This window comes from Lepidothrix coronata, unplaced genomic scaffold (genome assembly GCF_001604755.1).
Source record: "Lepidothrix coronata isolate B3197 unplaced genomic scaffold, Lepidothrix_coronata-1.0 Scaffold30, whole genome shotgun sequence".
Lineage (NCBI taxonomy): Eukaryota > Metazoa > Chordata > Aves > Passeriformes > Pipridae > Lepidothrix > Lepidothrix coronata.
The window spans coordinates 6733150-6793914 of record NW_016690210.1 but is presented as its reverse complement, the minus strand read 5'-3'; the positions used below and the strand labels follow the sequence as shown (position 1 = coordinate 6793914).

The window sequence follows — 60765 nt, the reverse complement described above, 5'->3', positions numbered from 1 at the left end:
GGTAAATAAGTCAGTGCAAATAAAGAAAGCCCCAGGTTCAAGACCAGTGATCTCAGCCAGTAAGATTTTATTCTCACCAAAAGTCAGTGAGGAAGTTGCAGTACACATAAAAAATAAACAAGGCAGGGTGCAAGATCAAAGCTTCCTGATGACATATAATTTTCACCCACAACTACTACCACAATTACTGACTATAATTATTATTACTGTGCATCTCCTCAAAGGTGAGCTGTATATTTACTTTTTTATATCCTACCTAAGGATGTGTAAATGTAATGCAAGTATTCTTATACTACCTTACTAAATGGTGTTTTCTATTTGGGGGAATAGTGAATAGTCACATTCTACAGTACTCCTGAAAAAAAAGTTACTTAGGATAATTCTGCTTTTTTTCTTTGTGAAAAATATGCTAATTCCATAATCCAAGATGATCTGGATGTGAGGAAGCACAGTAGTTTGTACAATTTCATATACAGAGCTCAATATTATGAATCTACTTACTGTATTCCTTAGAGTAGCTGAAAGGACTCCATGGTAAAGATGTCCTGTAATATTTCTTGTGTGGGTTCATGGTTGCCTTAAGGAGACAGAGAAGGATGGTGCAGCCTCACCTTGAGCACTGTGGGCAGTTTTATGTGCCACAATATAAGAAAGATATAAAACTGTTAGAGAGCATCCAAAGGAAGGAGACAAATATGGTGAAGGGTCTAGAAGGGTCTACAGAGGAGAAGCCATACAAGGAGCAGCTGAGGGTACTTGGCTTATTCAGTCTGGAGAAAAGGAGATTGAGGGGAGACCTCATAGCAGCCTACAACTTCCTTACGAGGGGAAACAGAAGAGCAGGCACCAAAGTCTTCTCTCTGGTGACCAGTGAATGAGAGAATAACATGAAGTTGTTTCAGGGGAGGTTTAAGTTGGATATTAGGAAAAGGTTTTTCACCCAGAGAGTGGTTGGGCACTGGAACAGGCTCCCCAGGGAAGTGATCACAGCACCAAAGCCTGACAGAATTCAAGAAATGCTTGAAGAACACTTTCAGGTGCATGGTATGATTTTTGGGGTAGTCTTCTGTGGGGCCAGGAGTTGGACACAACTTTGTGGATCCCTTCAAACTCAGGATATTCTGTGATCCTATGATTCAGGCATGTAAATTAAATAGTCACTTTTTCAAAGGGAAAAACTGAGAATGGCTTTTTCTGAACACGAGTAAGCACTCAAGAAACAGAAAGAGGTATCTGTGTTGAAGACTCTTGGCTCAGACAGGCCTGGAGAGTGAACTAAATGTTCACTCATTTATGTAATTTAAAGAAAAATTAGCTGGGATTCTACAGAGCTGCTTCATCTATCCATTCACATCTGCAGAGGAACCAGTGAGTCATGCAGCTATTCCCTACATCACACAAAGCACCTCACAAAATCATTTAACCCAGTTACAGGTGAAGTGTTTTCTTTCTGCTTTCTAGAGAGACGATAACTTATTTCAATATATTTGCACACATAAAAGGCCTTTTCTGTGCAATCATCTTCCCAAAAGCTTCTGTCCAGTGGCAGTTATGCTCTATGTCTTGTAGCGTGACTGCCTGCACATTTGCAAGCAGGTAACAGAAAGCACCACTGAAGTGGTATTTACCCAGATAAACCTCTCTATACGGGTTTCAAGGAAACTTATTGTGTGTATGGGAAAGCGGTCTACATCCTCACAGGTGTTTACTGGGCTCAGAGCAGCAACACATTGAATGGATGTGAGCAGGGCTATGTTCTTAGTATTAATGAGCTGCCTTAGAAGTTATGCAGTGACGGGTGACTCAGTATGTTCACAGGTGGGATGCATCAAATTAAATGTAGAGTTTTACAGGTGAGCTTTTAGGACATTAGTTCTCAAGTAAAAGCTTAAAGTAAAGGACAGTAATTGGCCCCCCAAAGTCTAATTTCTTCCCTTTCAGTAGAAAGAGTATCTATTTCATAAAACTCTAAAATAAATAAGATGAGCCCTGAAGTGATTGCAGTAAGATTGGGATTTTTGGAAGTTCGTATATTTTTATCAACTCATACTTGCCTTAACATTTGCAGATGACCAGAGTGTGATGCTTGGCTGCCTCTGGATACTGTAGTTTGAGCACTGGAGACAGAGTATCTTCATTAGCCTTGCTCGCTACCAGAGATAATTAGCCCAGGTGATTCAAAAACACAAACTACAAACATGGCCTTTAGGTCAGCAATTTCAGTTGCTACTTCAGAATCTCAGAAAAACTCAGACATCTGAGAATTTCATAAATGTGGCCTGAAGTAATTTTAAATCCTTCTGGTTACTGCCAGAGTCAAATATTAACTTTTAATACAGGTACCTGAAATGGATGAGGGGAAGAAGTAGATGCTTTTAGTAAAACATGGATCCAATTTTTATTAATGCGTTGTCTGTGAAAATTATGATTATGTTGAAATTATCTTCTGCCTGCCTTTGAGGATAATAAAAAGCACTAGAGCAATTGCTGAGTATTTGAGATATTTTCTCTCTGCGATTTTTCATTTCACAGACACTTACGAATTACTACAGTTATTTCACAGCTTCAGTACCTGTCCTCAACAGCATTACAGAAGGAATATAATTTCTAACCTCTCTGTTATCATGGTGGATGTGCACTTAGAGGGAAGAGGATTCTAGGTATTTCTTCATATATTGGTATAGGGTTAACTTGACAGAGTCTGAGAAGCTGTTGGTAATCAATAACATAGCACAACAGCAGGGGAAGTCTTTCTCATCAGAAGTGGGCAAGTGTCAGACTCTAACACAGAAATAACATGATAAAAATGTGTTTTCTCAAATTAACTCAGACAACCAAGTCACTACTGCAGACTTTTGATGAAATTCTCAGCTGGAATAAATGGTCAGGATCTACCACAATCTGTTTCTGGTTTTTGCCCTCAACAGTGGGCTGGACCCTCACTTCTAGATTAATGTTATATCTGTAATCAAATCTATTGTATGAGTTAATACTTTACCCAAAAGGAATGTATAAATCTTACAGTATACCACTGTCACAAGGAGAAAACAAATTTGTCCCATAGCATCTCAAGTAGAATACCAACATCTCTGCACTAAGACCAGGAAGGAGCTCACATCAGGGTCAGACACATAAAAACAAGGAACATTGCTAGGATGAGATTTCTGCCAAGGATTGACTTCTGTTAGATGAATGGATTGGAGCAAAACCGAAAGAAAGAAAGACTCACTCATGTATTTACAGTAATTTCTTTCTAATCTGTGGTCAGGGAGTCAATGGTCAAGTACCTTTCTACCAGCCTACATGATGACTTTTGGTAGCTCTGAAATTAGGCACTGTCAGAGGTGAGGGAGAGGAAAGAGATCTCTTCACCAGTTCTGGTTAAATGAAGACCCATGGTCATGCTCTAGCTCACACGATGGAGCTTGTTTGTGGAGATATTATTTTTTTATCCTGGATATGAATGAAACAACACACATTCTCATTCAGAGGCCTCTCTAATACTTGGTAGCTGGTTTCTCAGATGAATCTAATATTCAAGAAAACATACATTACAACACCATGGACTATGAAGCTAGTAATTTCAAAATGCTTAAATGTTTTTTTTTTCTTCTGGTGGACCAGATTTACAGACTTTTCCCCTTAGCTTCACAACATTGTTCCTGTTATCAGTAATGGAACAGATCTAAAGTTAAATCTTTTTAATAAAGTCTTTTCTTAGTCAATCTTCTCTTAAATTTAGCATAGATGTGTTAAGGTAGTAATTTCTTTTGAAGTAAAACAAAAATATTTCTCAATCTTTATTTTCTCCAGAGCTCATGGTAATTATATTGAAGTTTTTATTTGGTGAGAAATAATTGTGGGATTTGATAATTTAGGGCACAGTCTTATGTCTTCATTTATCCAGCCCTGGTCACCATAAATCCTGTTTCTACCATCTCAGAAAATCTTTGATTTCAGAGCTACTACTGGTCACAAAAAATGTCTGCAAAAACTGTATATAACTGGCATGATGATACTTTTCTAAGAGATACTGGAATTTCACAGTTGTGTAAAAAGATAAAAGAAAACAAATATATCCACAGAAGTCAGGGAAACTTTAAGCAATATACGAATGTGCTAAATGAGTCTCATTGTATAGAGCCAAAATAAGTATTTTTCACCCGCATTGTTTTGAAATATGTTTTACTTAAAAGTCATCAAGACAGAGATTACTAAAACATTAAAGGAATGAGAAGTTTAAAAATTACAAAACCTAAGAAAAAGGCAAGAAATACCTAAAGCAAACAGTAAAATTGATGGAGCAATTAAAGCTTTCCCCCTATGCCAAATTATAGGCCAAGTTGAGAGAATAAGATCTTGTTTGTAATATGGAAAAATGGGCACCCTGGAGCCAGACAATGGATTTTAGTCAGTTAATTGGAGCAATTCCCATACAACATTTTTTATTTCCTGAGATTTCTTTATGAAAATACTCTAGAACTAAAAATGTTCATATAGCATAACAAATTCAACTTTAGTAGGTATTGCCTGAGAATGGGCCCCTTGAGAAACATTTATTTCACATTTAAATGAAACTCGGGAGAACTTTTGTTCATTAAAAGCTCAATTAATTTAGTAAAATATGACATTTGTTTCAAAAGCACAACTACTTGCACTGGAATCAACAAGCTGGCAATTACATACTTATACCTTCATCAATACAATAATACATTATATTTCAGTTTTCTAACAAAGGGATATTTTCAATAAACATAGAAAAATCATACTAAGTGCTATGAGAAAAAAGTAATTCTGGAGAAGATTAGTTAGTAAGTAATTATTGAAGCTAATTTCTTCCCAAATGTGAAATCCACACGTACTTCTAGTTTCAAAAAGACAGCTGATTTGTGCCAAAATCTGAAAATTTTGAAAGCAAATGTCTTTTGATGATGTAACATCTTTCCATATCAAAGATCTGGTGATTTCCTATTGCAAAAGACTGATTTCCCAAAACACTTTGTTAGAACTAGAAGTGTAGTAAATGTGAAGAATATTAAATCAAAGACCATGGAAAGGGGATAGGGGAGGAGGTACTCTTCCTCCTTCTCATCCTCCTCCACACCAGCATCACTTTCTGAGCCTCTCAAAAAAAGAACACAGAAAAAATATCATCAGGGAAGCCACTGTGAACAGCTGGCAAAATAAAGAGCAATTATTATATCAGTTATGCACCCTGGCTCTATCGCTACCACCAACCACTAGCCAAAAAAACCACTGAGTAACAGACACAGAGAGGGAAAAATCAAAGTGCAGGCTGGTTCTCTGCTGGTTCTCCGAACAATGTGCATGTGTTAGCCACCTTTCTAGCAGTCTTGTAAAAGAGAACATCAAACTGTGTGCACTAAGGTAGACTCCATGCCTTGTTTAGGGCATTTAAATTACAGAAGCAAAGATGTCTGGGTTGTCACTGGCTGGCGTTTCGTTCAACAGAAAGCTGAACACAAGGACATCTGCTGCCTAAAAACTGGCGTCAGCCAGTGAACCTTGCAGACATGCAGAGACATGCAAATGACAGATAAGGCAAAGGGGGAGAAAGTATGGTGGGAACTGGCACCACTTCATGGCACTGACATTGCACATTTTAGGGTAAGAAGCAGCACTCGGCTGCAGAAGCCAAACAGACCCATTTTTCTCCATTTGGATAAAGTCAAAATGACCACCATGGGAAACAGGTGATGTGCCAAAACAGGGGGAGATAAATGAACAAGTTTGACATTTTTGCCTGCAGACAGCCTCAGGCAGACAAGAAGCACAGCGAATTAGAGAGGGACACCCTGGGGCACAGCAACAGCAGATCCCAGGAGCCAGCACCTCACAGTAGTGATTGTCAGTGTCCTGCAGAAGTTGGCAGTCTTGGACCAGTCACACAGTGTCACATGCTGCTTCTTTTGTTTTCTTCACAATATCTGGTCATAGCAGATACAGTGAACACTACTACTGCTATTTCATAGGCATGGTCAGAAGAAGGCTGTGTGCTCAGCAGGTGAGAATGATTCTTGTGCTGAGTTCAAGTCAGATACCAAACCACAAAACAGACTCCTTTTTCTGGAATAATGTGTCACTTCGGAATAATCTATTTAATATGGCTCACTTCAAATCCATGTCAACATCTAAATCATTATAGCCCAACTTCCAAAATTAACTAGGGATTTTTCAAGTTGTGTAATAAACCCAAGCTCTTTACCAACGACAGCCAACAGTAATTGGTTGAAACAACAGATGCAGTGATTTTGGGATAGTAAAACTGAAATGTCTCTTGTTACTAAATAATGAAACTTCACATGTTATAATTTGAATAATTCAGTTCTGTGACAGAAGTTTAATGTAACGAGAGCAGGAAATTTTCTCTTTTCCTTCACTCCCACTAGACTGGATGGCCAGTCCTGCTCTTGTTTTGAGCCCCTAGTGTCCTAAGCAGGGCAGGTGAAGAAAAGAGGGAAGTATCTGCAGCAGATAACAGTTGGCTTGTAGGGTGGTTTCAGGCCTAAGTTAATTATTTATCAGTGACTCAGCACATCCCTTCTTCAAGAAGGAACAGTGCAGCAATTACAATGGATATTGGCCTTTTTTTTTGCATCCAGAAAAAAAAAATCCTGATTAAGATAATGATCTGGTTTTAGCTGGGATGGAGTTAATTTTCTTTACAGTAGGTAGGCTGTGGCTGTGTCTTGTTATTATGCTGAAAACAGTGGTGATAACATGGAGTTGTTTTCCTTATTGCTGAGCAGCACTTACACTTACAGCAGCAGGGTCAAAGCCTTTTCTGCCCCTTGCTCGACCCCACCACTGAGTGGACTGGGGGTGTACAGGGAGTTGGGAGGGGACACATACCAGCTGATCCCAAATGACCAGAGAGATATTCCATACTGTAGGGCATCAGAGGCAGCATATAGCTGAGCATGAGGGGAATCTGGGGGAAGTAGAAGGAAGGGAGGGATGTTTAGAGTGATGGCCTTTGTCTTCCCAAATAGCATTACGTGTGATGGGGCCCTGTTGTCCTGAAGATGGCTGAACACCTGCCTGCCTGGCAAGCAATGAATTAATTTCTTGTTTTGCTTTGTTTGCCCATGCAGCTTTTGCTTTACCTGTTAAGTTCTCTTTATCTCAGTCCATGAGTTTTCTCACTTTTCACCCTTTCAGTTGTCTCCCCCATTCCACTGGGTGAGAGTGAGTGGGTGGTTGTGTGGGATGACAGCTGGGGATAAACAAACAAGTAAGAAACAAAGTTACTGCTTACCTCCAAAGCTATAAATAACATCTGCAAATTAATATTTACTGAAATGTTACCGAAATGTTCCTTGAAGATATTTTTAGGTGGCTTATACTATCCCATTTAATCTGAAGTGTATCATACTGCAGTCAAGAATATAAAAGGGTTAATATCACTAGCTTTTCTTAAGTTTCCTAATATCATATTTCTATTTCTGGGTAAGGGTATGACAGGGTAGAAATATCCCTTATAACATTGAATATGTTGTAGAAATACCATGGATAATATCAAAACAAAAGTTACTTTGAATTTTGCTTTGCTTTCCCACGTAATACTGAGGCTGTTTAAAGACAGAAGAGCATAGATATATACAGATACTCCAACACAAGTCATTCCTTTCCCAAGTTAAAATGGAATGTCTTGTTGTTAAGAATTATGGAGGCTTTTAACCATGCTTTTACATGCTTTTATCTTCTATGACCGGGTACAATTATTCCCTTGGTACTCAGACATAGTACTTGGCCTTCCAGTCCTAGAATTTACATGAGGGATCCTTACAAATGGGCAAAGCTTCTTCTGTTATATCATTTGCTTCAAGAGAAAAGCAAAAAAAGCTGCATTTTTTTAATTGTGTAACACAGGTACAGGACAGTAAAATGAGAACTCAAAGAGACTTTCCTTCTACAGAATGGCAGGTAAGGAACTTGTCTTTGCACTATGGTGGTCTTTTTCTATGGGTCAGGTAGTCAAGCAATAACTAGGTATGGCCAAGTACGTGAGCCCGTTTCTGTTGTCTTACCTCAGAAGGTGGCCGGATGAATTCACACAGTGGTACAAAAAGAACCGGAATATATTTAGGAATATTTGCTGGAACCCCAAAGTTGTTTGAAATACTGATTAACAGATGATCTACTATGCTTAAAGGCAGAAGGGCCAACTTCACTCCCCCCACTGGGACGGTGGATGTGGTACTGCCATCACAGCCATCACCATATCTAACTAACACTGTGCTGGTCTCCCATGACTCTCAGTAACCAGGAACTTTGCACCATCTGCTAAGTCTGCTTGGAAAAAAGTGTTAAAAGAAGCAGCAATAAACCCCCTGTTGTCAGGGCAAAGACCATTACTAAATGCAACCAACTCATTTAAATTTACCTTGTGCATATCAACTGCATATCAACTGTTGTGGTTGCAATATACAGAAGCCTCTGTTTTTTAACCATGCTCAGCAATCCAAGACCAGAAATTATGCTGTCAGGAGCAAGAAACTTCCAGCAGTGCTTCTGACCACACACCACGATCCCAAGCTGACCATTTGACCAGCACAGACAGAAAATTCACCCTAAAGAGCCAAATGATAGCTGATGCTCTGAGCAGTACTCGAATATTTTATATTCCCACCTGGCCTCTGACACCAGCTGCAGACACGAAGAACAAGTCCCTGTTCACAGGGGACTTGGTTCACAGGGAACCAAATGACAAAGGGGAAAATGTAGTATTGGGAGGTGCCCACATCCTCTATCACCATTCAAGAACAGCATTTCCTTGTGATAGGCTATACAAACACATATGAAAAGAACACATCTCTTTCCTGAAAAACTTCTGACCTAAAAAGCCAAGACAAGGACAGGGAGAATAAAAAGGTACAGAGAGAGGTGAAGTGATTTACACAAGGAAGCAGTAAGAGTATTGTTCCAAACATATTTTAAACTTGTTTGTTTTGTTTTAGACCCAAGGAAACACTTGCATGCCCATAGTTTGCCCCTTTTCTGGTTTAATAAAATCTGTTTTTGTGCATATATGCAGACTTTTCTACATAAAACTTGCACTAAACTAATTACTTAAAACAATCCAGTAAGGTCAGGCAGCGTTTAAAAAACTTTTTTGGCTTACGCTCTAAGATAGTATCAATAGCTTCCCACATTAATCATGTGGTTTTTAAGACTGTGGACAGATATTACTGGGGGATGAATTTATACTGTGAGTCGGATCTCTTTTTCCAACAAAACTAATTGTTCAGGGGATTCTGGGTGGAGGGCTAAGAGCTGTTTACAAGTGTTAGTATCTGAATTGTAGTGAATTGTGTGCCTAAAGCTACCCAAAATAGGAGGATTGAACTTCAGACAGAAGAGAAAGCAGAGCTAAGCTCTCACGTGAGAAACAAATACATTAGTACAACACTCTCAAAGCAGGCAGTGATTACATCTGTTTGCAGCCCAGGCTTTCTGGCCCTGCTGTAGCTCATGATGGTCTTGCAGCTACTGTAGTGACGGAGATAATGTAGGCACACTTTAAACTAGACAATCTGGGCACTTGTTGGCATTGTAAACCCAGCAGTACAGAGCTCAGCATGAGCTAATCTCCTTAGCACCTACCCGGCTTCTCAGGTGGGTTTTACACCTAACCCTGTTCCTTGCTCCAGCAGCACACAGCTATCAGCAGCTGAGAAACTAGTCTAAAGCTGGCTTAGCTATATCCCCTTGTACTGTTCTCTTTGCTTCTGAGAGGTAACTTGAGACACGCTTGACGGCAAAAGGTGTTCAGCAAAGTACTGTGAAAATCAGAAACCTTTCAGGAGCTCAAAATCAGCACTCAAATGCCTTAAGTGTTGCAACAAAAACAAGATAGAACCCCAATAAAATTGCTAGTGGGATTTTGTTTAAATTGCAACAGTACCAACACCCCTCTCATGCAGGACAGACAACAATAAACTGAAAGGAACAGAAGAGTTGAACCATCCAGACATAAACTATGACATACCACAGAAAAGGCAAGGATTAAACCAATGAATCAGTTACTTAATGGGTTACTTTGCGCAGACTACAGAAAAAGTAGATCAAAAGAGGGAAATTACTACATTTTCTTTTAAGTAATACTTGGGGATAGAGCTGGGGAGGCAGGTATCCATATTTAGGCAAGCTTTCTAAGTAAGAGCTCATTAAGCCTTGCAAAAGAAATACAAGGTTGAAAATCTAACACAGCGAATTTCACAAGAATTTCTGGATAAAAATCAAATTAAGGCAATCAGTGGTGAAAAAGGGATTCCAAGGGAAAACATTATTTGAGGATCTTTTTTTCATTGTTTTTGTGTTTTAACTGCAGAAGAACCAACAAAGAACAGCGGGAGTTAAAAAAAACCTATTAAGTGATCACAACAAGTACCTCTGACTCAGAGGACAACATTGTGTTGATATGCTGTATATCACCTTCTGTTTTAAGAGCCAGTTTAAAAGAAGCTTTGCACAACATGCTTTAGGATCTACACTGAATTAGGATTGATTTCTTTAATAGCCGGAGACAAGTAACAAAAACATAATGACTGGGACAAATGGAGGCCCACACAAACAGAATTACACTTTACAATACCACTTTCTACCTGTAGAGTACTCCAACTTGCAGGCAAAGTCAGTATTAGGTATCAATTGATTTTTATATGCTAAAATACAGCTTAACTACTAAGGGCACCAGACTGCATCATAGCAGACATAGCCCCCCACTTGAGATTTGTAACCCTCCCAATTCAGTGAATTTACTGCATAGAGAACTTCTGAGAAGTCATCACAAATAACCCATAAAAACTTAAATAGTATAGATCAAGATCATTCACTGTGAGACATTAATTTAAAATAAATCATAATTCTAGCATAATTAAGGAACAAACATTCGGTAAGGACAAATAATTTACTTCATCAGACCAGCCCCCCAAAAAAACTACACTGTAATTCTGGAATACGTTTCTCCATCCTATCCTAAGACCCATTAAATATATAGGTTTTACAGGATAACTAGAAGATCAAAATATTCAAGGGCACGCAAGAACATATTTATTTTTTAAAAGAGAGAGATAGAAGAGAGTTTACTTTATTGTGTTCCAGAGTCACTGGTTCCAGTCTTTTAACATCATCTCCTCCATTTGGGAATTAAAAGGAAGAAAAAGCAAGCAAGCACATTTCTTTCAGGCAAGTGATGTTTGTTCAGCATTTAGAAAGACTGTATAAGATAGGATCTGGCTTCTATAGATCCAAATAAGGGCCTTAAGAATGAAATTTTATCCCAGCAACCTCATGGCAAAGGGAAAAAAAAAACTGTCAAAAGAAAAATGTTCCCTTAAAAAACAAATCTGTCTGGGAATCTTGTTTGAGACAATGAAAACTTTATCAGAATCACAGAGTATTCTGAGTTGGAAGGGATCCACCACTCTCTTTAGGAAAATTAGGACAAAATCTGTCCTGTGACAGGGAAACAGGACTCTGTACTACTCTGAGAACATACTGGAAGATCACAGTCAATACATTTCCTTCAACTGAGATGCAATAGAGCCTGCTGGAAGGGTTGTAAGGACTATAGTGGAGGAAAGCACAGGAAGGATATGTAATAGAGAAGGGCATAAATAAAAGTTACGCGGAAAGATGTACACAATGGATATTTATACTAGCCAGCAAAGGTTTCTCTACACCTGTGTTAGTCTGTTCACCTTGAAACAAAACAAAACCCAAAAAAGAGCTGGAGATTAGACATTTAAATAAATTTACATTGAGTACTTCATCCAGGTGTCTTATAAGCAGCTACACAGTTTTAATCTGATTGTCCAGATTGTCTTGTGGTTTTAATCTGATTGTCCAGACAAGTCACATCCTTCTAGTAATACATATAAGTATGCCTTACGTAGTTGTGATATTTCAGAAAGGTGCCAGAATTCAGTGTTAAAACACTGTAGAATGACCAGAGGACCTGTGTCACCAGCCATAAATATAATGAAACCTTGTACTTACTGAGGCATCTGTGTAAAACTTTACTTGACATACAGAGAAACTCAAAATGAATAATGGCCAGATGTTTTCATTTTCAGCTCATTAGAGGAGCTTTCCACACTAGAGCTTTGCTAATGATTTGTCAAGCCTGAGTGTTATTCTTGGATGTTACATCATCATCAGCCCTTCTATATATCACAGCTTCTATAGAATACTTTATATCAAAACAAAGAATTTTCACAGTGACTAGTCCTAACACCATAATGCTATTTTTGATACTCAGTTTGAGATCAGTCAGAGAGTTTCATAGCAAACTATATATTACTTTCTAAAGAATGTCGTTTCTGCAGATCTCTGCAGGTGGACTTCTAAGCTTTTATACCTGGAGTCACTTATGAAAAATTGTCATCCCAAATTTTCAAGAATGGGTACCTACAGAAAGGATCTACCCATATTAACAGACCTAGATGAGCAGATCTGGAAACTATGTTGTTAATTCCTTAGACACAAGGAAACTTCACCCTCCTACAGGAGCAGACCATCACATCGGCTAACAGTGAGCCAAGTAACACCACCTGCACCTCTGATAGGAGGGTTCATGGTCTATAATCCTGGAGTACTCTCTGAAATATCTCTTCTTGCAACTAAGGTAAGTGAGGGAAAACCAAGCATTTGCAGTTGTGGAAACATTTTATAATTCAACACCTTTTCACTGGCAGTTAGACAGTAGATGCCCTCATCTTACTGAGGCTGCTGTATGCCCATCTGAATGTAAAGGTTTTTTTACCAACTCTAAATTGGGTCTGGTATAAACGATTGGTGTAGAACTGAATGGTTTCACTTTATGTGAACACACCTTTGAATCATACAGATGCCTCATGTCTGCATTTCCTCTCTCTCAGATTTTCTGCCTGGAGATGCTTAGAGAGGCAGTAGCGGAGTTATTTTTACTTAAGAGAAATTCTAGAAATACCTTGAGAAAAAAAAACTAAAACAAATCCAATTCCAATAATGAAAGGAAATAATTGCTCCCTAACTACACATGCTGTTCTCATGGAAGAATAGTGAGGCTGTTTGCTGCTATTTCCTAGACAACAATCATATAAACAGAAATAAATCCCACTGAATTCTTGTGAAGTAGCCTTAAAAATAGATTAAACATGAATACAAACCATAGCATAAATCATGCAGTGTAAAACTTAAGGAATGAATAAGGTGTTCTCAGTACTTCTGACAAGGTGCAGCTGACAGCAGCCTGTACCACCTTAGCGGCTTCGAGGGATAGGAAAGGTTTTTTCTTTCCCTCAGTCTCCTTCAAATATACTTGCTGCTGAAAGTGGGATTTGTTAACCTTATAACACTGATATTTAAAAAGTACAGATAGTTATAAACAAAGGGAGAAAACCCTACAAATGGGTTTAACCAGAATACTTATGAGGTCTTTTTTTTTTTTTTTGAGAGCTAAATATGTGCTAGACAACTTTAATGAGGCAGCACAAACAGGAACTATCTCATAAGACATTCACCCAGAGATAACACAATCCAATTTCTGTTTGGTTCAGAATTTAACTCACAGTAGCAAACACTTATCCTGTTTAATTAAAAGAAACAGTTGTATAAAGAACATGAGGTTCTTGAATATGAATTTAAATATAGCAGTGTAAGAAAGCAGTTAAGATTAAGAATGGACTATAATTACAAATTGAATTATCTGCAATCCCTACACTTCAGAAAAGTTCAGTAGCTGTACAAATATATTAAGCCAGGGTGGTCAGACACTGGAACACAGGTCCAGAGAGGCTGTGGGAACTCCATCCTTGCAGTTATTAAAGTCTCAGCTGGGCAGCCTTGTCTCACTGACCTTTTTGTGGTAAGGTATGGACCAACTGGCTTTCAGAAGACCATCCAAGTCACAAGATGACTATGATTCTGTGATTCTAGCAAAGAAAAGAGGTAAATGAGGTGTTTCTACCTAAATAGTCTACAGAACTGTTTTCTGAAATTCTGGTTTGTTTTACCCTTAGAAATGGACTCTGCTGAAATGATCATTGGTGTCTCTTTAGTAAGCTTATCTGATCCTGTGTGTCTTCTTACTGCTTCCTCCTAACCTAATTGAGTAGCAAGGTACCAAACCATGACCTTATCAAGAGTGAGGAAGACTAATACAAAAAGATTCAGAGACTCTCACAAAACCACACAAGAAATTTTGGGGAGATCTAGGAATTCCACATATGCTCCCTAAACCTTCTGTTAACCCTAAACTTTAAGGTGCTCTTTGTTCTTCATGTTGAAGGAGGTGGACATAATTTTACAAAGGTAAAGCAACTTCTGAAAAACCACAGCTCTCCCAAATTACTCAAGAAGAGGTAATTTGCTGGCAGATTATTTCAGGTGACAGTGTGTGACTGCCATGGCCTAGAAAACGAAAGTAGGAATAAAAGTAATGCATAAACAAAGAGAAGAAATACCATTGACACTGCAAATATGGTAAGTCCCCATCCTACACTTTTATAGAATCAGTTTCCAGAGTCTGGTCTTACTTTAAGCTTTGTATGTTGAATCAGCCAACCAGCCAAGGGTGCCCATAGGCTGAGTGCAACAGTTTTAAAACAGAAGCCATTGTTTTTGATTCTGCCTTTCAAAGGATGGCTGGCTCAGCCAAATGCACATTTAGCCCCATGGACAAGGCCACATCCCTGTCACTACACAGCATAATGTGAAAAGCTCTTTAAAGTATAACACAATAAGCTTCTAGCTGTTAACTAGAAATGATAAATACTTTGAGTGCATTAACTGGAATATATTATCCTCACCCTCTGATTCCCACAATAAATTAAAAACAGGATCTGGTTGCATTGCATGTGTGTGGAGAGAAAGTTCAAAATCAGCAAAGTGTGACTGTATTGTAAAGTTAAATTTGTAAGTAGTTCTCATTTAAAGTTTTATGGGCTTGCAAAGATTGGATAATATGTCAGAACAGTTAGGAGGGGATTGGGAATCCTATTTGCAGTTCTCCAGCAGGCTCACTTCTCAGGCTGATCTGCTAATAAAGGCAACCCCTGGACCATAGAAAGAACTACTGAAGCAGAGCAAGGTGTAATGGCCAGATGCAGTATTAATACCAATTGTGAATTACATATTATTTAGGCCAAGCAGTGATATAAAAAAGGATATTTCCAGTGCTGGCTAAATGAGGAGAGAGAGAAGAAAAATGCTGACTTTAATCATGACTTGGTATGCTTGGTTTATCTGTCTGTGAACAACAGGAAAAAAATATACATCTCTCACTTAAATATATTGGTATGAAAAAGGCAGACCAACATCTCAATAAATATCAGGATGATACATCAAAGACTGGTGAACTCTTTCAAAAAAAAAGATGATGTACTACTAGGAATTCAATTAAAGCAAGGCAGAGACAAAGAATGGTGAGAAGTGGAACCAGAACAATGAGGACAAAGCTTAAAGCTGTATTATCATTTAAATACATGTAGCATCTGTAAATCCTATATACCCAGTATGTGTGATGTTAAGGTTAGTCATTAATGGCTTGTAATGAATCCCTTGGCATTTATAGAGAGACTTGGCCTGTCCAGCCCATGGTTGGAGACAAAGAAATCATCATAAACTGAGTCAATTCACCTTAGCATAATATACTCTAGTATTTCACTTCATCCAGGAAACATAAGGCTCCCCTAAAGAGTATGGTCTTTGTAGTGTGTGGTATTAGTAAAGTCATAAGACTCTGCCTGCTTACAAACAGGAATTTGCACCAGACTTTTATGAAAAAATATTTTCAGCTCTAAGCAAGCAAGATAGCAGAAACACTATAGGATAAAGACTTGAAACAGTGCACAAAGTACCAAAGCTATAAAATCCTAGTTAATATACATGAGAAAATAATTAGTATGCATTGAAGACTTGGGAAGAAGGCAGATGCACTAGCATTTTTACTGTAGATAAACTCAGTGTAGCTGCTGCTGAATGTAAAATACAGAAGACAAGTTTTTTTTCCTTCCTACTCTTTGCCATGCTTGATGACCTTGCAGCAGTTTGTGTGGTAATTAAGTAGCAAACTCAAAGAAATGAATGTTTTACCTAGTCCATTTAATCTCTTCCAGGATGTGACTGTATGGGATGGAATCAAGTATCCCTGTGGTATCCCTGTTATCTGAAAGATACTGTTGCTATATTCCGAGAAAAGATGCAGACATAATGATTCTCCACATTTAGGATATTAAAAAATTGTGAGAAGGATGTGAAGAAGTTCTGTACTAAAGACAAGTAACTAACTGGCAGTCTTCATCATTGTTACAAAAGGCAATAATTGTAATAAAAGGTAATAATAATAATAATTTCCTTTGCTTTTCCTGCTTTCCTTGCTTTTACTCCATTGTTCACATGGTTCATTAGTACTCTTTTGAGGGTAATTCCAAGATCTCACAGACTTCAAACCTTTTGAAAGAACAGTGGATAAACACTTTAGTACCATAAAAACCTATGCAGAAGACAATTTTCTTTACTTTTCCCAGAAAACTAATGTGCAGACTACATCAGGAATAGATATTCTGAGAAGCTTCTAATATCTTGGTATTTGAGCTTACTATAGATATTCACAATATATGGGGTCAAATATAATCTTTTCCACTCCTCTTGACTGTAACTATTGGACCTATAACTAAAAAGTAGTTAAGCCATAATAGCCCTCTTCTCATCAGGCACTTACAGAGCATGACAGTCAGAAGTAGGATTTGGCTTATTTCAAGATCTGGAATGCAAGAAATTCATTGTATGCCATAGTAGTGGGAAATTTTAAAAGTAGATATAGATTCAAAGATGCAGTCTATGGCACACTGAAATACTCAAGAACTATTTAAGGCTGACTTTTCTGATGCACAGCATAAAATGGAATTAAAGGTTTGGTCTATTCTTTGTCATTGTTGAAGAGACACTGAAGAGAAAGCAAATTTAGGACCCGACTGGAGCTTACACTGACAATTAAGCTGATTGATTTTATATCGTTTGCAAGTGCTCATGTTTGAAACCCAAATTAAGTCTTGAGGTGAGGAGCTTTCAGCAACTCTCCTCTTGTTTGATGAGGCTTTCCAGCATCCAGCACACTAAGAGCCCAGCTCTCCCCATGCATGACAGACGGATGGCAGTGCACCAGAAGAAAGGTACAAGCCAGGAGAGACAAAGGGCATTTGCACGGAGAAAGGAAAGTGATAAAATGATATTCTGTGACAGCTTGTATAAATTTGACCATCTCTCTAATTTCTTAGCAGCCCTGTCAAGGGGAGCAGCATTGGAGTCTGAAGAGGATATTGCCCAGTCTTCCTGTGAAAAGCTTTGCCAGTGCCACCCAAAATCCCACTGAAAACCAGCTCTGAAATGCAATCACTTGCACCCTTTTCTCTGCAGTAGTCCAAACCTTCCTTCTCTCCTTGTCATTAAGTGAACATTACAAGCACATTCAGCATTTTCTATTGTTGCCAGAAGTGTGTTTCTGCTACTGAGTTATCCAGCAGAAGAGGTACAAGTAGCCACATGTTCATTAACCACCTTAATTTACACTTCCTCCAAAAATAGCACATATTTGAAAGCTCATCAGTTTCTAAAACAAATTACACATCACTTCTGACTTGTATCAAAACTGAAGCAAAGCTCAGCAGGACTTATCAGTTCTCAGCAAAGACTAAATAGCACAGTGAGAGATTTCTAATGACTGTTTAAAGGTTTTTTTTAAATATGCATAGCGATGCCTTTAACTAGAATATGTCATCATGAGTAACTAAAGGCAACTGCAGTTGTCAAAATCAGAGAATAAAGTAATCCTTGCAATTTTTAATGTTTTGTGATACATTTGTTACTAGCACACAGCGTATTATATCTATCTTATCTTACCGATATTTTAGGCCACATTATACCATATAGGAGCTGAAATCCACTGTCATTCTTTTTGCCCCTTCAAGTATCAGGACAAATATTGTCCTGCTGCTCTGAGATACAAAGAATTTGCCAATACCTTGAAATAAAAGTGCAAAAAAAAAAAAAAGTGAAAGAGGAAAAGAGCTATCTCATAGTCTTTGTGTACACATTGCAAAGAAGAATCTGCAATTTTGATTCAAATTGCTGCCTGTCAGAATCAGATGCAACTGGAAGTTCAGTAGCTCTTGCAAACATTATCTATTGTGCATTTGTTTTCAAAAAAAAAAAACCAAAACCAACCAAACAAAAAAACCCAAAACACCTTACCTCAAAATATCAAAAGGACAAAAAGTTAGAGAACACACATTTAAAAACAGTATCTCTGCAAACAGCAACCATTTCTCATTGTCTGCACTTTGACAGGGGAGGTCTCTGTTTTCCTTTGGATTTAGGTTTACCTTTAGACTCTTCAAATACTGAGGGAGGAGGCTGAGAAAAAATAATTTCTGCCTGTTGGAGGATGTTCCAACCAGACTCAGTCATAGGGACAAAGGATACTCCTTCTGATGTCACTCATGTCTTTCCCAGCAGTCTGTGCTGGTCTCCCCAAAACGACGTTTTTTTCTTCGACTATACTCCTGAGCACTGCCACTCCAAGGCACAGCCCATTTGGTACAATTCAGATTAGCATTTAAGTCTACAGTAATTTTAGGGTTACCCCCATAACTGTGAAGTGTCCTTCTAAAATGGAGGACAAAATTCCCATCTAGCATCTAACTGTTTCTGCCCAAAATTTATTTTTTTAAGCCCATGTTTTTCAGGCAGCCATGAAAGACAAGGGGGGAGGATACAGGCATGCATGTGCCTCTATTTGCACACACAGACTAGATGTAACCTCCCCTACCTGAGATGTTTTCTTAAATTAAAGACTGTAGTTTTGTTCTATGCAATTATGTTCGTAGAAGAAAAGGCTAGGAAATAGATATGATTCATTTGGGCCAGAAAGAGAATATTCTTCACTTTGGTCCAGGATTGTGTAACCAATTTACATCGATTGTGCAAGTTACACTTCACAGATGTTAGCTGCTCTAAAACTCCCAAAATAAAAAGAAATCTTTTCATTGATTTTAGTGGCTTTGCATCCAGCTCATACTCAACAGTGCAATCTGTATTTTCCCTTCAGATCAATAAAATACAAAGCAAAATATTCAACATGTAGTGTAATCCATCCCGCTCCAGCCCTGTAGCAGACAAATGAGATGTCCTTTATTGAAGCTCACAATGAATAAATGAGACTTTCTGCAAGTTTTATATGTTCATCAATGTTCATTACTTCTCAATTGATTTTCTAAGGTCTGAGATATTCCTCTACCTGAATTTAATACATGCCCTTACTTTAGGTTTTTTGACTGCAATTGAAAGTCACCTGGCTCTGATTCTAAGCTGAAAGTTCCCTATTTTTTTATGACTAGAAGATGAAATAGTACTACTTGCATCCTTCACTGAAGAAGAGTGGATAACTTGTAACTCATCAAAGCTTTATAGGCAAATGAATGAGTTTAATAAATTTAATATATCTAGCAATGAAAAATTTCAAATTAATATTACAGAATATTCACAGAAAACAAAACTTGAATCCAACTATAAGGGTTGCATTTTAGAAATATCTTTCTATTAATTTTGTGTATAGAATCAGAGAACAAAAATGGTGGCACTATGAGTCACACAGATAATTTATCTTGAAATCCTAAATCAAACATTCAGAATGTCTGACTAGCCCTTTTCAGACCACCATTTAGTTGCAAGAACTATTAATTAATTATTTTGAAATATAAACTAGTTTTCACATTTTCATTCACTGCACAGTTTGTTGAGGCCACTGAAGCAATAGAATACCAGTAAGAAAAATGACAGATTTCCATAAAAAGTGTGCAAACCTTTTGAGAGAGTATGTAGTGGCCTGTTAGGTCAGACTGTATAAGAAAAGCTGATTCTTGTTTCAGACTGTCAGATTTGTGCTTTATAACATTTTCCAGGGCTTCTGTTTCATCCAGCCTGGAAAGCAGATATTAATTGGGTCTGGCAACAGCAGCAATCTGTTCTCTTAAAGTAAGGTGGTCACAACACAGAGGCTGAGGGTGTGACAGTGTGGTGCACTGGCTGCAGCAATGCAGCTGGGGCCAGCTCTCTCCTGCCTCTTGCTGGTGCTCACCCCCCCTACTCTGCTGCTGAAAGACTCTGGGCTGAGAAGACTCAGTTCCCAACTGCTTCACTGTGTAGTGGATTACTGAAATTACTCAAATTTATCATGCAGTCCTAGAAGTAGTATTGGAGAAGTAGAGGCTGTGGACATAGGTATGGTGAGCAGGAACAAGAAGCCAAAAGAAAATATGTCATTATACCCTTGAAAACAAAATCTGCCTCAAGAAATGAAGGAAGACCAGGGGCTCATTTTCCATATTTTCTCTTTTAGGCTGAAAAGAATTTTTCCCTCCAGATGGTAACTAATTTATACCAAGTAAACGTCAGTAAAGGTAGCTAAAACAGTTTTTGGAGCAGCCATTCCTCACACAAGTCGCCCTTTTCATCCAGCGCTCCCTTACTTACAGAGAAAATCTTACTGTCATTATGAATTAATTATTAATCATGAATTTGACTGGAAACTATACAGTCCCTAGTATAGAGGGACTGAAAATGTTCAGAGGCTCACTTTTGGTGGTGGTTCGATGTTAGCACAACAGAGTCTTAGTCTCAGCTGGAATGCCTAGCTTTGATGAATATACAAGTAACTATAAAAATATTAATTTCAGTAATAATAGTACCCTTATTCTGATTGACCTCAATCCAAGAATACAAGTCCCAGAGATACCAGAGGAAAATTTAAACACTTTTTTAAACAGCGCTGCTTTTGGCCTGAAAATAGACTCACACAGATACTAAAAATACATTTATTATAAGGCTGTGGCATAATGGTCAACAGTTTCTAACATTGCTTCATGAATAATTTTAGCTATGCTGCTGACTCCTAAAAGTCAAGTTAATTAATTTTAATTTTACTTCATTTTGCTTGGAAAGATTTTTCAATATAGGGTTTGGCGATTTTCTTTTTGCTTTTCTTTTTTTTTTTTTTTAAGCATTGCTGTTTCAGGTTTTGCTGGCAAATAGTGCTGAACTCATTCAGTCTGTTCGCCAGAGTTAAAGTCACTGCAGCTTTAGTTTTACAAAGAACACCATTTCTCTGCTTCTCTGTTAATCTTGGCCTGAAAAGACCACATAGTACCCTTCCCAATTGAATAGTTTAGCCTTTGTTCCTTTGTTTGGGTTATACTATTAATCTGCTAGGTCGATAGCAAAAACGTGTGAACTGCTAGTGTAGCAAATGATTGACAGGCAATTAGCAGCTTCTAGAGAACCCTGCTTTGAATTCCGCAGATATGTGACTGTGTTGGGAGGCAGAGGCTGCTGATCTGACTTTTTTGTAAACTTTTGCTGCAGTACTAAAAATGGGATCTTTGAAAGAACTAGTGTAACTATTCTCAGGAGCTTCAGCTGCATGAGACCCACAAAATTGAATCAGAGGTGTGAAGAGCTTAACTGTAAGCAAATAATTAACCTGTATCTATTCAGATTTCTCAGAAAATAAGGTTTGCAAAGATGCAACAGTTTTAGTGGGAAAAAGGTGTGTAGCCCATGAATAATGAAACTTTTACATTTACTAGTTTAGATTTAGTAGTGCTCATTTTTTCGTCTTGTTTCTAATTTCTTATTAAGATGACCAGCTACTTTGTCTTCTGTTAAACTCTGTTAAAAAGTAATAGTGTGAACAACGTTCTCGAATGGTGTTCCTATACTCTCCACTGATATATATTCTGATTTTTTTAAGTTTATACATTGAAAACATGTACATGTGTTCGAGGATATTCAATTTCTCTGTATGTAGAGTAAGTCTAAGCTATGAGAGTTACATATCCTTCCCTGCCAACATTATAATATATTTTATTTCCTCAGAAGACTTTTTCCTGGGTAAAAAGCTTCATCAACTTTATCAGCTTGCCACATCTGCTGCAAAGACTTCTTTTGTACAGGCACAGAGCAGCCAAACTCTTGGGGTTTAGCTTTTGTCCAAATCACAAGATGCAAAGAACATCAAATCCACTTTGCCAGGATGAAGGGATGAGCTGAGGTAGTTTGGATTTGCATCTCCGGTTCCCAGGAGAACTGGCATTTTAAAACCTGAGGTCTGAACCACCATGTTGTCACACTCCCACAGCTTTACAAACAGCCATAAAAATAAGAGTGCTAAAATTACAAGATGTTTGGTAGGGAGTATAATGGAATTGCATTTTCGTCAGGTAAGGGTTGTTTTCAAACAAATGGAGCACAATCTGTTCACACTTACGCTTCTCAGAATATCTTTGCCTGTTCCTTTTGCAAGTTGCATGATATTTTATGTCAAAATGTCCATGTGTTAAAAGATTCAGAATAACTCAATAGTGTTTCTTTTAAGCCAACATCTGCAAAGCTTTTCAGATGTTCCACAGTGAAAATAATTTTCTCCAGCTAAGACTTTCTATTTCATTACATGAATCCCTTTTGGCTTCCCCTCAAGCAAATTTTATTGATGTAATAATTTAAGTTGTTTCCAGTTAGGCCTTGGAAATTAGGTATTCTAAACATTTCCATTAGAAATTCCCGATATTAGTTTAGCAACTACTGCCTTGGAAATTAGGTATTCTAAACATTTCCATTAGAAATTCCTGATATTAGTTTAGCAACTACTTTGTTATATAGCTTTACAGTAAGCATACTTACTTCAAAAGATAACCAGGACAAATCCTGAAATAAATGTTCCTTTTCTTGTAGCATCAAGGGAAGAAATGGGAACAGATAGAAACAAAATGTGTGCGTGTTTAGGAAAGAGAGGCATTATTTCTCAGTTGCTATTAATTTCACTTTTTTCAGACATTTTCATTACAGACCTATCTGCTCACAGAGCTGAAATTAGTCGCCCCACAGTCCTGTTATTCCAAGATAACTATAAAGTTCAGCCTGCCCTCCTATTCTCTTAACTTCCAACTGGCTCAAATGTTTTAGCTTTCTTTTTCCTATTGATGTGAAAAATAGATAAGCAGTAGAAAGGCAAAAAAAGAAACCAAAACGCAAAACAGACGTTCCAGCTAAGAAATTATTTCAATAGAGTTGAAGCTTCACAACCTGAATACATTTAAGTATTTTAAATAATTCTAATATTATTAAGTTTCTTGAAAAAAACATGACTTGTTCTCAAGGAAAAGAATTTAAGATTTTGTCTCCAGTGACAGCAACTTGGAGACAAAGGTAAGTATTTTAGGCTCACAGCAGCTCTGAGTCAGAAAATACTCCTGTTATTTAGGAGGGCATTTATTAATCCATTCATCATTATTATATACCAAGGCTTCTCTGCTATTGCAGAAATTCTTTTGTACCCCACTGTACCATTATGATTTATCTCAGTTACAGCTACTTTCATATTCACACCAAGACACAGCTGTCTGCATCTAATCCTGATCTGTGGCAGGACTGAGGAGCATCCCAAATGCCTCTGTGCCCTGCCCAGCTTTAGTGCCAGTGGCCCACATCTGCCTTCAGGACAGGTTTTAGTTATGAGGCACAGTACAGTACAGAGAGATACTCAGAAGGTGCATAGTGACCAAAGGCACCGACCAGGGTAAAAGCATCACAGGAAGTGGACATTCAGTGGGAATGAGTTCAGGGTTTGATCTCACAAAAGCCTCCAAAGTTGCTTTGCAGTCCAGCATCTCCTGGGGAATTGAAACAGTACACATAATTTGTGTGTCCTGCGGTATTTTTCACCCTTGAAGCTTGGCCTGGGAGTGTTTCTTCTGCAAGCAGGAAGGTCACTTACTTCTCCCAGGTGTCTCTCACCTTGACTTGAGACAGTGGGCTCCCTGTTTAATGCTCACTTGTACTTTCTGTTCATTTTACTCTGAACTCCAAAGCTTTATCCATGTCAAGTATGCTTGGTCGATTGCAGGGAAGGGCAGTCTCCTTTCAGTAGAGGATTAGATCCCCTCCAAAGTGCCAAATGTAAGCAGTCAACTCCTCTCTCTGCTGCCCTGTTGTACAGCCTCTCCAGTGCGACAAAACATACATGGTACCACTACAATAACCACAATTAGATACACAAAACAGTTCAGCTGCCTGTCCCAATGCTCACACTCCAGGTTTTTAAATCATATCACTACTCAGCATCTATGACAGGAAAGTGCTGAATTATTACATTCCCTCTCATAGGAGAGAGGGTGAGGAGGCTGCAAGGCAGAGAATCTGCAGTGCAGTCAGGAACCAAACCTATCTCAGATAAACCTATCTCAGATACCGCTCCTGAAACATGGAAGTGACCATTCCTTTTGTCCTGGGATGTGCTGCTTCCACCAAGATGAACCCATCAAGAACATGTCCCTGGCTCCTGTCCACCATTAACACCTGCTGTCTGTGTCCATTTAGATATTTTCTTGCAGTGGCAGGCCTAATATATTCATTCATTTATATATCAGCTTATAACTCACTATTGTCAGGACACATCTGGAGTGCTGTGTCCAGTTCTGGGCTCCTCAGTACAAGAGGGACATGGAGCTCCTGGAGCAGGTCCATTGGAGGGTGACAAAGATTATTAAGGGACTGGAGCAGCTCTCTTATCAGAAAAGGCTGAGGGAGCTGGGCCTGTTCAGCCTCGAGAAGAGACACTGAGAGGTCACATACAAGCATTTGAAGGGGGTTGTCAGAACATGGACCAGGCTCTGCTTGATGATGCCAAGCAACAGGACAAGAGGCAATGGGCAGAAACTGATGCCCAGGAAGTTCCACCGGAAAATGAGGAAGAACTTCTTTGCTCTGCAGTGACCGAGCACTGGAACAGGTTTCCCAGAGAGGCTGTGGAGTTTCCCTCACTGGAGATATTCCAGAACCATCTGGATGCTATCCTGTGGGGAATGTGCTCTGGGATGACCCTGCTTGAGCAGGTAGGTTGGATGAGATGATCCACTGTGATCCTTTCCAACCTGACTCATTCTGTGATTCTGTGTAATTCTGAAATGGTATGATATGGATCTGAAAAAAAATGAAAATGGAGTGAGAAAGGCAGGCAGGAGCAAAATAAGTAATAGTTTTTGTGACTCTGTTATTACAGTACAGTACTTAGTTGAATACTGGTATTTCACTCACTTTCAATGTATCTATTCCTCATAGAAATGATGAGGTTTCTATATGATGATCAAAGCAGTTGCTCTAAGAGCGGGCAATGGCCTACTGGATTACAGAACCCATTGGTTTATTGTGGGGGAATTATGTACAAACTATGCTCTTAATGCGACACTGAACTACTGTTGTTCTCCTAGTTGTCTGCATCCAGTGTTTCTCCTCACAATTTAAAGAACTTGGTGTAAGTATTAACTGAACAAAAGAAAAAATATCACAAAACTCAGCCTTTCTGTAGGTTGCAGCACTTGTTGCATCAAATTCCAGACAAACACTCAGCTTTCTGGATGCCTAGAAGATTTAAAGTCCTCTACAAACCTATTGTCTGATAGAAAAGCCCACTGCTTCCAATGAAGAGAGTGCCAAGAAGTCACTGAAACAACAGAAAGGTACAGAAACAAGCAACTCCTCTCCACAGACAAAAAACCTAAAATATCAACTTAACAAGACTTTGTAAAGTCCCAAAAAGTCTTACTTTGGCTATATTTGCCCAAGTTTGTACGCTGGAGTTTTCATCACCACTTGCAGACCTCAAACCATTTGCTTCCATCCAGTGCTCTGCGGCTTGCTCCTGTTCAAACTGCATTTCAGTAGGAGCAAACTTGGGCTTGTACACCATCTTTCACACATTTTCCTCTTGTTTACAACATGCCATGCATCCAGAAACACTTCATCTGGTTCAGCAGCAGAGTGCAGACTTCCTTTTGTGGTGGATGCCAAACACATTGTAAGATGCCACTCAGGACTGCCAAGATTACTGAGGCAGCTTTGGTGCCCTGAGGGTTTGCCAGGGCTTGTCCAGCCAGCGTTCCTATCATTCAGTATGTTTGGATAGACAAGGTTTGAGCAAGGCACCCTCACCCTATGCTTCATTTCTTCCCCTGAAGCCAGTGGGCCCTTGTGCCAACATGTAGGAACACAGATAAATCTGGGCATTAAGGCAAGGTCAAACCCTTGGGCACTGTACACTCTAAAGCCACAACCACAAGAATTTGATGCAGATGTCAAGAAACAAGCCTTCCATCACCTCCAGCTTGCTCCCTCACTCCAGTGACTGTGGATTCATAGTTCCCTATGAACATCCTCCCTCAGTTCACTTACATTTCAAAAGAAAACAAAGTTTCAGACACCTCCCATCCTTGTCCACGCCCATCATGCTTGCTTCCTGCTCTGAATTCCTTTTCCATCACTTGATTTCCACTCTGTGTACCCCACCCTTGTGCCTGTATTCGCTCAGCACTTGCTCACTGCAATAGTCCACTGAAGCCAACCAAGGATTTTGCCTCCCCTTCTCCTATTGCTTTCTGCTGGCAGCCTCAGGCTGCTGCCTGCCTACTTGAGAGGTATCCAGCCATGCAGGGGATGACAGTGCATTACCCAACAGCAGAAAAAACCCAGTATCATGTCTTTAGTATTTTAAACATGCTTTTCCATTTTTGAAACACCACATTTCCGATTCAAAAATAGCACCTGTTTTTCTGGGTTTTTTTTCAGGATGAAAAGTAACCCAGGTTTCAGAATCAAAACAGGAAAAAAAAGTATTAATTATTGGAAATGTGAAAAAGAAACCTGTATAAAATTAATACATTCCCCCACTGGAGCAAGGTGCTCAGTATAGAGGCCCATTTCAACACATAGTCTTGGTTTTTACATTAAAAACATTATGGGTTTCTCATGTTACAATACTTACATTTTTATAAAGGCAGTATGGGTTCTGTGACACCCAGAAACCTGCCCTGTGCTACTGCTGTATGGCCAGGTGAGATGCAGGATCTTGCCAACGAAACCCCTCCATCTCTCCCTCTCTCCCCACTGTGTATTTTGATAAGACTCCTTTAGCATGGAAAAACTGAATACCAGGCATATTCATCAGCCTAAGAAGACTGCTCCTTCTCAGCCTGCCCAACAGGAAACCACACCGTTTCAGCTGCATATATCTTCTACTCAGAGCAAAACAGGCACATTTTGTTAGTGTAACAATTTTGTTTTTTTTTTATTTCAGTTACTTTTTCACATAAAACTTTATGTAAGCTACAAAAATCGTGAAATGCAGAAATGGTAATAAAACTGCAAACTTAAAAGTTCAGATAAAAAAACATCCATCTTTCCCTGCTAACAATGACCATTTAAAACGAACCATATTGTGATGGATTCATTTAATAAACATACCATACACTTCTCAAAAATAAATAAAGAACAACATCAGAAAAACCAATACTATCAACAACATGAAGCATTTAGTAATTTTCTTTTTCCTTGAAAGACATAAATGACATTTCTAGGCACAGTTTTAGGCATTATAGAGGACACAGAGGCAATAGGTTAGTGTGCACTGCGCTGTACAAAAATACAGTCTGAATAAATTACATTGCTAGCCATAAGATTAGACTTCACTTGCCAGTCAGTTCATTGCATGTTTAATAATATACAGTTACATGCTAATCCATATATATCATTTATATTTCAAACACATAGGTCTCTCTATATTTGTTTTTAAAATTTACAAAAGCTAAACGAAGTTGTGCAAGAAATCCAGAAGAGGTGCCAGGTATTTGTCAGCACCGGACGGTATACTTTAAGCTTAAAAAATACAAATAACTAGCCCTGCTTGCAAGTTTGCTATATATATATTTATTCATATATATTTGGAAGAAAAAAAATGGATTTGTTGTGGGAGAGAATCATTTTGCCAGTGAGATAAAGTCCAACAACTGAAATAATGGTGACATGACACAAGCACAACACACAAAATTATTAATTTGTCATACGTACACTCAAGACACAGATATGCATCATTTTTGTGGCTAAAAAAAACAAATCAGCATAAAGTTGTATTTGCTTTTAGTTCAGTGCTGAGAAACAGAACGCTTGCTGAAATTTGCAATGGTAAAGGGGAAATAAAGCCACTGCAGTAGCAACCTAATCTAAAGGTAGGTACCTATGTCCACTTACTAGATGCCCAAACACAAAGGGAAAGGGCTTGAGAAGTCTGAGAGGTGTGTCCTGATAGATTGCATCATCTTCAAGACGAAAAGCACATGTTGAAACTGAAAATCAAACTTCTGACTCAAATAAGAATAAAGAACTTTGTCTTTAGGCATTCATGTTTGTAAATTGTTTTGCCTGAACACCTTTCACATTAACAGCCGGTGGTGACTTGCAGAGCACATGCCGTTCATTTGCATTTGCCTTAGGCCTGACAGTTGCTTTCACTCAAACTCTACATACAGAAAAATAATTTGATAAATTAGTGGATAAGATATGGGTTCAGCATTGTACCTTCCTGTCAGCACAGACCAAGTGCCACTCATTGTCAGCACCAAAACACCATCCTCTTAGAAAGGTACAGACATCTTCTCACAGTGGGCTTCTCTACACTAACCTAATTCCCATGCCAAACTACAATGTTCTCCATGCTGCTAAATAAAAGCAGAACTACACAGCTGTTCAGAAAGATACAGAGTTAACTATATACTGAATATCTGCCTTAAGTCAGTCTCAGGAAAAAAAGCAGAGTTACAAACGCTCTCTGGTGCCTGTGAAACAACTGGACATAATTTTTCCTCTCCTTTTTGTTCTCCAGGCATTGCCACACAATCCCTTCCATGTCAAGCTATCATTTTGCTCCATCTAATCTAATTAATCACCACTGGTCCTGCAAAGACTGCCGATATGGAATATGCTGCCATGGTAGTAAAAGACCGAACTCCAGAGAGCCCCAGAGTTTTATAAACCTTCTTCATAGGTCAGCAATACTCACACAACAACCTCCTAAAGGCAGCCCTGTGGTCCCACAGTCACTGCAGAACCTCAGCGCCCTGTAAATGGTGGCACAGCATGAACACTATCGATGCGATCTTAACATCCAGGAATCCAGGAGTCTTTTCCATGGAAGCAGCAAAACCATTTGTGCAGAGGTGGATGTGCAGCCCCAGCATATCTGCTTGTGCAGAGGTCCACATAGAATATATTTTAATTTTCTCCATTAAAAAAAATAGTTATTTCTGAAGATTACAATTGTATAAAAATATGCTCATAATTAATTGAAAATATCCAAATAAGCAAATTGTAAACAAAAATAAAAGTGATGCAGATTAAATATATGTGAAAGTTCTCCCAACTTTATCTTCTATTTCATTTCATGAGTACAGTCTCTGGATGTTTTAAATGGGAAACATACTAAGCAAGGAATAATTGGATGTACATAATCATCAGACAGTCCATTATAAATTCAGCTTTTAAAAACAAGAGATTACCTCCTGAAGTGCTAATGTTTTCCTATGGACATGATGGATTCTCGGCTGTATTCTTGATGATCAGAGACATTCAGAACTAACTAGACTTTTAAAAAATGGCAGTTTTTTAATTTGCAACAGGTTTAGAAAAGAATTTTTAGTAAGTATTAAATTACACATGGAATAGCAAGTAGTTTTTTTGTCCAGTTCTACCTTAACTTGATGTCAACTTTTAAGCATTTCCCATAACACAGAGTCTGTACAAGGGCATATACAGAAGACAAACCATTTTATGTTTATTTTGTAACACCAACCAAAATTGGGGGTACCAATCCAAGACTTTCCAGAATGTGTACAACGTTAGTATTTTAACCACTGCATCACAGCTCATATTATAATTTAAAGACAAATTGTCTCTCTCCCTCTGCATAAATATCTGCATTATATATATTCATTTATACTAACAAATACCTTTCAAAAATATAACTGAACTTGTTCCATATGCATTCTTTTCATGACAATGTTTGGAAGTTAAATGGTTGCTTAGGACAACTGCAATTCATTCATACCTTTCAGATGCCTGAGGGACAGACCAGGTCTTTTCCTACTCCCCCTTACCTCCACCCCTCCAGCAAAATACTCAAGAGCTGAGACAACTTCCAACTACACAGTCAGAAGTCTGGTTTGGACTTCCTTCAACAATCTGCTACAGCTGGCACGGTGATGTCGAATTCATGAAATCCTGTGCGGGTTGGTGGCTTGTTTGGGTTTTCCTTTTTTTTTTATTATTCTCCCAGAAGACTGTTGAATGCAGATATTAGACAAGTCATTAACCAGTTACATTCACTTCCCTCAACACAGTCACTTGCAAACTAATTTCTTAAGAGTGTTTTTGAGCAAGTAACAAGGGACCAACACAGCCTATTGTACAAGATGCCACTGCCTGCTTATCAGACCTCTGAATCCTCTATGATACAGGGAAACTTCTAAATGGAGCCTATACCAGCTGCTCCCCTGAAGGCAATGGCAGATGCTGGCATTGCATTCTCATTCCAACTAGTTTTCTCACAATGATCGCTGTGTCACGTAGATCCTTTTGCTTGTTGTCAGGAAAAATGAAGCTTACGTATCAGCAGCTCGCAGCATCTGCCTGTGTAAGATCAGTAATCCTAGTGTTTGCAGTTCTTTTAAATGGTTGTAAAAGCTGGTTACAGTGTTCACACCCAAAAGGCAAAGGCTATTTTATCAACAGAGCAGACTGTTTGGTGCTCCACGAGTGTTCTAAAAAAACTGTGAGCTAGAAAAGATGGGGTAATCCTTTTTGTTTTTTTTTTATTTTTCTTCTCATTAAATGATTCTAGTAATAGTCTTCATAGTTCTTAGGGTTCAGGCAATAAAGAATGGCACCCCCAAATGAAAATATAGTTGCACCCCATGCCAGGCCATAGCCCCAGTTGAACTCATGGTATATTTTCAAGCTGACCGTTTCGATGAACTTGATCGGGTAAAGGACTAAGCTGCAGACCTGGAGAACAACTGGAAGAGAAAAAATAATACAAATGTCAAAAGAAGCCTTAATTTGTTTCCCTAAAACAAGGAAAACATCACATATCTGAAATTAACATATAAAATGCTCCTGGTGAGTTTTTAGCTTGGAAGTACTGTTCTTTTTGAATTACCTTCCTTTCACTCACAGGCAACACAGCAGCTCTTCCATAGTCCCTCGTTGATGAACAAATGTTACTGCTATGATATAATGACAATCCTTCAAATGTCCACAAAATAAACAGCAAAAGGAATATTTTCTGTATTCCTTTCTGTCTCTGTGTTTTAGTTTGCAGTCATTATTCTTTCCATAATAGCAAAACTTGTTCTATTGCCATTATAAATAAGTCAAAACGAGACACAAGAATAAACGAATATTAAGAAATATAGCTGAGAATCAAATAATTTACTTAGCCTAGAAATAATTCACTGTAGTAGGTGATACATATTTATGCTCAGTAGACATTCACTGAATTACATATTTCATATGCATTACTGTATAGTATAATCAGAATTAAGGACGTTGTCACACAGAATACCAAGGAATCTATAAAGTTTGATCAGTCACTAAACTTCAAACTGGCAAAACACTGCCTTATGTTACAGATTTAGGGGGTGGGTCAGAAATGTTTTGTGATGAAAAAAAGCTAATAAAATAGATAAAATCCAAGGCAATAAAAAACCTTCAAAATCATTACTTCCTACAGCACTGTCTCAGAGGCCAGATCTGCTGCAGCCCAATCCACACATTTGCAGGGGAATTCAGCAAAGCTGTTAATTATTGTGCTACGTTAAAAAAACCCACATACAGTAACTTGAAAAATACAAAGAGGAAGAACCTTGATTTTCATAAGATTATCTCATTTTCACGGGCATCCATTCTTTTTTAAATTCAGACTCACTGTTAACAGAATATTGGGACAACAGTTTACAAGGTGAGCAGGTGAAAGCCACACTTGTTCTGAACACAAGAACAAGCTGTATGATGTAGTGATTCTTCAGGCCTCTTGTTCTGCCACCCACAAAAGATCAAACATCACAGGAATCATCCCTTTTACCCCTCAAATACATGATATGTCCCATCACAGTGCTCCCTTCCATCATTTAACAGTAGCAATTTTAAAGACTTCAGCACATAACCATCCCTGCAAAACACCCCAGGCCCTGTCTACAGCCAGGCCGGGAATACACACACGACTAAGCATGTGCTTACAGTACTTGCAGGCCTGATGCATGCTCTGATGACAAAGTTAAGTGGTATGCAATATAATGCCATAATGACTACTTTCTTTAACATTTCCTGGATAATTTTTTACAGTTTATTAGGTGTTGTAAGAGGAACAGATGCAATTTGAGAAGTGTTACAAAGCCAGCGCCAATATAAAATGCCAGTGGATAAAAGGGAGGAAGACTACTTTGGACCACAGAAGCTGTTCTGAAATTACACTGAGAAATTACAGGAAAATAAAAAAGCAGTAATTATATTCTCCCACTGCTTGAACACCTTGCACACTCAAAATCTCTCATTTGCCTTCTCACTCCCACATGCATCTTCAGTGTTGTCAAACTGGCCCCTTTCATTAGCCCTGGAGACTGAAGCTCACCTGTCCTATGGACAGGACTCCTATGGGGAGATGATTTCCCATGTTCATTAGACCCTCTATAACACTTCATAAAAAACTCATTGGAAATTCCAGCTCTCCCCGCCTTAGCCTACAGACTAATCTTTGGACTCCTACTCGAGACCAACAACCTGAATAATGTTTGCTTAGTGGATTTTCTGATGGGGATACCAAAATCCACAGGATTTTTTTTTAATTCTACAGTTATTGAAGTGTTACTTTATGTTATTCCATTTTAATATAATTTTTTTGTCTGTCAGCTAACAAAATACTGCGCAACACTGGAGAAACTTTGGCAGGATACACTAGAGAAAGCACCTACTCATATGAAAAGATTATGCATTCCAATTCTGTATAATGACAGCATCACTATACCCAAAAGCACCTCAACATATGCTCAGCTTCCAACACGTCTTTAAGACCATTCAAAGTCAATAAGGATTTCCGAAGATGTATGGAAACAAACAACTTTTTTTAGTGACTTCCTGAACTGGGATGCAGCATCTCTGCTGAGTCAATACAGAAACTGCTCCGTCTGTGTCTGTGTCAAGTGCAAACCAAGGCAACTCTCCACCTTCCCCAGTGTAACATATGAAGTATGCTTAACTTCAATCTACAGATTGGACTTGTCAAAACACAACAAAAAAGTGATTCTCTTGGAAGAGGAACATGCTGCTAAAGCAGCAACACTCACAAAAGGGGTTTCTGACATTTTTATAGTTCCTGCTTTTGCTACTACTGGTCCAGCTACACCATTGCAAAACTCAAAGGAAGTGCTGGCAGCAATTGGCTGCTGGGAACAGCCACACTACAGAGCACTGTCATCACTTTGCACTAATTTTGCCTTCTGTCATTGTTTTTCCCTGTAGAGCAGGAAGGGAGCTGTGTAAGCGAGAAACAACAGGCAGCGAAGTTATGAGAAACAACCAGTATGACCCAAAAAGATCTTGAAACCAACGCCTGCAACTACTGACCTGCTTCTAACGAATTTAAAGGAACTCCATGCTATGTTGGCCTGCTTTAGGAAAGCGTGTACAAACTCTCTTCAGAAGCACTAGTTTTTTTCTGTAGAAACAACGGGCTGCAAAGAAAATCTTAAAAAATCTGCTACTCAAATGCTATTCGAGAAAGGCTAATCATCTCAAACTGGATTGCTCACTTCAAATGTAGACCCATTTTTATGACTAGCACTATGATGCTTGCAATTTGGGAACAGGAATACTAGTTTTATTCCATTTACATGAAACATAAGCAATTATATGTTCTCATTGCACTAAACATGCAGAAGTCTTAACAAATGCTTCAAAACTAGGAAAATATAATTTCAGTCATCTTTTTTTTCCTTGTTCAAATGTTTGACTATAACACTTTTGATATCAATCCCCATACACACATACACACACACTCTTATGGTGCGGCTTACTAATTGATCTGTAATTATGAAAGTGGTGGTTCTGGCTAGTAAGTTCTGCACTTCTGTTCTCTACACCATTCCTCCCATTCCTCCTGATAATTTCACATGAGCACTTCTTTAATAACTAATAGGTGTTGCACTTTCAAAGACTACCAGAAAATGTAGCTGCAGCAGTGACAGAAAAAAATCCGTCTTCTTTAGTATCAGGCAACCTGGCAATAATGAAAATGGACACAAATCTCAGTTTCAGAGATTCTGGATGGACATCAGCCAAAAAAAAAAAAAAATCGTAAGGAGGGTAGTATGGGCCAAGGAGAACATGCTTGGAAAGGCTGTGGAATCTTCATGCTTGAATTTTTTCAAAACTGGTCCAGACAATTCTGTCGCTGTTGTGACTGTTCTGCCTCAAAAAGGAGATTGGACTACATGACCTACAGAGTATTTTTCACAATAGTATTTCTTTGATACTATGACTCTTTCTGCTGCCCTGTAGCAACTTGCACTATATCCTACTTAAGTCAGTCCTACTCTTTCAGACCATTTGATCAACTTCTCAAAATCAAATTCTGTCTTCAAATGTATCTGCAACTTTTTCTAGCTTCACTGTAAAATTTGAAAAAATAAACTTTTATTCTATCTTCCACACCATTATGACAATAGGTAATACCACAGAACTCAGGATTCAATCCAGCTGGACTGTGCTCTGACTCTCTGTCAGAATTAAAAACTATATCCTCTAAATATTCTCCAAATATTATCTGCCACCATTTTTTATTACTCTGTCACCTGTAATACTTTCCCTTAGCCACTGTTTCCCTAGCTTGCATATAAAACCATCTTGTGAGATGTGTTAAAAGCTTACTAACCTCAACAGGTTATTCTCCCAAACATTGCTGCATTTGTTAAGCATCAGAAGGCAAACTTTTTTTTCCTGTTATGGACTTCCAACAGGTAGACTTTCTCTTTCTGACCCAAAATTAAGACTCGGTTAGCACTTAGTTATCTGGTAAGTGTGTCATGAAACTCCTATACTGACATGTCTGTGAAATGGTGCTTTGAGGATGCAGTTTTCAGAGCCAGTCTGGTTCATGAGCACTAAGATATCCCAGCAAGTACATAAGCTAGTGACTTCTACTAGACCAAAGAGCTGTCTGAGCCAAGGTGGCTCCAGAACGTCCTGCAACTGCCTCTCTGTGCACGCCACATTTTTCCATTACCTGAGGTATTCCTGTTCCTCTCACCATTAAAATACATACTGACAGTTCTGTGAAAATACATTCACAACTCTTCATTACTTGCTGGCTTATTCCGAAGTGTCTAGGTTGAGGGGGTTTTTTGTCCATTTGCTTTCTCATCTCTTCCAGTTCTAGTCAGTCAATCTTCTCCCTCACCTACAAAGTTGCTAACTGAAATCTGAAACTGAGGGGAAAAAAAAAAATCAAACCTTGAAGGAAAAAAATATCCCGGAGCCAACTGTTTGGACTCTAAAGCACACTTTTCCATTTTGTCCTTTCTTCCACTCAGAGACATTTTCTACCTGACACCCACACAGATCATTCAGTGTCTCTGGGCAATTCAGACAACGTCATTTTTCCAGAGACAGCTGGTAGACTCCTAACCAGAGTCACATAGAATATTTGGGCTAAACGACCAATACATTTTCCTCTTAGACGCAACAAAGCACTAAACCCCCCCTACCACCAACCTTTTGTAGTAAAGACTAGAACTAATTTTATGCAGAGGAGAACAGATTAAACTTTAAGACAAACAGTAGAATTTGGGGAAATCTTTTCTTAGGGAAAGTTGGGTTTTTTTCTTAGTACAAACTTAACTACATACTAAATGAGCAAGTTGGAAGACAGGCAGTGTATGGCTGAACAATTACCAAGTTACTACACAATGTTATGAGAAATAAAGTCAAAAGCCAAATACGAAACCACTACAGAAACTGAATAATCCCATTTTCTTCAAGGTTAACTGCTCAGCATGCTTTAAAATCTCAGAATTAACACTAAATTTTAAAACAATGGTACCAATACTTTACTCATTCAACCAAACCAATGTGACACATAGAACAGAACCAGACCACTTCCATCGAGGGAATCTAATCCAAGGTTGCTTTCATTTCCGAAAAGGAAATGTAATCTACAAATATCTCTTCAGCACATAAAAGTGCATCTTGAAGGATTCAGCGGCTCCATCAAGGTAAGGTTAACACCAGGGGGCAGCAGGAGCCTTCCCCGGAGCTCTGCTTCATCCCAAACACCCTGCAGTTCTGTGCTCTTATCCTTTCATATCCTTGTAAGTGGCTTTTTTTAATACATCCCCAAGACTAGGTTCTGTCATCCTCTTCATTATGGGCTATCAGAAGGGGCTTAAGATGCTGGCTCCAATGCAGATATGAGTGACAGGATGAAGGCAGACCATGCTTGGTGAATCTCAGGAGAATCTGAGACATCCTTGCTGATGAAGCCCCAGAACACCAAAATGTACAAAAGGAGATGATTTGATATTGTAATTATACCTCTCTGGAGCAGTCTTACAGAAAATTCAGATTCACAGGTCTCCCTTAAGATTTTGCGATAGTTTATATAAACTGTTCCATTTTCATGTTTTTTAAACCAAGCAGGGACTACACTGTGACAGCTTGTTAAATTAATCACTAAGTAAGCAAGATGACACTATGAAATTAATTCCTTATGGCACAGGGGCATATATAAACACCTTGCAAGATAATCCTATTTAGAGCTTCCAGGGTTCATCTTTGGGCATTAATTTGCCTATTTTAAAACTGTAAAAGGAAAAACATTAAGATAAAAGTGGCTTTGCATGAAGAATAAAAACGGGGACACCAAACAGAACAAAGGCACAGATTAAAAAGGGTACTTTGAGATTTACGCTCTGTAGTTTCCCCCGCTGCATGAAATTCACAATACAATAAATACAATGCAAATAAATAATTGTTCATGAACTAATAATAGTGCAACTGCAAAAGTGATTTATGCTCTGGAGAACCTATATCCTGCAAAATCTCACCGGAGTTAACACAGAAGTAAGCCAAACATCTCTGAATCAGTATGCAGAACAAGGCATGTTTTCTTCACAAAAGAGAAGTTGCTCTCATGAAACCATTTTAGTGGTGCCAGTGCTCACCTGCAGCAAAGAGCATGACTGCAACTGGTCTGTAGAACCGCCTCCGAGATCCCACGCAGATCGAGATCAACCCAACCAGGAAAGCTATGAGAATAATGGCAGCACCACCCAACAGCAAAGCCAGAGTAGCTATCTGCCAGTCTAGGGGAAAAAAAAAAAGAGAAAGGAAAAAAAAAATTAATTTCAGCAAAACAAGCCCACAGACCTGACAGAAACAGCAAAATATGAGGAACACAGAGGCTGCATCAAGGCTCAGGTAAATAAACAGCTGTGCCTTGAATTTCTTTTCGCCTCATTAGTGAATCACCTTTATAAAACAGATGTAACTCAGAAGCAAAGTGCCACAACCTCCCACACTCACTCAAGGCTTAGTTGGCCTCACTGGGATTTTGTCTTGAGTAAAACTGAATAATTTGGTCCCCTGGTTTTTATCCAATTTAGAATGAGAAAGCAAGGCTGGATAAGGATTAGCTAGTGTGTGTTAGCTGACCTTCAGTCTGTTGTAACTTTGTCACAAAAGAGAGTGAAAGTCAAACCTCTGCTCGAGCTGATTAGGATGACATACTAAGAGAAATGCATGGAGCCTCACCATACACACCTGTCATTTGGAAAGCACCAAGGCCACTTAATATGAATAATAAAAGTGAGGTAAAGGAAGGAGATGCTCAAAGGAATTTTTAAAAAAATATTCAACACTAAAAAAGAGCTGGAAGTCAAGCCTTTATAAAGACAGTAACAATCATTAGTTGCAGACCCAGTCAAATCTCAAGCCCATTTTAAAATGTCAGTTATCCTCAAGTGTCACTTCTTCCCCCAAAAGCAACTTCTGCATTTGGCCCAGTGCATTTTTTGGTTATTCTCATACATAATGGATGCGGTTATAAACAACATTCTTGCTGTCTTAAATCACACAAACCAAAATCCATTTGTAAACTGATGACCATGATGGGTCTATACAACATTCAAGATATAACTTAAGAGCTTCTGTGGGATTTTAGAAAGGCACAGGCTTTGTGCTGTCTCTTTTTTGCAGAAGAATATCCAAGACCTTGCCTCTATCCAATAACAGGCATCAAGGACTTATTACTACTATTTACCAATTCAAGGAAGATGACATAAAATCAGCTTGTGGGAGAAGGACCTATGGATCCTATGCATCTCATTACTTTGAAAATACTAGCACCCATGTGATACTCAGGATAAAATGTCCAAATGCATTATATAGTTCAAAGAAAATAAGATTAATTATTTCCAAAATAAATTTAGAGATCTTAAGGTTACTAAAATAACAACAAAAATGCACATTCTCTTTTGGAAAAGAGTAAAAAGCATTGTTTTAAAAAGCAATGCATCCAGTTTCAAGATTAGTCTAATCTGCTGAAGATACTGACAGTGAAGTTGAGGAGTTTGGGAATGGAATGCTGGCAGTTATCACCAAAAAGCCTTCATATATTATATGAAAAAGGATGAAAGAGATTGAAAGAAGAAAGTAAATAGAAGAGCTAGAAAGAAAGTGACTTTAAATGCACACATTTATTTTCATTCTTTTCAGAAATGTTGTTTACTAATACTTTAATTATTAAGTACTCAACCTTCCAAGCTATTTTACTCCTTCTTTTCTTACTGGACTAAAACCCAAGGCTGGGAACAATCTCTCATTCTCCTACTGTCAGCATGCAATCTCTAATGTCAGTTTGTTATGTGTCCCACTGCTATACTATTATTATTGGGATGAAAATATGATTTTAGTACTGGATAGAAATGTCATGGAGAGTTGTTCTTAATGCTGACATGATCGTTCAGAAACACCAAATGGTTAGTGTACTGATGATTTAGAAAGGATTCTTCCAATATCAGAGTGCATTACAGATATAAAATACAGAAATAAATAAACAGAATTGACCACTTTGGAACAATATGAAAGAAATCCTTGCACTAGAAAATTACACAGATACAAAGGCTAGACACATAAATCCATATTGCACCAAAGTTAAAAGCCATACAAAATTGTTGAAATAAATCAAAGTGCCAGATGGGAGAACTCAGAAACTAAGATTTTTGACAGCCACTACAAATAATAAAATACTAAATGTTATCTTTGCATTGATCAGATGCCAAAGTGTAATGCAAAGGGAAGGTGTGCAACATTGGAGTAGCAGCGAAATGGAAAAAACATTGAATATCCTATTACTTTCCAAAACCACATTGGCCAGATCACCAAACAACTGAAAATAACCTAGGCAAATATAATATAAGCATGGGGCTAAAATATAGTTTGACTTCCAGGACAGACATATATGGATTTTATAAAGGTTAAAAAATAAACAAACTACCTTACTATAGTACTGATGTGGGAGGTAGAAGGACAAATGAGTGTTGGAAGACACCTACACTGCTAACTAAAAAAGAAATTACTTGGATAAACAAAATTAATTTCTTGAGTAAGGCAACCTACTCAGTGATGCTGACAGCAGCACAAAACTGAGGCTTTTACTGTTTCACACTACCAGCCAAGGATCAGGTAGTGAATGGTGTGTTCTGTTGTGCCTGAACTTGCCTATTTATTTTAGCTCCAGCCTCCCTTCAGAGGAGCATACAACACTACCAGCCTTTGCCTTGAGCTGCAGGTGAGTGGGACTTTGGTTGAGAACATTGTGAAGGTCAGACACTAGTGCACAAAGAATACAGGACTAAACTTTCCTATACTGCCTACCATGGTAGCTACATGTTTAAAATTCTTTGTCACCTTGGAAATATCTTAACTTCCAACTCTGAAAGCCGTTTGATCTGGTGATAAAATAAAGCCTATGTTGGATTAAGGAAGTAAACTCTTCTGCCTGGGTCTTCTACTTGACAGCAATTAATTTTTTTTGACGAAAAATCCAGGCCATTGGACTTTACACAAAATAAAAGAAACATCCAAAGAAAATCGAATCACTACCTCTGAAGGCAGAACACCCTATAAGTCAGATAGCTACAACAATATAACCACATACAGCAAACACAGTTTTCTACAATAAAAATCATTACCGCTCCTCAGACTACCCAAGAGTGATTTATAACACACAGCATTAAAATGGGATCAGCAGACTGCTCTGTTACATAGTGTTACTGGTACACAGAACATAAACATCATAAGCCTACTTTAAGAATATCCAAAATATGCTTCTACCACTTCTAGGCATGCACCAGTCTTGCAAATAAGTCACTATACTCAGTTCAGGAGCCTCAGTAGTTCAGTGAGACTGCATGTTCTCACAGAGATAGAAACATGCATAAATATGAGCAAAATAGGACCTGAGAGATGATAATTATTAGTTTTCTGTATTCAAAACATAACATGGTTACGCTTTAAGAGTGCACATCAGCATTTTTCATTGTACACTGCTGATTTTCTATATTATACATCTACCTCAGAAAAATATTAAGAACGAGTAAGATTTCAGTCACACAAATGTTAATAAACTTTTAAAAAATCTCATAGTCATGCCTCAAATAAGTTGCTTTATTGGTTCAGACTGAAAAGTCTACAGAATGCATAACTCCAGATTTTTTCAGTGTTCTTTTTAGCAATATTTTAAGAATTACACTGATAATACCACCTATCCCATCTGAACAACTAGAATTAAAACATTTTTGACAGTTGTTAAGTAACTCCAGAGATTTCTTAATAAAAGCCTCACTTAATATATACTATTTTTAGGTCTGCAAATCCCTAAGAAGCATCACAACCATGAGAAACACATACTGCAGTTCTGACAGTGATGACACTGTTTGCATATTTGTAATTATAACAATCTGCCTATTAGTTTAGGGATGTGGGTTTCAATATTTGGAAATATATATATATAAATATGAACCTAGGTACTTAACACATATTTCCAAAACTTGTATGGTGTTCATTAAAATTACCATCTTCAGTTAGAAACAAAAACCTCCAAAAACTGAAACAATATCATCATGGTTTTGGGGGCTAATTGCTCATACATCAGTCAGGGCTTTTTTGTAAGGACAGCTTGGTCTCCTTGCTCTTTGGAAACTCGGCCTGTTTCTCAGTGATACAGAAGCCCAGTGTCAACTGCACACTGAAATATGTGATTCTCCTCCCTTCTTTCTCTCAAAAGAAATGACCTAAGGCTTTAAGCTGTACAGTAATTTTTAATTAAGAGTAGCTCTATTTGCTCCATTTCTTGGACAAAATAATACTTCAGTACTAGGATAAAATCAGAAAAAAGCCATAAAAGAAGAAGAAAACTCATCAAAGCTCTGAAATTTTTATTTTAATAACTAGGTCCTTCTTTAACATGAGAAAGAGCAATGCAAAAAGCAAGCATTGTCACAGATGTTCTGTTTGCAGCAACGTACCCCAAAATTAAATATTTTATCTGCATGGTATTCTACACTAAAAGAAGTGGTGGGCATAGAAATATACTGTGGAACATGTGAAGCATTTGTGTCTAGGGCTCTTTCAGACAGTGCATGTGAGCTGAATTAACTTCTTACGAAACAAAAAGTATTCCCTCCTTTCATACAGTGGCTCTCCACCAAGTCTCCTTCTCATAAAGGCTAAAGTAAGAAAATACATTCAGCTGTTACATGATGAAGGCAATGACTGACCTTCTTCTAGCATCAAGCAAAACCTTGGTATGGAACAAAATGCAACATTCACAGAAGTTTTTCTGATTCATTGCAAAGCTTCTACTTTTCACGTACCTGCCCTCAGCCAATAAATATGCTTAGAAATTGTAATATAGAATTTAATATAAAGAATAATGAATTTGAAAGAATGTGTCAAGCAGAGAAAGTTGAGGCACCCACACATAAGAAATTAAATATAACCCACTCAATATCATAACAATCAACTTAGATAAAGAAGATGGCTAGAGATATTCCTAATTGCTTCATATTCAAACTTAGCCATCAAATAGCCAACAGAAGCTTAAAAAGTGCAGTGATTACATAAAACCATAAAGGTAGAATCCAGTTTCTAAAAGTGCACTGCACAACCAGTAAGATTTTCTCTTTCTTCAGCACAATCAGACGCACAAACTTCAGTGGAAGGGGAAGCTCCAGTGAATTTGGTGGAAATGCTGAGGTAAAATAAGAACTTTCAGTGGCCATAAGTTCTCAGATCAAATTACTCCACAGAGAAGTCAGTCCTTTGGAGCCTCACCTGAACCATAATTATGGCTTTTAAGGAGATTCTCAGATGAATTCAGCTGTGGATGAAAGGGATATTGGCTAAAGCTGGGAAGCCCAGTGTCCATAAGTTACTTGGTCTGTATTCCTCTGCTCTTGTATAGCCAGCACTGCAAGCAGAGTCTTTTGGGACTCTGTAGTATACACTTCTGCACACTGCAGAGAGAAGCACTTTCTGACAAGATCCATACCAATCCTCCATAAGTTGCTCTAGCTACAGCTTACTACAGTCGAGTTTTGCACAAAAATCACAAGTATTTTCTGCTTGTTGTTGATTAGTGTACTATGCTTACTACTGCTGGCTGCTGCACAGACATACTCTGCCTTTTACCTTGTCTTTTTATTTTATAGATTAAGATTTTTTCTAAAGAATGAAAATTACTTGTGCATGTGGATACTCAGACACTCAAAAGCATTACCAGAGCTATGGGAAATAGCCAGCTGTGGCTGAATGCATCATTTCCTTAAGAGAGAACTCAAACACTTCACACCAAGGCTTTCTTCTAAAAGCCATAAATTTGAACACATAAAATAGCTATGCGAGGTCACAAATATGTTAAAAATAAGCTTTTTGAAGACATGTCATTTTCTGCTGTTTCAACAGGAAATTTACTTGTGCTATTCCCTAAGAAATCAGTCTTCATCCACACATAACACATGGGACAAGGTCCTCAATAACCCAAGTCTCACACAACACCCGTGGGCTTAATGGGAAGACTTTCCCATAGCTCTAAATCACCAGGACACTGACAACACTCGAAGAGAAATTTAAGCATTTTATTCTGGGTGCCAAAATCCCTAAGTGCCTTCTAAGGATAATTCAGAGGCTCCACATAAGGCATCAGTCATTTTCCATTTACTGTACAAGATGCTTGTAGGATGATTTAGTGTTCCTGATGCCAAGTGGAGAGTCACTTAGAATCAGTCAAGGAAAGAGAGAACAAGCACAGAGACATCCAAAAAACACCCAACTGGGGCAGACCCAGATATGCCTGTGTCTTACAGAGATGCAGAATGCTAATGGATAACGATGGCAACCAACCAATGAAAGAGGAAAGGCAAACACCTCCTTGGCTGCCATATACCAGAGGCTAGAGAGCTTCTCAGAAGCTGCAAGGTCTTTGCTTCCCAGCTCCAGCTCGGACTCAAACCTCTGCTCCCATTTCCCAGGGGGATTTTTTAACTGCTAGGGTAGATTGTAACTACTTTCTTCTTCTGTCTGCTAGACCTAAGCCTGAAAAAGACGAGCATGAGATTTATGAGGTCCATGAGCAAACAGATGTGAGGGAACCCAAATTTGAGTCTTGCTTCTGAGTGCCTCTTACTTAACTGGTCCCTTCCCACATTCTGTTGCTGTTCATGCACCTTTCCACTGAGGTACAATACTGACCATACTTACCAATACTGTAAGGCAGCCCAGACTCAGGGCTCTCTCACCTTTGAGGGGAAAAAGTCCTTAGCAGCCATCCACAGAGCTGCACCCCTCTCACTTGGACTCCTCCTATGATTTCCTCTTCTCCACAACAAAGATGACTGTGATGAGAGGGGAAGAGGCTGACTCTTTTCCAGGCTAGATAACAGGCTAACAGCAGGATGCTCCAGGCAGTAGGTACTCTGCCAACTACCCTCCTCAGCCTGGGAAGGGCATGCTTGATAGTTTGGAGGAATAATTAGGTAGCCACTATGCAGACTCCAATCAGTCACTTTGCAATGAAAAGCAGAGTCCCCCGTGCCATTCACCCAAAGATGGCACTGAGAGTGCAGGGGACAGTCTGCTTCCCAGAGAAGTGAGTAGCACACAAAGCAGAAATGGTTCATTTCTCAGGGTAGTCCCTACAGCAGCTTTGCATAAAATACAGACTGCATTAACCTGTCTGATGTCCCCATCTCGGCTGCCATGTTCATCAGACACGTGGCTCTGAGGCTGCAGGACTCAAAACTTTCTGTGTGCTTCAGCACTGCCCCAAGTTTTATCTCCCCTCTCTACAGGAGATTGGACTGTACAACAAAAGCAATAAAGATATGGTAAGCAACTTTACTGCTGTGTAAAAGCAACAGATTTTGCAAGACAACAAAATGGTCCAGTGCCCGGGGGGTTACAGATGTATGAGCAGTTTGAAACATAGCAGGTGCTTGCTCATGTGCCCACGGACACACATCTCTCTTGAAGAGTAAAGCTTGCATTCCTTACTTATACAAAATATATACAGTTTGCAGAGGGGTGGGGTGTATTGTACATCTGCTCTGAGCTGTGGCCTGCCTTTATTTCCAAAATCACACAGTAAAATCCTTAAAAAGCAGCACAACTTCAAGTAAAGAATTAAGTGGTGCCATTATATAGAGCTTTATTTTATAATTTAAAAGGCAATATGCATTGTATATCACTTTTGCCAACAAAGGTCTTCAAGACAAGCACAGCATTACAGAAAATCATGTAAGCTATAATTCATTCACAGAATAGTACAGCATGTACTTAGGCATTTCCTCCACTGGATATATAGCATTCTTCTGAGATTAGCTTGCTACTATGCCATTTTAATTATTGGCTATTCATTCATTCAACAAAAATAACAAAAAAAACCCCAAACAACTGCACACACCCACAACTCCAAGGACTTCACATAAACCTGGAAATCTTAGAATTATGTCATTAGGAAAGGAGTGTGGGAGATGTGTTATACAAGCTTCTCATGAAAAGCCCAGCTTTTCTGACCTCTTCTGTATATGCTACTACTTTTTAGCAATCTGAAGTAGCATGCTTTGCAACTGAACAGGAATGTAATTATTTTCCACAGTTACCAGTGTTCTTCAAGCAAACTGGCAATCCTCTGCAATTTTCAAAACTCATTCCATTGTTCCTTAAGAAAAACAATTAGCATTTAAAAGAGTTTCAGGAGTACTTCCCATCAAAATGATGGCCTTCATATTACAGAACTGGAATAAGTGAAACACAAAGAAATACAGCTGGATGGACTTTACCCCCTCCTCCTGCTTGTTACCTTGAATCTTATGTGGTCAGCTTGGGCCACAAATTAGTAAGAGAGGCAAGATCACTCTATGCAATTCTAAATAGAAAAATCTCATCAAATATTAAAACTACTTGTATTATTCCTAACAGAAGGAATATCTTATTTAATAAATCTTGACACAGTGGGATCACTATTGATTTTACAACTGCAATGAACAACAGCAGTAACAATAACCCATTATAGCTACGAGTCTTTTTTTTTTTTTTTCTTTTAAGACTATTATCACTGATAAGGTGTTTGGTGCTCTTGACCTGATCAGATAAACTCATACAAACTTCATGTATTACACATAGATGTGTTCTAACCACATCTCAGCTGGTTGGAGAAGGGTGGCTGAAGTGGAAGCCTCCATCATACTAAAAGGTCCAGACTGCGGAAGAGGAGTGACAGATCTGCTGCACCCACAGAGCATGGCCTTGGGAAGTCTAAGGCTAAAAAAACTGGTCCATTTGTAAAAGAGGGATCAGACCTTAAAATATTCTATCAAGGGCTACTGTGAGGGGTAGTTAACCAATTTAAGGCATTCTGCACAAGTTGAAGAAGCCAAGTAGAAATCAGGTATAAACAGAGTATCAGCCATCATAGAATCACAGAATAATTTAGGTTGGGAAGGACCTCTGGAAGTCATCTAGTCAAGCTCCCCACGGAAAGCAGGGCCAATCTCCAAGTTACACTCAACTTCAAAGTTAGGTCAGCTTAATCAGAGTCCTAGAACCTAAGTTTGAAGTAGTATGGCTTTTGATTTTACATCCACCTTCAGATACAGTGCTGGGGATGATTATTAGAGTAATACACAAAATTACAGACTACAGTTTTCAAAACCAGAGGGAATGTTTCGTTCTTTCCTCTTTACATTGTATGAGCCATTTTTTTCAGGTTAGTAAAATTACATTAGTTCTTCTTATGTTATTTCACAGCAAACTACCAGCCTTGCTGAGCTTTTTACAAATACATGTCAACATCAAATCTGAGCAATGATCCAGATCTTCTAATGAGGAAGCTGCTTTTGAGCTAGCAATTTCCCCTTGGAACAACTCCTTAAATTCCAAACAAGGAGATACCACCCAAGACTATTCAGGCATGTCAATTCAGATATCTGCATCTAATGTATAATTAAGGTTAAGCCCCTTGAAGTGCTACGGAATGAACAGCCTCTGATGCTATTTTTATTTTAAGAACAAATTAGAACAAAATTACAAGCATAAAACTAGATTCAAGTTGTTTAATGCACTGTGCTGTAAGCTAAGCTTACCTTCATGGTTTGTTCATCACAAAGTTTAAACACATTCAGAGACCCTGTTGCTCGAGAATGTTTTGTCTTTAAAACGCTCATGGGCAGTCCTAAAAGAGCACAATATTCTTAAAGAAAACTGAATGTTGCATAAGGAAATACACAGGTTGTAAAGTAACAAAGCCAATTACCCCCACATTCACCAGAATGAATATAGTTAATCAGTACAAAACCATTCAAATGTATTTATATATATGCTGTTTTCACAATAAACTGAAATGCTGCAAAGGAGCCACTGTTTTCTATGAATAGCATATAAATGTACTGAAGTCAAAATACACAATCTTTACCTGCAGATCAGATTCTATGGAGCCATTTATTTCTTCCACATCATATATGTGTATTTTTGATTTAAAGAGCTATAATGGCTGTAGTCTATTGCACAAATTCAAATTTACTGTTATTAATGCTGCAGGAAGAAGACAAGTACCTGTACAGGTAGAGACACACCAAGCAGTTGTAAATGGGATGCATTCAATTTTAATGCTGTGAAAGACAAATATTCCTAACATAACTCTTGATAAATTTGTAAATGAACCATCATGAATTAGATATAATGCATTTCAAATAAGATCTAAAAAAAAAAAATTGTTTAAAGACACACGAGTTTAAAATAGAGCTGACCTAAAGACAACTTGTGCATTAGCAAGTTAAGCTTTGATCATAGAAAATAGTTTTATGCCCAGACAGCTGGTGAAACTTTACAGCTGCATTTCTGGATCTCAAGATTTTATCACAAAGCTTTCCACATTGGCAACTTTGCTAGTTTTTCAGCTCCTGAAGCTGCTGATAGCGGGAATTTTAGAATTTCATCTAGGGAAGAAGAAGACAAGGGTTATGCAAGAATACCTTTCTAGCTCCTGCACTTACAAAAAAAAAAAAAAAAGATTGCTTGCAAGTTATAAAAAAAGCCTTTGGAACAGTGAAAGAATCAATGTGAGAATACATACTCCAAACACTAGCAGTGCTCACGGAAAAAGGAGGGATTATTTCTGGCTATAACAGCCAATGCAATTGTGCTCTGTACATTTCCTTCTGCTCTCCACTACCAAGTTGCCCTTTTGACAGCAGTCAGGGGTCCTACATCTAAATACAACAAAAGGTTTTAATTAAACCTCAAATATGCTTTAACAGTTTCTAGCAGGAGCTTGCCCTTGATGATGCCACTTGAGGTGCTCTCCTTCAAGGGATGATGAAGTAAATCTCTTAAAACCATGGGTGAAGATGCCTTTTTTCCTGTGTGTATTACTGCTTTTCACAGCTAGCTAGCTGCAAAGCTGCCTGCACCGGTATCAGACTAAAAGAGCTTTTCCCTGTGGGAGCTCTCCACTATCTCCAAAATACACTGCTTGCTAGATTCTCAATGTAAGAGGAAGGTGCACTTAAAATATGAAGGCAAGCACACAAAATGGTCTCAAATGTGAGCCCAATCCAACTTGGTGAACTTACTGGGAGTCCTCCTACTGACTTTAATGGCATTGCAACACACCAGCAGAAGGCAAAGGGAGAACGGTGCAGTTTCTCATATTTCAGGTCTGCTCAGAATGCACCATTGTGTGCCAAACATGAGGAAAGTGAAGGGCTTGTTCCAGTCACCTCGAGTAAAACAATCATTCACTTCTTCACCAGTAGCTTGTGAAACCTGCCTCCACTAGACTGGAAAGTATCTGAGAAAAATGGGTAAAGCTCATTCAAGGAGCTTGAATAAAACTGGACAGGCAAGAATCTGGGCACATGACAGTAGAAAGCACCAGGAAATGACAGATTTTCAACACATAGCATCCAACGAAACTATGTTTCATTCCTATCCGTCCTCACCCATTCATCTTCCACCTTCCCACAAACAGACAGGTGACCAATTGAGGAACACGAGAGATTACTGTCCTTTTATGCTGTTCCATGAGCTGTCCTGCTTTTCTTAACGTCCCACTTTTGTGTGTATGTGTGTCTACACACGCATGCGTGACAGGGAGATGGATCGAGGGGGGAGCCCAATAAAGTGTGTGCGGAGTCGCGGGGGGGGGGGGGGGGGGGGGGGGGAGAGGGATTTGAAGCAGGTTCTCATTCAAGCCATTTGAAAAGTCTTTCTGCAATCAAGGGGATACTATTTCAGGAGACAGGGAGAAGGGGCAAAGGATTCACGTTGCTAAGGAGACACGTAGAAGCTGACATTCCTACATAAATTTCCATTTATACCAGGGGAGAAAAAGAAAGCACTCCAAACTTTTTGTAGATGCCCTGGTAACTGATTGAAACCGACGTTTCTTTACAATACATTTTGGTGTTATGTGATTTAAAACAAAATCCCAAACAACATTCAAACCCTCAAATATTACTGCACACGACAGAAAAAAAAAAAAATAAGCCCAGCAGTAAAGGAACCTGTGCAATTCCTACTCAAGCAGAAATCAGTTATTTCCCAGGACCTATACACAGACGTCAGAAGAGAGAGGAAAACAGAACACATCTAGAATATAGTCAGTCCCTTGTCTTCCTTCCCAAGATAAACATCTTGTCCCTGCACGATTTACCCAACCAGAGAGCACAGCCATCCAAATGGATGATTTAGCGAGGCAAGTGTGTGTGTGTGGAGGACAGGGAAGGGGATGAAAACGACGTGGGGGGAGGCTGGCTGCATTTGTCAGTGTTTCTACTGGGGCTCCAGAAGTTGCTATCAGGCATAAAGTAAATAAAACCGCCCATGAAAACCAAAACAATTACCATACTACAAAAGAATTTACTGAAAGATATTCAACAGGCAGCTTGTTTTTATCATTCACAACCTGTTTTTGAAGTACTCCAAGCAATAGTGAAATGCCATGAAAAAAAATAACAAGCTATGATCAAAGAACTAGAAAGGTGAAGAGCGAATGAGCATCACGAAATCACAACGGGGAGTGTGGCATGAAGGCAAAGGAGCATGAAAGACGATGGGAAGATCAGTACCTGCTAGAGAAAGACACACACACAAGCAAACCCGGGTTGATGGAGACAGTCAGAGCCCAGGCGTCTCCACTCTGGACAAACAACCAGTTTTGGTTTAGGAAGCCCCAACTTTCCAAGACCAGTGACTTCAAGGGATGGGGGCGGAGGGGAATTACAAGATACTCGATCCCAAACAGCTTCTCACTGTATAGGAAAGCCGCCACACGGAAAAATAATCAAAACTAGTCCAAACTAGGGATCTTTTGTGACAACATCGAGTCAGATACGGAACCATTCATCCCTTTCTCCCACAGAAGCCAGCCCCGCATCTCTCCTGACCTCTGGGCCATCTCGCGTGCAGAGGGACGAGCCGAGCGCGGCGCTCCCCTCCAGCACACGCCGCTCGCAGGGACCGCCGCCGCCTCCGCCCCAGCCCGCGGCCGGCGAGATGCGGGCTCGGAGTCGCGCAGACTGGGGAGGGCAAGCGCCGGGACCAGGCAGGCAGGGAGAAGGAGGAAGAGGATGGGGACGGACGAAAAGGCTCGGGAAGGGAAGGGGAGGGGTGCGGAGGGCGGGAGGACAAAGGTGCCGGTGACTTTTCCCGGCGCGGGGAGCAAGGGCGGCAGCGGGCGAGGCGGGGAACCAGCAGGGGCAGCGGGGGTGGCGGGGCAGGTCCTCGGACACTGCTCCCGTCCGAGGAGGGGGGTGGCTGACCCCGGGAAGGGGCTGCGATACAGTCCAGAAGCAGGCAAGGGTGAAGGAGAGGCATCTTGGGAGATGCTGGTGGGGCAGCCAGGGCAGCGGGAGGGGGAATAATTCTCAGTGCCCGGGGAGCGGGAGGCGGCCGAGAAAAGGGGAGAGGCAGCAAGGACCGAAGGAGGGCCGGGCAGGGGCCGCACAGAGAGGACAGCAGGCGGCCGGGGCGCCGAAGGCGGAGGGGAGCGGAGCGGGGCCGGGGGTACCCGGGGGGCTCCAGGGCAGCCGTATCTCACCGCTGTGCAGCGTCGACTCGCAGAGCCAGCTGTCCAAGTTGCCGGGCTTGCGGCAGGACTCCCAGAGGGACAGGTAGTACTGGTGGTCCGCGGTCACCCAGGCGGGGCTCAGCACCGCTCCCAGGTCCAGGCACAGCGCCAGAAAGATGCACACCAGCCCCACCAGCTTCAGCGGGGTTAGCACCGAGACGCGCACCTCCTCCATGCCGCTGCCGGCCGAAGCCATGGGGGCCCAAGGGAAACGAGGAGGAGGAGGAGGAGGAGGAGGAGGTGGACGCGCTGCCGCCGGCCCCGAGGGGAACAGGAGCGAGAGCCCAGCTCCGCGCAGAAGGGGCGGGCGGAGGGAGAGGCAGCGAGACCAGCGCTGACTAACGGCGGGGAGAGGCTCTCGCAGGCGGCGGGCAGGGCAGCGCCGCTCCCTCCCTCCCTGCGCTCCCGCCCCGGTGTATCAGGTGCAGCAGCTCCCCCCAGTCCCTCCAGCGCCGCCCGCCCCGGCCCGGCCCGACGCGCTCCTCCCTCTGCCCGCCCCTGCCGGGGCGGCCCGGCCCGGGCTCCGCCGGGGAAGGGGCGGGAGCGGCCGCGCCGGGAGCGGGGCGGGGGCGCTGCGGGCTCCGCTCCGCCCCGCCGGGGCCAACTTTGGGGAACTTTCCCCCGCCGCAGGGAAGCGCTCGGCTCGGTTTGCCTGGAGTCCCGCCGCTCCCGAGCGGCCTCCCCCGTCGCCGGTGGGGCCTCGGGGTGTCCCGGGCTGGGCAGCCCCGGCCCCGCCGCCCCCTCTTGCCGCCGCGGCGAGAGACTATGGGAAAGGAAAGGCTGCCTCGGATGCAGGATTAGCGGTGCCTGACCTTGATTCTTCTTCTGAATTGACCTTTAAATCACAAGTTATTAGCGGAGGCTTTAAAAAAAAAAAATTCAGCGTTTCATTATTCGTGTGCGAACTTACCTGCAATTCCCCCTTCCCTCTCCCCTCAGCAGCGTTGCTGATCCCAAATTAAATCTTTGAGCCAAGGATAAGTACTTCACCCACTTTCCATTTAGTCTCTGTTTATTTTGCTTAATTAGCACTGAGGTGCTGAGAATGTCAAGGGCAAATGTTTAGGTTAGTTATTAAACAAGGTACTAGTATAATTCACTGTCTAAAGCAGCTCTTTCTCATAAGGTAGAAACACACAAAGGCACCAAAGTGAGTATGATGTCCATTAAGGATTATTAAAAAAGGAAGAGGAGGGAGGTTCAACCCTCGGATTTTAAAGAGAATTCTGCTACTTACATTTGAAGAACTATGAAGTGGGAAGAGAAAAATCAAGCCAGAATAGCCATCATCTAGTGAAGAAACAGGAAAAATATTTTCCATAAGTGTTAATTATTGTATCCCTATTAATATTATTTAGGTTGTGGGTTTGGGTTTATTTTTTTTCCCTCAAAGATTCAGTTCTCTTTCTAAGCTCCTGATCTTTCTTTCTTCTACTTATAGGAATGTTCACATTAATTTCAAAAGGTATGGGATTAAATCCTAATGGTTTGCACAACTTTCTTCCAAGTTTCATTCCACCCCGATCACAGTTCAAGGCTGAAACAGAAAGAAAGAGTATTATTTACATGGCAAACTTCTCGGAGCACAAACAGCTTTGCTGTTACAGCTGCTCATAGGAGTTAGTGTACGAGGTCTAGTCCTGGTTTCCCAGCGGTGTTATGTTAGAGAACACTTGCACATATTGCAACAATTTCTCCTTTTCTCTTTAGATGCCTCCTCTGTTAAAAGCACAAGAACCAAAGCTCAGTACCCTGATACCATAGTAGGTGTCTGGGAGTACATAAACAGAATGTGTGATGTTAGCAAAAGCTGGGTGTATTTCTGAAGGGCTTTTGGTCATAGGTATCTGTGAATCAACTAACACCAGTCTGTCACTAATCCTGAATAAGAAATGCATTTCCTTGACCTGTTCCTACTAGAACTTGGAAGAAAAACAGAAATTTAGGGTTCAGGTTTTGTGGAGTTTGTTGGGGTTTGTTTTGTTGTGGGTTTTTTTTTTGTTTGTTTGTTTTTGTTGTTGTTGTTGTTTTTTAATGTCTGATATTACTTCAGTAGGTCTATACCAGACATTAATACATTAGTCGATTTTTTTGTTTGATTCGTGTTTTTATTGCCTCCCAAATGTAAAATGTTAATTACTGGAAGAACATTGCAAGTACAATTTAAAGAAAAATGAGAAAGGATTTTAAAAAATCGATAAAGAGCATAGGTGTGCCATGCTCAAGACACCTATTTCAAAACTGCGTGAAGTTCAGAATCACAGTTCTGTTCTAGTATTTCATAAAAATGTAAACAGTTTACTTGAATATATGAAAACTTGTGATAATATATGCAGAAATAACACTGGCATCTATTGTTAATGTTGCCAGTACTTTCTGGCAACAAAGGCTCAATTTGTTTTACTTTTTTAAACCTTTGCATTTTGGGATGGAATTGCCTCTATCAGATACCTACCTCGGGTTGATTTTTTTTTGGTTGTTTGTTTAAAAGTTCCAGCTAAAGTTCAGTCATATGTAGTCTGAAAAATAGACATTTTCATTGTCTACAAAAAAAACCCTCCAAAGACTTTAACATTTTTCCCGGTGAGAAGCAGAAGATTGGCATACAGCCCCCCCCAAACACAAACTCAACCACAACGTGCACACTGCAGTACTGTGTGCTATGCTCAGGAGAGATGTGTTTATATCTTACATTCTCCAGAGTTCATCTGTAGTGAGTGTGCTGCATCCATTTACAGCTTCTGTGACTGAATGAACAATGTACCAGCAAATGGATGCTCCGTGATTCTCCAGCCTCCATCTTCTGGCCACCCACTGTTCCCAAAGGACCTGGGAGAGCGTGCTAGGGCCCGCTCTGGGAGTGAAAAAGAACAGGGAGATGTCTGCCCATCCCAAAGATATTGTGCTCAAGGAGTATAGGAAAAACAGCCCATGTGGCAGGACCGCTTGGTCCTAAGGCACCATCCGACACTGGGGGTTCAAGGGTTAGCAAGGCAGCCTGGGCTTCACGGAGAGCTGGAAAGAAGGCAGAGACAGCATGAATGTACAAGCAAGATTAAGTGCATAGAGGCAAAATGGGAAGAGACAGCAAGCAAAAGCCGAAATAGCAGAGTTCATAACAAAGTAACAAGCACCATTGCCTCAGAAATCTGTCTGTGACTTAAGAAGTATTGTGACTATCTCTTTTCCTATGGTGAATGGATATGAAATCAAGTGGAAAAATCTGCCCTGCCTCCCTGGGCAGTCAGTCCACAGAAGGAACAGCTACTGAAGCTATTAGTTCAAGTGATAAGGATCTCCTCTGTGTCGCTATGAAGACCTGACCTTTGCTGATGGCATGAGTTGTGGTTCAGTGCAATTTCACACACTGTGCTTTCCTCTGTACAAATAAGTAATTTTTTGAAATGTCTGAATGACTTGCCTGGATTCAGGTTGGGAATTCATACTGGAAAATTAAATCAATTACAAGGATATTTTTAACATGTAATCAAAAGCTCCTTAAAGACTGATGCCAGATGAAAGCACCCAAATATCTCTTACCATCAGTGGGCAGTTTTGATGGATCTCGATCAGTCTGTGAAATCTCTCTTACAAAATGAGAAAAAATATATCATCTCTAAATCTAACAGAGATGTTCATTACTGTTTATGAGAAATCATATGCTAAAGTCACAAAGACCATAGAAGTATCCCAAGAGAATTAATACTGTTATATTCAATAAAAAGTCAGTATAGAGGTAAAATGCAATAAATATACAGTAAAGGTTCTAAGAATTACTGTCTGCCTGCTTCATTTCCTTGGAGAAGTAAGGATCCTCTGAAAGCATAGCTCATGCTCATGTATTAATTAACATGCCACCATTTACATTATTCAGAAATATGTAGAAACACCTGAATTAAATCAGTCTAAATCTTGTCATTTCCAGATTTCTAAGTGTCACACTTTGGAACAACAGTATCTTTTAAAGTACAATATATTATTCTACATATGGAATTAAAATAGAGGAATTATAAATTAAAGCATTTCCAATGAGTAGTATTCTTCCAAGATACTTAAAGATGGTATAAAAGTGAGCCTTGTAGTAGTTAATTTCTGAAATGACATCCCGTATCTAAGCAAAGGTATTCTTAGAATAACACTTCAGCATCAGCATTTATCCTTTTTCTGTTGTTTTTTTTCCCTCTAATTTGTGTTTTGACTATTATAACCTTTCCCCCCTTTTTTTCCTATCTGACTTCTCTATTTTTCTTTTGTCACTTTCTTCCTCATCCATTGTACCACTACATCCATAGACCAAAGACTCAAAGAATAATTTAGTCTGAAAGTGTAACTTTAGTGGTCATCTAGTCCAATCTGCTGCTCCAAACCAGATCTAATGAGATCAGATTGGTTAGGGCCATGTCCACTTAAGGCTTGAGTGTCTCCAAGGATGGAAATCTCACAATCTTTCTGGTGCTCTGGTACCAGAGTGTTTGAATGCACTTCTGGTAATGGAAGCTTCTAATCTCTAATTAGAATTTACTCTGTTCCAACTTTTCCCTGTTATCTCATGTCCCAAAACCATGCATCTCTATAAAGCTTCTGGCACCACCATTTTTGTGTCTTCTGGTCTGGAAGTAGTAATATCCTCTTGACCCTTTAGTTCTCTGGGCTCAATAATCCCATCTCTCTCAGCTTCTTATACACAAGAGTGCTCTGACGACCCTTATTACCCTGTGCAGGACTCACTGAGGTATGTCTGTTCCTTTCCTGCATTGGGGAGCCAAATTCTGGACAGGACACTCCAGAAATGGTCTCACAAATCCTGAATAGAGGTGGTGGATGACTCTCCTGGACCTGCTGGTTGCATTTTTGCTAAGACAAGCCAAAATGTTGTTGGCCTTCTTTGCTGCCAGGGCACATTACTGGTGCTTGTTCAGCTTGCTGCCCACCTTGATCACCAGGTCGTTTTTTTATTCAGAGCTGTTTCCTAGCTGGTCATACCCCAGCCTGTACTGGGGCATGGGATAATCCCCTTCAAGGTGCAAGGTTTTCATTTGCACTCTTGACTTAGTGGGGTTCCTGCCTGACCAGGTCCTTTAGACTCACAGTCCTGCCCTCCAGCACACTGGATGCTCCCTCTCCAGCCCAGTGCCATCTGCAAATTTGTGGAGAGAGCTCCTCATGCTGCCGTAACTCACAGCTGCAACACCATCGACACAGTCAAGGATCCTTCCAAGTCAAAGATCTGAAGAAACCGACCTGAATATGAGAACTAAGTCTCTTACATGAGAGCAGGAAGAAGCAGACAAAGCCCAGCACCACATGTACCAAGCTGCCAGCTACCTCTATTGTTAATTTTTTGCAGAGTCAATAGGAAAAGCTGTGTTACAGAGGTCCTCTGAGAAGGTTCCTGCCTTGCAACCTTTAAACAGTATCCAAGCAAGCAAGATGTTGATTTCTGTGGGGCTTCTTCTATTACACATACTGTCTTAGGACCAGACCCTGTGATAATATTAGTAGTACTGAGGCAGCAGTTCACTTATGTTTCCCTGAAGTGGGGTAGGGTCTGAATTATGCATGGGCTGAGGTCACTGCTGCTAACATGCTTGGTTTTAAATTAGATTCTAAAGCCAAATAGCACCCAAACTGGGAAGTACAGCACCACCTAAGAGCTACTGCATTTCCATTACCCACGGTGAACTTGTCACTATGCAGCAGAAGAAAACCTTTGGTGGTTTAGTACTGGCTGTGATGTAAAGTGCACCATCACTATGAAAAAAATCGAGGCAGATACCAAAAAAGCATGTGAAAAGTTTATATTAGTAGGAATAGAAAATAGTGTTATGTCTGTACAAGAAAAGAAAATGTGTTTTGAAAACTGTGATGAAACTGAATATGACATATTAAAGAAAATAAAAGAGGTAAGTAGAAACTACTCTTTGCAACAGGTAGTAGACACATACCAAGGGGAAATATGTGGTTAAGCTAGTGACAAACAGAAAATTCAATGTGACTGATTCATCCAAAACCAAGAAGAGAAGCATCACTGCTACAAATTTTAATATCCTTTTCTTTTTTTTTTTTTTCCTGCAGAGGCTGGGATTGTAGAAACATTATCTCCTGATATATCATCACCTCATATGGCCAAATGAGCTACTGTGAAACCTCCCAGACATCATGTCTGAGAAAGTATATTTGTTCTGCTTGTTGATGCCTGTTGGAATTTCTTTCACAATGTTTTGAATCTTTCCCCAAATCGTTGTCATTTGTACATCTGACTGAGTGCATTTCCTCACTCATATATTTTAACACTTTTCATATGCCCTCGAGCATCAACAGAAATGTATTTTTCATTGGCTGAATTGATGTTGCTGTTTTTTCATTGCATTTGTAACGTGACATTCATTTTTGTTTTGTTCTGTGGGGTTTTTTTCCTCCTGGTACTCCACTTAAAATGACAAAGTATTTAGAGTGAGCAAGCTGGTTCATTTTCTTCTGCTATGTTAAGAGAATGCTTCTAACTGCAATGTTAGAGCTAATCTAATTAAAATTAATGACAATACTCAACATTTGAAAAAAGGGATATATGGGAATTTAGAAAACACAGCAAGAAGTCAGGATTTGCACTATAGCTGTGCTCCTTGACTTACTTTGGTTAACATGAAGGTTACCCAGAAAACCATTCCTACTCAGCATCCATATTGTGCTTCTAGCTCTTCTGCTAGTGGGAAGGACAGTCATGCCTAAAATTTTGCTGCTGTGCCAGGTGTGACCCATCCCAGGTCTGTGCTCCCTCAGGCTTTTACCTTCTGGCATCTGACAAAGGCACCAGGCCTGTCATTCGGCAGCAGTCCTGCAGTTCTCTCTTCCTAAGCTCCAGCCCTTTTGTCTCCTTACATTTCCTCTCTTTCTGTATTGCCCTTAAGTAGAAATGCAGATGAGGAAGGGGAAGGCTGATTGTTGAGGACAATCCTATTAGTAGTCTAGCAAGGCTATTGTATTATTATAATATGGGAGAATTGCAGCCACAGTCTTTGTGCTGCCTTCAAGCAAATTGTTCAGATCTTTCTCCTAAATGAGGGAAAGGACAGTCACCTGGTGTTTTTTTTTATGAAACCCTGACTGGCTTTTTTTTTTTTTTTGATATCCTGAGAATCTATAACACATGTTTTAGACCCATCCTATTACTTGTAATCTCCTCTTCTGTCAGATTACCTTCATTCATGTTTAACGTTTCAGAAAAAGAAAATTGAGACCTAGCAGTTCCCTTTCCTCCTGCTCTTTCTTCCACATTGTACACTCACTGCTTGTTTTTAACCAAGAAGTGGTGCTTTACAGCTCCAGTTGCTTTGTTGTTCATATTAAGACAGCCAGTAAAAGAGTTTAATTTGGCTCCTGTCAGTCATACAAGAAGTAGTGAAAATAAAAGTGAAGGGAATCTTGCAGTGAGAAACACAGACAAGAAAGGTTTGCAGTGAGAAATCCTAAAAGCTTTAATTCTTAAGAGAATAAAATACAAAGCTTCAACAAATAAAGCATTTTTTTTCGGAAGATTGAGAAAATAATTTATATTAATTAGGACTTTTCTCTAGATCTATTTTTAAGAGTTTTGTTCATCAAGGTCCTTTGCTTTAATAGAGAAAAAATACACAAAAAATCAAGTTTCAAAATTAAACCAGAAAAAAATTACTTTAAGTTTGATTAAAAAAAAAATCAGTTTGAGACAAAAAATATCTCTAGTGGAAGATGACTGCTAATTTTCTTGCTTCTCTCTGCTTGCTGGTTAGATAAATTGCTCAATCCCCAGTCCACTTAATCTAAGCAATGAAAATCCACTGTTAACATCACTGAAAAAAGCGGTGTGTCACTATTCTAAGTCTGTTTACCACAGTCCTGTGTTTCTTCCTTCACTGGATGTCTCCATATTAAGAAATATGGAGAATGAAAGAGTCTGTCATGGTCTATTGAGAGATGTCAAGGCATCTTTGATGTTTTCAGGATTCTTGTTCACTTGAAGCAAAACGGTAGTAATGAAATGATGGACCAAAGAGCTGGTGAAGAATGTGAAATTAGTAGAAACAATGGTACAATACAGCTTACAAAAATTAAATTTGTCATTCAAAAGACAAAAGTAGCTCATTCCGATGTCCAGTGTATTAAATCTCCCTTTACTGGAGTACAAAGCATGTACCAGCCAATTACTGATTGTGGGAAAAGCCATATGTCAAATACAGTATATGATAGATTGAAGAAAAATCACTTCGACTAGCATGAAAATTAAACCCAGTCCCAGATTCTTTGCATACCCCAATCTCTTATTGAGTTGAGTAGGTGAATATGTTAGGAATGCAGACTAGTTTAGAACAAGCATTGGTAATAAATAACCTATATCTTCTGCAATATCATTTTACTCCCCTTTCTCCCCCTCACAGTCCCTTGAAACGTTTGTGTTTTGGTGTTGTTTTTTATAAATCAATACATTTAAAAAATTCAAGTCCCTTTTCAATTTTGAGAGTGCAGAGGTGCACTGAGGTTTTTCTCTTTTCTTTTATCACTTACAGAAACATTATATTATCCCCCAAAGCTTTATGTCCTTATGGGACCACAATGGGATGTCAGCCAGCTGCTGGCAGCAGTGTGGCTGGTGTTGCCCTGCTGCTGGAGTCTTGGCTGTGAGCAGGAACACACAGAACAGATGTCTGGGATACGCTGCTCATTTCGAGATGAACCATTATAGACCTTTTGCACTGTGCATCCCTCAGTCTCCAAAATGTGGGTTAGAAATTGCCCTTCTGTTTTGAATAGGATTCATCTGTTTGAAGAGCCCCATTGGTGTGAAGAATGAAGGAATCAATTCACAAACGGATGCAGCCTGAATGTACAAGAAGCATTAGGAAGCAGGGGAGCCAAGAGCTGGGTGCTTGCCTCTGCATGAAGACAGCTGCAGTTTGGCAGTGCAGGTCTGGGGTCTGGGAAGAACAGATTCCTTGGCCCTGGTACATCTTATGCCTGACTCTCTAAAAATGGCATTTGAGATCCAAAAACTGACTAGAAATAGTGACACTATACTGAAAACAAATCAATTCCCAGCACTGTGAAAGAAGGGTGTGAGATGAGAGTTGATTGGAAGAAGTTGGTCTTCTTTTCAGCCTACACCAGCCCTTATCCCACTGCCCTGCCTCCCCACTGAAACAGTATGCCTGACGGGGAAGTTCTCTCTGTGAATGCCAATGATTTTACATCAATGCTGGGTCACCCTCTCACCTATGAAAATTCACTTTACATTGCTTTGATAGAAAATACTAACTTCTAGTATGTCTAGCTTCTATTGTGCTTTATAGCACCAGTTCCCACTCTGGAAAGAGTATTCACATACTTCAGGTTAGACGTGTCTTCAGTGCCCTGGCAGATGGAGGCAGATGTTTCCCTCCTTGTGCTCCATCTGGCAGAGAACAGGGCAGGAACCAGTCTCACAGGCTGCCAGAAGAAAGTTAGCAGAAAGCAGAAAGTTTTAAAAACTGCAGATTTTGGCTTGACTATTACCAAAGAAAACAGAAGTTAATATCAAAGTATTTGCCCATAATTTTCCATTCCTTGCTATTTTAAGTGAGTTACTCAGTTTTGTTGTCTATGACCACCCAACATTTTAAATTTATGGGGTTGTTTTTTGGGTTTTTTTAATAAGTTACAGCTTTATGGAAATTGTGTGACATCCTTGAAGGTTGGGATCAGGTCCAAACTGTCTGCCATAATTATTTTCAAAACTTGCTGAATTTTGTGTCAACTTTAACTCAACGCCAATATTTCTGTTTCTCACAAAAGCATCAGATGGTGCTGTGTATGAGCAAGCACATGTGGACATGATAAACTAGCATCTCCATAATGACTTGGAGTGACTCCATGTCCCTGGCTTCAAAACTGTGCAAATTTGGGTTTGTCATAGTGAATTTTTCTCCTCTTCCCACTACAAGAAAGAAGCAAGAAGAATGTGAATTTCAAAATGTAGTAGCAAAATAATGTGTTGTTTTTTCAAATTCACTTAGTTAAAATTGATGAATTCTATGGCAATAATAGTACTTCCCCATGTGGGGAGGACACAAAGGACTGTTGTGTGAACTAGAAATAGCCATGCAATTTGCAGACAATAATTTCTGTCCAAT

At 39.5% G+C, this 60765-nt stretch overlaps 1 protein-coding gene across 1 annotated transcript; it reads right to left on the bottom strand.

Moving 5' to 3' along the window:
• Positions 1-27159: 27159 nt before the first annotated feature.
• Positions 27160-51130, bottom strand: TMEM47 (transmembrane protein 47). Its single transcript, XM_017810994.1, has 3 exons — positions 50594-51130; positions 37158-37298; positions 27160-30959 (listed from the first exon to the last, which is right to left on the bottom strand). The coding sequence occupies exons 1-3, from the start codon at positions 50817-50819 to the stop codon at positions 30781-30783; spliced, it is 546 nt and encodes a 181-aa protein (XP_017666483.1). The 5' UTR covers positions 50820-51130; the 3' UTR covers positions 27160-30780.
• Positions 51131-60765: the final 9635 nt, after the last annotated feature.

Bases quoted from the DNA above. Each gene is read 5' to 3' on its own strand.
- TMEM47 (XM_017810994.1), bottom strand. From the start codon at position 50,819: ATGGCTTCGGCCGGCAGCGGCATGGAGGAGGTGCGCGTCTCGGTGCTA. The intron at 37,299-50,593 runs GTGAGATACGGC...TTTTTCCCCTAG, and splicing joins CGAGTCGACGCTGCACAGCG to ACTGGCAGATAGCTACTCTG. The intron at 30,960-37,157 runs GTGAGCACTGGC...TTTCTCTTCCAG, and splicing joins AGTCATGCTCTTTGCTGCAG to TTGTTCTCCAGGTCTGCAGC.